Genomic DNA, 71,644 nt, shown 5'->3' with positions numbered 1-71,644 from the left:
CTGCCCCCAGGTGGGAATGGGGGAATCCCCCGATTTGGCGGGCTTCACCCCCAACACCCAACACTTGGAACAATATCCCTGGCATAGCATCCCCTATAGTAACTGTGGAGTTTTGCCCAAAATACTAGAGTGTCACCACATGGCATCTCCAGCATGATGACATCACTAACGCATGATATCATCATGCTGGGGGCATTGTGTGCAGCAATGTCACGCTACGCTCCTGGAGAACTCCCTCCCACGGAGAGTGAAGAGGACTTGGCAACCCTAATTTTGCCCATAGCAGCCATTTCCTCCCCTTGCCACGAGGGTGGGGGCACTTTTGGGTGTTCAAGTGACTGAATATCGTGATGATAACATGGATAACAGCTTCTCTAACTTTTTAACCTTTTTCTAACCCCTTTCATTAAAGAGATATGCCTTTCCCCTCATATTGCACCAATAAAAAGTGAGAGGGACTTTTTAAAAAACAAAAGCTGGGGATTTGGGGAAGCTGGTGCCCATGTTGTTGTATTGGTTATAATGATATTCAGTTGCTAAATTTTAAAAAATGAAAAGGCTTTAGTTGTCTGTGGGGGGAGATGGGGGCTGGGGCTGTTGCTGGGGGCCCAGGTCAGGGAAACTATGGGCAAACCTTCAAAGTAGAAGCCCCATTGCCACTGCACTGTATTGCCAGCCACAGTAGCATTGAGGGAACTACACGTGCCTGTACCCTTACGGAAAACTCTTTAGAGGTGATGTTTGCTCCGGGTGCCAGAATCGGAACATTAGAAACTGAGGGATTAGGAGGGTAAAAGAAAATATTTTAAATGTCTAAATGTGATGTTGCATTATTGGTGTGGTATAGCAGCTATAAGTATGACCCATGCAACAGGAAATATGTAGTTTAAATCTCTCCACTGGTAGAAATTCCCTAGAAAGCTTTAGGCAAGCAGGTATTCCCTTGGTCTTCACCCCCTTTCCCCATCATGGACCGTATTGATCTACACTATAGGTATTCTGTACAACTTGAACACTTGCAAGTGTTCTGTACATGTAAATCATTGTTACTGGGAGTACTTCATGCTACATAAATACCCTGGGAGGCTTTTTAGTACAGGTGCTGAGGGAGGGTGGGTTGCTTCTAGATCATCCCAGTGAGGTGAGACTTGCCTTCTAGGCTGATGCCCAGTGCAGTATGCTAGGCCTCACCAACATTGGTGTTGGTGTTGAGCTGTTCAGTATAAGAAGTACAGCATTGGTTACGATTTGATCACCAAAGATTGGAATTGTAGTCCTGGTTGCAGGTCCTGCTGATCTAGAACAGGCCTCTTCCACTTACATTTCCTCTTGGTAACTGATGTGATAATTCAGGTTACCCAGAGATGAATGATTTGGAAGCCCAACAGCTTCTCCATTAGGGGCCTAGTACTCACTGAAGGAGCAAACCTGTGTGTGGGCAACACCAGGTTGGACTATAGTGGGCTTCCACACTGAAATACTTCCTCACACCAATGGCCTCAAATATCCAAGGATTCTGTTCACATTCTCTTGGGGGGGGGGTGCGCGTGTGTGCGTGCCTGGGAGTTGTGGTTGACTTCTGGCGACCCCTAGTGGGGTCTGGACATTTCAGACAGGTGGCTTACTGTTGCCTGCCTCTGCATCATGGCCATGGTATTCCTTGGAGGTCTCCCATCCAAGTAGTTGCCAGCGTCGGCCCTGCTTAGCTTCCAAGATCTGATGAGATCAGGCTTGCCTGGGCTAACCAGGTCAGGGCTTGTTCATGTTGTCAATAAACTGAAAAGTATCTGAAACAGCTGAACAAGTCAGTACCTGGGCACCGTCTGACCCTGTTACTGTTAAGTCAGTGTGAATGTAAGAAATTTTATCTGCAAAGTGGTCACAGTTGGCCACTGAGCAATGCACCTCATCCTGCAGGCCATCCTAATAGGCCTCTTATAGACCACTCAGAACAGTTCCCTGGACTACTCTGTGCAGATGCAATGCTAACAGAAGAGTTTCTTTGCCATTATCACTACCACCATGAAGGAGGCTTTGACATGTGCTTTATCCTGGGTCTTGTCAGATTCATGCCAGATAATCCTCCACTGTTGCCCTGTCTGTCTCCCTGTCTTTTTATTGCCCACAGCCCTTTAGTGAACCAAGGGGCAATCTGGGCTCTAGCACTTTTGGGGTTGCCTAGGAGTGATCATGTCAATTGTCTGGATCATTTCCTCATTCCAGAGGTCAAGAAGGGTATCGACAGTGCCAAGGATACCAACAGGAATATTCCCTAGACCCATCAGAAAACCATTTGGATCCATCTGGCTCTGGAGTGGATCATTTTTATAGACAGCCCCCCCCCCGTTTTAGAGGTCGGTAGTTCAGCAGTTCAAGACCCGAGTTGCCGCATGACGGAGTGAGCTCCCGTCTCTAGTTCCAGCTCCTGCCAACCTAGCAGTTCGAAAGCAAAAAATTGCAAGTAGATAAATAAGTACCATTTCAGTGGGAAGGTAACAGCGTTCCGTGCGCCTTGGTGTTTAGTCATGCCGGCCACATGTCTTTGGACAGCGCTGGCTCTTCGGCTTTGAAACGGAGATGAGCACCGCAACCCTAGAGTCGGACTCGACTGGCTTTCGAGCAAGGGAAACCATTACCTTTACCTTTTTAACTCTAAATCTAAGCAGATGATGATTTGTCCAGATGTGTATTTTAGCTGCCAACAGGAGCTGAGGGAGGGGTGATGGAAGGCAGAGTGTTGGGGAAGGACCCCCTATTCTTTGTTCCCATATTATTTCACTGGTTGAAACTGCCATCCTTCCTGGGCTCCTTTAAAGCCTGGTGGTGGGAGGGGGGAGGGATATGCATGTGTAAAAAGGTACAGGTAAAGGTTCCCTTGCTCGAAAGCCAGTCGAATCCGACTCTAGGGTTGCAGTGCTCATCTCTGTTTCAAAGCCGAAGAGCCAGCGCTGTCCGAAGACGTTTCCGTGGTCATGTGGCCGGCATGATTAAACACCAAGGCGCACGGAACGCTGTTACCTTCCCACTTGCAATTTCTTGCTTTTGAACTGCTAGGTTGGCAGGAGTATGCATGTGTACCCATTCTCAATCACAATAGCAAAGTTTACCTTTCCGCAGTGCTGTGACTCTAATCCATATGAGAGAGACTGGCTCTCCCACAACTGCCTTTTGCAGCTAAACAATACTTTTGGGAATCTGTTCATGGATCCCCAGTGTCATAAGTGATTTTTCCCTCTGTGAGACGTAGGCCAAGGTTGAAGTGTCGCTACAGTATATGGGTAGTTCATTCCCCAGTTTTGGCTAGAGCTGACTATTCCCAAGTCTAAGTCTTGGTTTGCACATGCATTGTTTCTGTACTTTTGATGACTGGCTATGTGAATTAACTTCATGGAAGAAAAGCATCAGATCGTGAGGTTGTGCCATCAAAGTTCTGTTTGTGTTTAAATTGGCGCTTTCACACATATTAAATAATGCACTTTCAGCCCACTTTCAATACACTTTGCAACTGGATTTTGCTGTGTAAAATGGCAAAATCCACTTGCAAACAGTCACTGAGGGGGATTGAAACACATACTTAGCATGTATGAAAGCGTGATGGTCCTTTCAGACATTCAAGCCATTGCTTGGAATTATATGTATCAAGTGAAGAATATGAACCAAACCAGTCTCCCTGCCTGTGTAGCACTTAAATAAAAGGTCCAGTATGTGATTTTTGCTAAGAGATATTGCAGTACCGTAAATAAAAGGTCCAGAATGTGATTTTTGCTAAGAGATATTGCAGTTTTTTAAAAAACAGTGTCTAACTTCTTAATTTTCTAGAGTCAGGGAAAATCTCTTCATGTGTTATTTGGACGAGGGAATGAATTGCTTTTGTTAAACCACTTTTTTGGGTGTCCATGTAAGCCATCCTTTTTTTTTTAAAGCACCGTTTTTTACAGAACTTGTGCAATTCTTTCAAGCCTTTTAGCTGAAACTTCTCTTTCCTTGGAAATATATAACATTTACCTCCTGCCATTCTGACAGGAGACTCAAGGTGGCACACCGTGGAGGTTATCCGGTTTGTTCTCACAACAGCCCTGTCAGTATCATTCGGTGAGCTTTACAGCCAAACGGGGTTTGACTTTTGGTCTCCTCAGCATTCAAACCACTACATCACACTGATTATCTCTTGGGCTAAAACTTGCTTTAATATATTGAGATGAACCCTTGTAAGACTATCAGTAGGTAGTTTCGTTTAACAGTTATACGGTCTCCTTGGAGACGTCCCAGGATAAATTTGTTTCCCATCTCTTCTTTTAAAATATGCAAAGTGAGGGGGGGGAGGTCCCACATTGAGGCATGACAAATCATTTATGGCAACCAGCTTGCACAACACAGAGTTCCTCTTTTTCTCTCTTTTACAAAATGTCAAACTCTGTGGTCTCTTTCGCTCTCAGCTAGAGAAGCTTAACGGCAGACCAAAAGCTTGGACTGGTTTCAGGAACGATGGGGGGACGTCATTAGACTTCTTTATTAGGTAAGACATCACAGTAATGGCTATGATTGCTACTGCCTTTTGGGATATCTAAGGTTACACTGGGAACCTGATGGCCTGTGGTCGGGACCTGGCCAAGCAAGCGAAGCTACCTGGGTCTGCGTGTGCTGTGCCTGAGATCCTTTTTCAGAAGGTTCTAAAGAGTGTGCAGAGTCAACTCCTGTGACTGACGGGCCGTTGGGTTTGGTTGGACATAACGTTTAGGAGCAGTTTTGCCCTGCTGACGTTGGGCTTGGTTGGACATGATATAACGTTTAGGAGCAGTTTTGCCCTGCTGGGTGCATCTGATGAAGTGAGCTTTGACTTACAAAGGCTTGTGTTGGAATAAATGTCATTGGTCTTTAAGGACCCTCTAGATTCCTGTTTTATTTTTCCCAGGAGAGGCACTTTTCTCCTCTGTTGTACTTGAGGCACCACCTTCTCTACCTTTCCTAACTTCCAACTCCTAGATCCAGTTGAAGGCCCTGGCTCCCTTGGGGGACCCTGGATAGCAGAGTGTGTCATCGCAGTCCTGACAGTGCCCTTGTGCGCATCAGTTGGATGCAAAGCTGTGTGTGCTTCAGGCGTGGATTCTTCAGCCCAGCTAAGGCAAATTCTGCACACAGAATAGTTTATCAAAATTCAGCATCTGTCATACACAGGCTTACGTTTGGTAGTTTGTTTTGCTTTCAGTGTTTTTTATATAATCTAATTTTGCAAGGACTGGTGGAGAGAGAGGAATGTGAAAAGTATAACTTGCAAGGACGGAAGTGTAGAAATTTTATCCTCTGTATATGCATGGAACAGCCATTACCAGTTTAGGCTATTGCCAGCCAGGTTACTGTGGGCTCTAGCAATTTGACTTCATCCAGCGCAGCATGCATCCTACAATTGTATTGATTGTTTCATAGAAGTACACATCCTGGTACTGAACAAAGAATTCTGCGTTTTGAGAAGCAAAACTTTCGCTTGAAAAATGAGCAAGTTTCTAGCCCCTAAAGTTGCATAAGTGTGTGAACAAGTAATGATGAAATCTCAGAAACCTGGCAGGAGAGGGCTGAGCAGGATTTCCCGTAGTCAAGGGATTGCGTTTCAGCACCCGCCAAAGCTCAGTGTCCTTCCCCATGCCTAACAGAAGCCAAAACGCTATGCAAAGAAAGGGAATATATGCACCTTTGCTTAATCTACCTAGTATATGCAGGCTATAGAATTGTACAGAGTTTTGGTCTTAGGACATTCGGTGCCCTGACAGCATTCCCCAGGGGAAAATGCTTGCCATAGTCTGTGTGGCTGGCTGAATTTCTGGTCTTTGTATTAAGCCATACAGCATAAGAAAATCATAAACGTCTGTGTAACTTGTCATAGTTGTCTTCAGATTTCAAAGGCCCTGATTTTGTGCAAGAAGATAGAATTCAAGTGATCCTCTGTGGTCTGTCTTTAGAGATTACTGCTCTTTCATGGGGGATGAGAAGCCAGGTAGGTAGGTACGTGGATAAAAGGACTCTTGTTCCTCTCCGCCCGAGGTGTCAGAAAGAACCCTCGCTGCCCGTGTTCATCCTCATTGCTCCTCATCAGTCTTTGCATCCCTTGCCCCCCCAGCCCATCAGTCTATCCAAGTACCAAACATGTTCGGCGATGTCACCTGGTACAGGCCACTGAGGGCTGAGATGATGTGAGCAAAGGTATTGTATAACTGCCTTTTCACTATTTCCCTAATTTAGTTCCTTTTTATATCTAATTTTGAATTTGGCTTCCCCATGTGGATCAAAAGATCTGCAGGAAGGCACACAGGGATGGAAGAAAAACCCAAAAATGAAAAGGTGGGTGGTGTTTTGTTTTTTTAAAAAAAACTGCTGGAAAAAGAGGTCTGTGCTTGCATAGACATTGCAACTTAAAAAGAAAAAAACAAGATCTCACACTGCTGTGTCATGAGATTAGGTAGGTACGTGGATAAAAGGACTCTTGTTCCTCTCCGCCCGAGGTGTCAGAAAGAACCCTCGCTGCTCGTGTTCATCCTCATTGCTCCTCATCAGTCTTTGCATCCCTTGCCCCCCCAGCCCATCAGTCTATCCAAGTACCAAACATGTTCGGTGATGTCACCTGGTACAGGCCACTGAGGGCTGAGATGATGTGAGCAAAGGTACTGTATAACTGCCTTTTCACTATTTCCCTAATTTAGTTCCTTTTTATGTCTAATTTTGAAGTTGGCTTCCCCATGTGGATCAAAGGATCTGCAGGGGGGCACACAGGGATGGGAGAAAAACCAAAAAATGAAAAGGTGGGTGGTGGTTTGTTTTTTAAAAAAACCTGCTGGAAAAAGAGGTCTGTAAGCAGCTTGCATAGACATTGCAATTTAAAAAGAAAAAAAGCAAGATCTCACACTGCTGTGTCATGAGATCTTTGCTACCATTTTGGGGGTTGCCTAGCAACCCCAATAAACTGCCAAAATGGCTGCAATGGCGGGAAGTTGGAAAGGAGATGGCAACAGGAGGCCAAGTAAGAATGGAGTCAGTGGGGGCAGGGAGAAGGAGGTGGGGCCAGGGATGTCAAAGATAAATGAAGTAATGAGGATAGTGGGGGGGAGAATGGGGGAGAGATGAGTTTTTTCCTCCACTGTGATTGCCTCCTGGGTCCCTGCTAGTTTATTTATATTTTTGTCAATAGTTTTGGTTCTCCACTTTTCATTGTTGGTGCTGTAGATCCATTTGCACTGTGAACACAGCTTGTGAGGTGCTTATGTGCTGTTTATGGATACAGTGTGTGTGGCTTTTATGTGTAAGAATATATGAATGCCGATTTGACATACATGCAGCATTAAAAGTGTGCACATTTTACAGGCAAAATTCAGCGCAAGGAAACAAAGTGCTCAAAGTTGAAAAATTGCACCTTTAATTCACCCAAGGGAGTAGTAAAATCAAAATGGAGATTCAGGGGTAAAAAGGCATAATTGAATTTTTTTTGGGGGGGGGGGAAGTATCCCTTTTCCCATCAGTGTAGAGCTTTTTATATGAAGATCAATTCAGAGTGATACATGGCAGAGTGAAGTCCAAGAAGTCTTGCACTTATATTTATATTTCTGAACTTCAAGCCACTAAACTGTATACCAAGGCCGAACCAGGGCTGTGGACAGCTGTACTGGAAGCTAGACTGGGCCGTGTGTTCTCTGGGTTACCTGGAAGTTGAGGTATGAGCAGGCAGAGGAAACTGCTTTGCTGCCCAGAAAAAAGCACAAGATCAAGCTGTTAGTATTTATGCCAACATTAGCCAGTCACAGAGGCTGGTGTTGCTGCTGTGTTGTTCATCCATGCAGCCTGTCTGAAGAGAGTTCTGAGGTCTGAGAGGAACCAATTCCCAGTATGATTTAGGTGGGTAGCCATGTTGGTCTGAAGCAGCAGAACAAAGTTTGAGTCCAGCGGCACCTTTAAGACCAACAAAGTTTTATTCAAGGTATAAGCTTTCATGTGCATGCACACTTCCTGAGATGCAATGAAATGGAAATTACCAGTCATTGTTGTTGTTGTTCAGTCGCACAGTCGAGTCCGACTCTTCGCGACCCCATGGACCAGATCCCGCCAGGCCTTCCTGTCTTCCGCCGTCCTCTGAAGTTGGTTCAATTTCATGTTCGTTGCGTCGATGACACTGTCTAACCATCTCATCCTTTGCTGTCCCCGTCTTCTTTGACCTTCAATCTTTCCCAGCATCAGGGTCTTCGCCAGTGAGTGCTCCCTTCTCATTTGGTGGCCAAAGTATTTGAGCTTCAGTTTCATTATCTGGCCTTCCAGGGAACAGTCAGGGTTGATTTCTTTTAGGATTGACTGATTTGATCTTCTTGCAGTCCAAGGACTCTCAAGAGTCTTCTCCAGCACCATAGTTCAAAAGAATCTATTCTTCGGCGCTTGGCCTTCCAGTCATTGCATATCGGTAGAGGTTCCCAGTATGTTCATTTTGCTAGATTCTGGACTAAGCTCCAGTAGTTTTTGACTTGAGGGTCACAGTCTCTATAACAGTGCAAACCCCCTAGGTAAGAACTTCTATAGGAACTTATTTTTAATTTTTTTAAAAAATTGGGTATTTTAAAAATTCCTGGTTTTAACCTGAGAATTTTTTTAAGCTTGCTAACTGGATGTTTACATTTTGTGTCCTTGCCACCCTGGCATGGCATTGTTACTCACCTTGAATCTGTGGAAGTAACGTGTATGATATAAATAAAGAGTATCTGAGTTTCTGCTCGGTGTCCAGCACGGTTGGTGCTACGGCGACATCATAGAGCAGCTGTAGTGTCAAGCTCTAATGAAGTCGAAGAGGTGCCACGGCGAGGGCTTGTTTCGTGGCTTTTGCTGAAGGAGGTTAACAAGAATATTGCATACTAACCAAACACCTTCCGCATAGGAAAAGACGTCATGACCTCAGATCATGCTCTGAGATTTCAGCAGATCTTGGGCAGAGCAGATAATAGTTTGCACCCAAAAACTTTTATGTGCATTCCAGAACACGCTGTGCTTGAGCTTGTGTGGTTGGAAAGTGGTTACCAGTCCCCACCCTTTAACTTTAGTTACAGAGCTGTGATGTTCTTCTGCATGATCTGGCCGGCCATCTCCCGGGAGACCTCTGCTTGGCTGTGTTCCCCTTCTTTGAGGTGGCTCTTGCTTATGATGTCAGTGGGCTCTGCAGGGTTTTTTGGACTGGCTGACTATATTTAGATGCTAGCCCAGAGAGATGGGGTGGGGGGTCTTGCAAGGAGCCTGGATTTTCCACTGAATTTTTAATATGCATTTTTCAAAAAAGGTAAGTTTCTCTTGCAGTTTTACTTGCAGAGATGTGCAGGAAAAAGCATCCGAGGACTGTTCTGCCTAGTTGCCCAATAAGGATGAAACCTGTTTCTGATTTCTGTCCTGTGAGCCCAACGGCATTGCAATTACTGTGCTTTTAAAACTGTCATATGCGAGCTACTTTAACAAAAAATAAATTTTAATGTACGTATTTCATAGTTTTGAATTTAGTTTTTGACATACACTGCATTACTTTCCCCTTCCCCCCCACCAACCTGACCACAGTGCACACCAGTACATGGGCCCCAGGATTGATCTGTTTAGAGGTGACCAGAGAGATTTTGAAGAGGAAAAAAGTAATGCTCCCCCTGCAGTACCCTAGATGCAAACACCTTTCCCCACTTGATGCAGCAAATGTGAAACCATAACTAGGGTGGGGGGAGTAACTAGAGGAGAGATTGCGAGGGAGAAATGGTGGATGGAGGGGGTAACAGTTGAAGACAGACAGAGACACACACTCACCTGCTTCTTCCTTGCCAGATATGCCCCTCTCCATATCTCTTTACACTGAAGAAGTGGCACTGAGACTCTCTTCCCTTGTTCACAAGAATGCATCCTGACTGCACCCATATAAAATTAGGGTTGTCAGCTTCCAGGTGGGGCTTGGAGATCTCCTGAAATTACAACAGCTCTCCAGACACCAGAGAACAACTCCCTTGGAAGAAAATGGCTGTTTTGAAGGGTGGATTCTATTTATTTATAATTTATAATTAACTTATGTAAGCAGAATTCCTTAATTTTTGTTGTTTGTTTGTTTTGGAGACCTATACCTTTTAAATGGCGAAACCAACACTTTACTAGCCTTGTAGCAGCAGCCCTACTGGGTCAGAACAGTGCCCCATCTAATCCAGCGTACTGTTTCACACAATTGTGGGGGTTTTTGCTTGTATAAATTTGTTTTATTAAACATACACAACAGACATACAAACAGACACAAACTATACTAAACACTAACAGAAAGTGGGAGCATCCTTTCATACTTTGAGTAAATGATTTGTTGTTCATACATCTCAAATCATTAAACTTATTTCTATGCCATATGATACCGTCCACATTTTGCACAATATTTAATATAATCTTCTTATTAACCTCAATTTTGGTTATAACATATTTCAATAATTCCCATACTAAACACTAACAAAGTGGGAGCATCCTTTCATACTTTGAGTAAATGATTTGTTGTTCATACATCTATGCCATATGATACTGTCCACATTTTGGACAATATTTAATATCTTCTTATTAACCTCTATTTTGGTTATAACATATTTCAATAATTCAGTTCTTCAAACCAGTGATAAAGTCTTGACCATGTTTCTTCAAATTTGTCCTCTCTATGTCCTTTCAAAATTAAAGTTCATTTGTCCATTTCAGCAACTTCCAATAGTTTGTTTATTAGTTCTTCTTTTGTTGGTATCTCCTCTCTTCTCCAATAACTTGCATACATTATTCTAGCGGCCATAACTATGTGTAAAATAAGAGTCCTGTTTTTTACAGTTCTGGTACAAACGGTACATTATTTTCTAGTATTTTTTGCAATATTTCATGTATCCAGATCCATTTTTGTTTTCTTTTATCACAAGTTCGCCACATAGAAAAAAGTACCAACATTTCTTTGGCATTTCCAACATACATTTGACATATTGGAATAAAATTTAGATAACTTATCTAGTGTCATATACCATCTATAAAACATTTTATAAATATTTTATTTATAAGATGCTGCTTTAGTAATTTTTATATTTGTTTTCCATATCATGGACCATTGATCTAGATCAATATTATGTCCCAGGTTTTGTGCCCATTTAACCATACAATTCTTGACTGCTTCATCCTGTTTTATCTTCTAACATTAATATATCCCCGAGCTTCTGGTTTTCGGCGTGGCAAAGGCAGACAGCCCCGGGAGAGCTCCTGTGGAGCCGGCTGGAGTGCTGGGTTTGGAGGGCATTTAAACTCCTTTGGAGCCCGGTAGATCTCCCGGTAGAGGGGTCCAAGCAAGGTTGATCTGGGACTCTCCATGAGCGGCAGCAAGCAGATTTTCCCACCAATTCAAGCCTATATCTTGTTTTTTAAGGTTCTCTGTTGTTTTTAGTAAATTTTTACTGTGTAACAGGTCTTCATATCTATGAAGTAAACTGCTGATGATGCTCCTCCCCCCGGTTGCCCTCCAACAACTGGCTCTTGTAGATATTCTCCCGCTGGAGCACAGAGATTCCAGTTAGTAATCATGGCTAAAAGCAGTGTAATAGTACTTAGTAACTGTGTGGCTAATATTGTCTAGGACCTTATCTAATTCCATTTTAAAGCTGTCACTATATTATGTGGTAGTAAGTTCCACAAGTATATGCATTGTGTAAAGAAGGATTTTTGGACTCTGCTATGAATCTTCTGCCTATCAACTTCATTGGGTGCTTCTTCTAGTATGATAAAAGAGGGAGAAAAGGTCCTTTATCTACTTCCCCACACTGTGAATACCTTTATAAACCCCTTTTGTGTCCCCTGTCATTTAGTTGTCTTTTATCTAAACTGAAAACGCCCCCCAAGATTATTTACCATGCTGTTAGCTTGAGAATCCTGTTTTAGGGAATCCTTTTTGAGCTCATTACAATCCTCTTTTCACCATCCTCAATAATTTGGTGTCATCTGCAAACCTGGCCACTTTGCTACGCAACCTTCCCTCCCCCACAAGACCAGATAATTTATGAACAAATTAAATAGCAGTGTTCCTAATTTATTATTCAAATTTATTTATTATTCACTGCTTATTTATATCCATTGAGACAATTATCAATTTACTGTTACCATCTGCTTCCTGTTGTTAAATAAGTTAGTGGTCCTATGAGAGAGGGTCTCCTCTTATTCCATGATTGAAGGTGAGGGATATTGTCAAAAGCTTAATTGGGAAGGCTGAGTATGTAACACCTTATTGGTTGAACCTTATTAGCTGGCTTGTTAGCCCTCTCAAACAAATCCCTAAGGCTGTGAGGCAGGAAACCCCTTTACAGATACCATGTACAGTTTGGTGTAGTGATTAAGTGCGCGGACTCTAATCTGGGAGAGCCATGTTTGATTCCCCACTCCTCCACTTGCAGCTGCTGGATGACCTTAGGCAAGCCGTAGTTCTGTCAGAGCTGTTCTTGAAAAAGCAGTTCTTGAAAGAGCTCTCTCAGCCCCACCTACCTCACAGGGTGTCTGTTTGTAAGTCACTCTGAGACTCCGCGTGAAGGGCGGAGTATAAATCCAATCTTCTCCTCCTCCTCTTTATTGACAGTTATTCCTTTATGCTTAATATCTTTAGTCTCCACCGATTTTTACCCTGAGAAGGCATTGGGCTCATGGGCCTCCAAGTTCTTGGACCACCCTTTTATAAACTGGCATTTGCTACTTTCCAGTCCTCTGCTAAGAAGCTGCGGTGGCTCAAGTGGTTAAGACGCTGAACTGCAGGCCGTGGAAGGTCGGTAGTTCAGCAGTGCGAGACCCGAGTGTGCTGCATGACGGAGTGAGCTCCCATCTCTAGTTCCAGCTCCTGCCAACCTAGCAGTTCAAAAGCAAGAAATTGCAAGTAGATAAATAGGTACCACTTCAGTGGGAAGGTAACAGCGTTCTGTGCGCCTTGGTGTTTAGTCATGCTGGCCACATGACCATGGAAATGTCTTTGGACAGCTCTGGCTCTTCGGCTTTGAAATGGAGATGAGCACTGCAACCCTAGAGTCGGATTCAACTGGCTTTTGAGCAAGGGAACCTTTACCTTTTTAGTCCTCTGCTAAGGAGACTAATTTTAGCTACAAATCTGCCTGTTTGAGGTCAGAGTTTCATGTTTGAGTTCTTCAAGAGCTGTCAGGAAGACGCTACCAAAGCTTTCTACTGGTTCTACTCTTTCTATCTTGGAGATGTATTTTAGAGTAACTTCTTTGCTGGCTTAGCCGCATTACTGTAGAAAGTGGCTCCAGAGATGCAAGTGGAGGTTCTCCTTCTCAGTATTTTGGAGTCTCCAAACAAGGTACTTTTTTCACCTGGAGACGGTGGGGTGTGGAAAACTGAGAGTGCTCTAATGCTGCCTCAGATTTGAGCACCGTGTGTAAAAGTGAGAATGGCAGCAGCTCTAGAGCCATGCTAGGTCTTTTTTGCCAGTCTTGTGTCCAACTGACACTTGACCTCCTCACCTTCCGGAGCTGGCCTGGGCTTTTGCATTCTTGCTGTGAAACCACAAACAGGGTGGTGCTCCCAGCCCAGGAGTATTGGCAGCAATTTCAGCTGTGCACTTGAGTCTATCAGAATGTGGCCACATCCTTCCTTTCACACACACACATTTATTAAGATTCTATCCTTTAAAAAAGCAACAACTTTATCTATAGTTTTCAAATCTCGTCTTGAAGAAATGGAGAATATCTGAAGGGCTCTTTTTGTAGCAGGAACTCCTTTGCATATTAGGCGACACACGCCAATCCTCCAAGAGCGTACAGAGCTCTGCTTACAGGGGCTACTGTGAGCTCTTGGAGGATTGGCTACATTAGGGGTGTGTCGCCTAATATGCAAAGGAGTTCCTGCTACAAAAAGAGCCCACAGTAACACATAGTATTCTTGGGGTACAGTAACTGTACCCATGGCTCTCTTGCACATACACACACACCCCGGTCTTTAAGTAGTATCTAGTTGCAGTGTACAGTAAGAGATGTGGTTATAGTGAAACTTTTAGCAATGATTGGCTAGGCTGTCTGTCTGTTAAAGAGAGGCTGGGAAGCTGGGGTGTGTGTGGAATGAAGCTTCACATCACTTGGAGGCCTGAAACTGGTCCCCCTGTATGTCAGATTAGCATTGGGGGAGGGGAACGTTGTGGTCAGTTTTAAAAATCAGTTATGGATCTCCCAGCATAGCATGTAATTTGGACCTGAGGTATTGTCTTCCTCAAGGTTCCTACCTGTCGTTAACCAAGTTGCTCACATTCAAAATTGGGGCAGAGGGGCTTAGACAAAGACCAGGCAGGGACCTGAGAAAACAGCAGTCAATCAAAGTAAAAGGGTCTAAGCAGAATGACATGAAGAGGAGAGCATTTGTATAGCTCTTTCAGGTGTTTACATTCTTTGTTATCATTGTGATGATTATAACAGCCCTGTTAGGTAGGTCAGTATTATTGGGGCACTGAAGCTGAATAAAGCAGATTACATGAAGCCGTCTAATGTGATTGTGGCTGACGTGAGATTCAAGCCAGAGACTTCCTGATTTATAGTGCCTCACTTGTACTGCACCTTAGTGGAATGTGGGTAAGTTTGGGGCAAGAGCCAGAAGGTAGAGAAAGGACAAAGGGGAAGGCTGAAGTTTGCACATTTATGTGAAAGAACCAGTTGAGAAAGCTGCCTCAAACTGGTGAAGTAAGGGAGCTTGGAGTCCATGTTGTATGGAGAAAGGCTGGTTAAAAGTGCCAAAATACATCAGTATCTGACAGAGATCAGCCTTGTGCGCCACCAGCCATGTGTGGTCAAAGGGGGGAACTGCGGGGTCACCAACTAAGGAAGGCTGCTTGCACCAGTTGTGGGAGTCAGTGGGGTGGTGGTGGTGGGTGGATCGGATGATAATAACTCCCAGACCCTGTAAAAGCTTCTGGGTCAGGCTGGTTCATGGCTCTGAGTTTCTGTCTAGACATTACAAAGTTGTGTTTGTTGGGGAAACAGCTCAAGAACTCTGTATTACATACGTGATGGGCATTTTGTGCCTCTCAAACGCATGCCGGTTCCTGTCTGTTTGCAGCCACAGCATGCAGGATTTGCAGCATGCAGAGCCTTAGCCCTTCCTCCTGTTTTCACCTCGGCAGACTGCCCCCGGAAGCTGCTATTTGCATTTTTGTGAAACTTTCTTGTAGCTATGTAACTAATGTGATTTTTATAATGAAGCCAACAGCATCTCAGTTGCAGATGTGAAAAGAGTGTGGAGGGGGGAGGCTAAAACTGCTTCTTCCTGGGTGCTATGGCTTTAAACAGAGAGGAGCTGGCTAGTGTGCATATGTGAGGTACAAAACTTGCATTATGCATGTGATACAAATTCCTGATGCTGTTCCCTAACAAACTTTGTAATGTTTAGGTTAGGGATCAACAGCCTTCTAGAGCCTGTGGGCACCTTTGGAATTCTCACACTGGGTGGTGAACCCAACAACAAAAATGGCTGCCAAAAGAGGCGGAGCCAACCACAAAACCTCCAGGACTGAGGTCATACTTAACTTTTAATAGTAACAGTTCAGTATTTTAGGCAGAAGCTCTGTTAAACCAGATGCCTTTGAAAATGAACATATAGTTTAAAAATGTCTTGCATATACATTTTCAGTTGCGCAGTGAAGGCCCCGGTCACACGGAAGGTTTTGGCCTGGGAGAGGGACGGATCGGGGGCGCAGCAAATGGGCGCGATCTCACTGCAACATCTGGGAAGCAGCGCGCACCTGTACCCGATCCATCCCTAAAGCCGGAAAACCCGCTGCAAAAAAGAACCTCCCTTTGGCCCGGGAGAGGGACGGATCGGGGGCGCAGCAAACGGGTGTGAGCACACCACAACATCTGGGAATCAGCTTGCACCCATCCCCAATCCGTCCCTTCAGGCCAATAACGGGCTGTAAAAAAGAACCACCCCCAGAGGAGGACTTACCTGGGATGCCGCATCAAGCGCGGCTGTGGGATCGCTGGTGCACTCTTCGTTTGCAGCAATCCCGGCTCCCGGCCAAATTGCAGATGCTCACACATGTGCAGTTCGGCTGCCTCGCTTCCCTGTCAGTGGCTTCCCCCGGGCATCTGATCGTGCTGGGGATGAAGTGTGCGGCGGCTCAGGGGATCTATGTGATCCCGCTGCCGCATGTCTCTTTTGGTGCGACTTTAAAAAGCCGCACTTTGCCCGTGTTTCCCCCCCCCCGGTGTGGCAGGGGCCGAAGATCCTTGTGCTATGGTGGCAACTACTTTAGGAGCAACTTCTTAAAAATCTGCACAGCCAGCCAGATCTCCAGTGGCCAAACCAGAAGCCCTGCTGAGCAAGGACCCTGCCCACTTCCTAAAGACACTCGGCAGGTGCCAGGAAAGATGTCCGCAGGATCCATGGTGCCCACGGGCACCATGTTGGGGAACCGTGATGTAAATGGAGCCTAAGCAAGGAGGATCCAGGGGCTTACAACTGCAGGCTTTAGGTCTGCAGATACTATCTTAGATCTGTCACTGTACCCAATCCTTTCCTTCAGGCTTCTGAGGTGCATGCCCTTTGCAGGGGATGGATATGACTTAAAGGTCTTGGCAGTGCAGCATTGCTATTCTCATTGTTAAGCACGAGGCACCACTGTGCTTTTGTAGCCTGTGTAACTAACATCTGCAAAAATAAATACCTATAGGCTCTAGTACCTGAGAAGCTTATGTTAGAATAAAACTTGTTCCCCAAGACTCCTATTTATTTTGGCTGCAGCACTCACACGGCTGTCCCACCGGTAATAGCTACATAGTGCAGTTACCTATTGAACTCTCTTGCAGCGCTTTTTCCCAGAGTTACTTGGCTTTTTGCCCTGATTTTTTTTTTCCAGGAGCAAGTGTGTGGGTGTTGTCAGTGGATAAGAGAAGTAGTCCTGGATTTTTACAGGCTAGAGTCTGCAGTTGGTAGAATGCTGAGTTGGCAAAATGGACTGCCTCCCCTTCAGGCTGCAGATAGAGGTTACTATTTTGGACAACCCTTCATTAAAAAAACAAACTAACTTTAGGGAAACTGAAAGCTAGCACATCAGGGAGAAACTTTCTACTCTCTTCTTTGTGTTTGCTTTGCTGAATTTCTGATTGCAGGGAGTTTTTAACACAAGGGAAGATTTCCAATGTGTTATTCTCTGTGGTGGGCTGGCCCTTGCTGGAGGTGTTCAAACCGAGGCTAGGGCAGGAGGTGTGGAGCTGGGGGTTGGACCAGATGGTATACACAGCCCCTTCTGTATCTGCTGTCTTGGGGCATTTACCTGAATGTGTTAACATAAGAAGATCCTACAGGATCAGACCAGTGGTCCATGTAGTCCTGCATACTTTTTCACACAACAGCCAACCGGTTGTCATGGAGGGCCAACGAAGCAGAGCATTGAGGCTGGAGCCCTCCCCTGCTGCTGTTGCTGCCTCCCAACACTGGTAAAGGTAAAGGTTCCCTTGCTCGAAAGCCAGTCGAGTCCGACTCTAGGGTTGTGGTGCTCATCTCCGTTTCCAAGCCGAGGAGCCAGCGCTGTCTGAAGATGTTTCCGTGGTCATGTGGCCGGCATGACTAAACACCAAGGTGCACGGAACGCTGTTACCTTCCCACCGAAGTGGTACCTATTTATCTACTTGCAATTTCTTGCTTTCAAACTGCTAGGTTGGCAGGAGCTGGAACTAGAGATGGGAGCTCACTCCATCATGCGGCACCCGGGTCTCGAACTGCTGAACTACTGACCTTCCACAGCCTGCAGTTCAGCGTCTTAACCACTTGAGCCACCGCAGCTCCAACACTGGTATTCAGAGTTTTGCTGCCTCTGGAATTGAAGGCTCTCTTCAGTCACTGTAGCTAATAGTCACTGATGGACCTCTCCTCCATCTATCTGTCTAACCCCCTTTAAAAGCTGTCTGCTTATTGGTTGTCACTTCCTGCCCTGGCACTGAATGCTACCATTTAATTGCTCATTGAGTATGCTTATTGGTTGTCACTACCTGCCCTGGCAATGAATGCTACCATTTAATTGCTCATTGAGTAAAGAAGTATTTCCTTTTGTCTGTCCTGAACCAATTTCCCAAAAATTTCATTGGATGCCCCTGAGTTCTAGTATTATAGGACAGTTTCTAAGGCTTTAGTGTTCCAGGGCAGCTTTTTTTAAAAAAGTAGTTTCTGAAAGCTTATCAGGGGTTCCCCAAGACTAGTAATAAGATCCATGCTTCTTTAGAAGACAGTTTGAGCACTACTTGTGATAAACCCCTGAAATCCACAGTCATAGTGGAGCATTGAGTTGTCCTAGGTAACATTCTGCATCCTAGTGAAGTCCAAGATTCCTGTTTGATACCTCATATGAACTGAGTGGTCTCTAATGAGCACCTGAAAACATGTCCCAGAATCCTTTGCAAACTCACAATGCCCCTGTGGCCCACGTGCCAAATTCTTTGGTAGATGAATTTCCATGGAAAGGGTTCCCTGAAAGCAGGAAGTATTAAAAACCACTGCACTAGGGCAAAAATTCCAGCTCTTGCATTGTGAGACATCTCAGGGAATCCAGGGACATTTTAGTTTGCTGTGAACTTTTCTGATGGTTTCATAACAGCTGTTCAAAGTTTCCCTCTAGCAGGGGCTTTTTGATTACTTTTCTCTGGAAGCATCTGTTTGGTGTGATGTTGGTCTGGCGTAAAGAGGGGACAGTGATTAAGACTGAAAGGGAATGCCAGTGGTATGGGACTCTTGTACTGGTGGTGGGGAAATGACCTGTGCTTATGTTTTTTAATGTGTAATAGTTATCTGAAAAGTTAATCTGACTTGCTGTGCTTTAATTGACAGGGTGTGTGTTAAAATGTCTTGCTTGTAAATAACCACTTGCCTGGTCATCTGTGGTGAATAAGATTCCAGGAGATCAGACACAGATGCTTTTGTATTTCAGAAGTTCATGTTTCCCCTTTCCCCCACTTTACATTATCAGCAATGTGCCACAAATGCTGAATGCCAGACCCTAATTCCAGGGTTTGCTAAAAAAATTATAACTTTTCTTGCAATGTTAAAGTTTTGTTTGTCAGACTTTTTATAGAACCTGCTTATAGGGGCAATCCAAGTCATTTTGTTCTGAGAGGTTGCAAATTCAAATGCCATCTGCTTACCTCTAATGAACGTTGGGCACAATTGATTGGGAAGTTCTCCTGCATAAGTCTCATTGCTCTTATGCAATTCTTACTCATTTCCATGAGGTTTGTACAGGAGAACTTACCGAGAGATTGAACCTGTGGATCAGATTTGTCTGTCTCCCATTCCTTTTATTGCATTCAAAGTCATTATGGTAGGACTGTCTATATCCAAAGGGGCTGGCTCTTGGGATAACAAAACAATAAACTCTATCATAATCTGTACACAATTTATTATGTCCTGCAGGCTTAACATAACTTGCTTCGGAAGACTTCTATATCCTGCAGGCTTAACATAACTTGCTTCGGAACTCACTTCTAGCAATCCATTAAAGCATTAATTAAACAACATCTAAAATTACAACACAAACCACAAAAAGATCAGCAATACAATCAGAACATTTTTAGTCTGTGTTAAGATTTTTAAAAATTCAGATTTGGGCAAAGGCAAAGAAAAATTAAAACAGTAAAACTGGGGGAAATAATATATTGGGGGAAGGCTTGACATATGAAGTTCAACAAGTTTGATGTCAGGTGTGCTGATGCAGGAATAGAATTTGACCACCGAGGTGCTGCAGCACAGAAGAACCTGTCTCTGGCCGACTTATTCCTGAAAGTGGAGGCACACTAATCTTAGCCAGTGAGTGGACAGGCTCAGATGGCAGCAGGGGGTTCTTCAAAGGCATTTCCATTCAGTGGCCTGTTTGTGTAGGCCTCCAGATGACCTTACATGCATGGAATGTGTGCTTGTTTGATGCAGAGAAGTTTCAGTGAGAGCATACTAGGAAACTGTAATTAGTGATGGCTTCCTAAGGCATCTCTTCCTCCCCTCCAGTGTAAGAGTACCTGCAGTAGAAAAACTCAGGTGTGTACCTGTCACATGTTACCATCACCATTCATGCTTTCTTAAAGACATACTCAGATCTATTGCAAGGGCTGTGAATTATTGGACATGTGGGCTGCTTTTCAGGCAAGCCCACATAACTTGTAGTTGGCAAAGCTGAGCACCTAACCAGCCATATATCGTGGCCCCATCAGTCCTTGCTAAAATTCGTCTTTGCAGTTCCAGACAAGGAGGCAGGGGGAAAAAACCCTGCCTGTGGCTTGTGGGATGCATTTGGGACAAACTGGGCCACAAGTTGCATAGTTCCATTCTGGTGTAAATTGTTGTGGACTTGCACAAAGCCTGAATCTCATCTGTATGCATCTCTGATTCTCAGGGGGATGCTAGAAGGAGCCCAGAATGCCTTATGTGGATCGTCAGAACCGAATCTGTGGGTTCCTGGACATTGAAGATAGTGATGTCTGTGGGAAGTTCCTGCGAAGATATTTCATCCTGGATACCCAGGCCAACCTCCTCCTTTGGTACATGGACAATCCCCAGGTGAGGCTTTAATCTCAATAACATTCTTTGCACTGTCAGGGGAAACCCCCCCCCCCCATTTGATTCCCATTGGTCTGTGTTTGTGTTTTTTTGCCCTTCCAAGGTAGACTTGAACTGCAATGTGATGCTGTGATGCATATGTGGTTGCTGCTGAAAGTAGCAGCCCCGTGTATTTTCCTCCTCTTTTCCTTCTCCCTCAGGAATATCTCATAATACAGAACACGTTTCTTGACATGATTGCATTTTGGATCTCTTCCCCTGCTCATCCACATTTCCTGTCCCCCCTCGAGCAGCACAGAAACTGGTAATGCAGTGACATTCTGCGCACTTTGTTTTGGATATTGCCAGGGGAAAGGAGAAGTGACACGGAGCTGTTTTCTCTGGTGGCACCGTGGCAGCTGTGCACGTTCCCTAGGGGCTAGTTCCTGCATCATTCCTGCACGAATGCAGTTCTTGGGGGTTGCAATTTAACAGAGGCCTTTGCATGTTTTTAAAGACCAGTGGTAAGTTAAGTAACTCGTCTGCTACTTGGTGCTGCGCACGTCCCCTAGGGGCTAGTTCCTGCATCATTCCTGCACGAATGCAGTTCTTGGGGGTTGCAATTTAACACAGGCCTTTGCATGTTTTGAAAGACCAGTGGTAAGTTAAGTAACTCGTCTGCTACTTGGTCTCATGAATCCAAGCCCTCTATTCAGGGGGGTCTATTCACACTAATCCTGCCAACCTAGCAGTTCGAAAGCAAGAAATTGCAAGTAGATAAATAGGTACCACTTTGGTGGGAAGGTAACAGCGTTCCGTGCACCGGAGGGTGGGAGCTGGGCCTCACACCTCTACATTTTCTGGGTTTCCTTATGTTTGTTTTTAGTAGACAGATCATATATACTCCAGGGATTAAAAAGGTTCACTGTGCTTATCTGCAAAGGAGCTGATGTCATTCACAAAATGCAGAACCAGCATCTGGCAGCCTCTGTGCAGCTTTGTAAGGGGTAGGGGGGCACTGTGTGCCCTGGACTCTACTTCAGCCATTCTAATACAGTGATACCTTATCCAATGGGGGGTGAACGATGTGTGCAGAATCTCCCTTAGAGCAGGCGAGATACTCCAGGGATTAAAAAGGTTCACTGTGCTTATCTGCAAAGGAGCTGATGCCATTTACAAGATGCAGAACCAGCCTCTGGCAGCCTCTGTGCGGCTTTGTAAGGGGTAGGGGGACACTGTGTGCCCTGGTCTCTACTTCAGCCATTCTAATACCTTATCCAATGGGGGGGGTGAACGATATGTGCAGAATCTCCCTTAGAGCAGGCGAGTTAGACTCTTTTCTGGTTATTTCCAGTCTGGCATTTTGTCTGTTGCACTAAATGACTGATGTGTGGCTTTTCTCCCCACCCCACCCCCGTGCTCTGATGTGAACATGAGCCAATCCAGAATTGGCATGGAGAGCTCTCTGACCTAGGGTCTCTCTTATCCAGTGCTAGAAAAGAGGACTTCAACTGGAGCAGGGTGTTGAACAACAGTCTGAAGACACTACTCCGTTGTCTAGGTATAGGTAGAAATCCAGACTTTCTATACTAAGTGAAGCCAATCCAGAGGCTTCATACTGCCTCCCAACAGCAGGGGCTAATATAGGACATCCCTGTTGCCTTTATGTGTATGTGCATGCGCATATGTGCAGCTGCACCTAAAGAGGGGCTCTGAAGCTTTGTCAGGCATTGTTCTAAATGGTTTGTTAGCTACATCCAGGCTGGGCTCTTGTTTCAAGCGCCAGGATCCTTGGTACAAGCAAGGGTTCCAAGTTACCAGCCGTCATTTTCTGTCTCATGAACCCAAAGAGGAAACCTGACCAGCGGCTCACTCTGACTCATACCCGCCTTCCTCAATCTAAACCTTTTTGCAAGAAAGCCGCAGCAGATCCTATTGTTTGGGAAACCCCCTGGCCAGCTGGACAGTGTAAGCTGAGCTCTGAACTGAGCCAGACCAGTTTAGAAGATGGCATGTGCACAAGGTCACACCCCATCGCTCTGGACTGAGGCACTCTGAAATAACCGCCACTGCTTGATTTTAGTGATTAGCATTAGTCCTTCACACAGAAAATTTTAAAAAAATGACAGCTGCTCTTTAAATGGCCCTGATTTTTGTTCAGAGTGTGATGGGGTTGGTTTAGTGTAGTGGTTAAGTGCATGGACTCTAATCTGGGAGAGCCGGGTTTGATTCCCCACTCCTCCACTCGCAGCTGCTGGATGACCTTGGGCAAGCCATAGTTCTGTCAGAGCTGTTCTCTCAAGGACAGTTCTGGAAAGAACTCTCTCAGCCCCACCTACCTCACAGGGTGCCTGTTGTGGGGAAGGGAAAGGAGTTTGTAAGCCGCTCTGAGACTCCAAGTGAAGGGTGGGGTATAAATCCAGTATTCTCCTCCTCCTCCTCATAGTGTGGAAAGCTCCATCAGCCACCTCTGGGATGACTTCTTTGCAGCTCCAGTTAATGTTTAGCTCTTCTGCCTGCATGGCTAGTACAGATTCTGTGATTTCTCCCTGTGCTAGCAACACCCAGCTCATTAGGAGAGATGTCAGTAGCTTAATATTCAACCACATGGTAAGCTCATTACAGGAATGGTATGGCAGCAACCACAGGGGCAGTAGTGGCACCAGCGTTACTCTGGATAATGTATAAACAGGGCCCAAAGGGATGTTGAATAAGCTTAAACCAGCTGGGTGCCTGCAAGGAACTGTGGGAGGGAGGAATGATACAGAAATCCCACCTGACCCTGCCTCCCCCCAAATATTTCAATCCAAGTTTCTGTAAACTTTGATGGGTTTGAGCAAGCTAATCCCCACCACCACAGTTTTTTTCTTAAAGTGACTTTCAGTGGCTCTCAACATTGTGTTCCTCCTGGAGCATATTCAGTCCTCACTGGGCCTTATTGGTTTGTGGTTTTGCCCCCCCCCCCCCCCCCCCCCAACTGAAGACAAAATCTTTCTGTATGCCAGGCAAGTTCCCCAAGTATGCAGCTGCCTTAACCTTATCTGTGAGCAGGGGGGTTTTTTGTGACCGTTCTCACCGGTGTACTGACTGAGTACTGGCACCTTTAGGGGGCTCTCCCAAGTCCTGCAGGGGGAATTGGTGGAAATTGGAATAACCTAATATATGAGTAGTGGCACTTCTTCTTTTTTAAAAGAACTTTCTATGAGTAGCCCAGTTTTGCTGATTGCCTGATCATACTGAGGCCTGGGGTTGCCACCCTCCAGGTGGTAGCTGGAGACCTCTTGGGATTATTACTGATCTCCAGGCACCAGAGATCAGTTTACCTGGAGAAAGTAACCACTTTGGAAGGAGGACTCTATAGCAGTATAACCCATTGAAGTCCCTCCCCTCCCCAAACCCTACCTTCCTCAGGCTCCACCTCCAAAATTTCCAGGTGTTTCCCGATCCAGAGCTGGCAACCCTACTGAGGCTCAACTACTTTATTAGAGCCAGCATGGTGTAGCGTTTAGCATGTCAGGCTAGGATCTGGAGACGCAGGTTTGGATCCCCATTCTCTCATGACGGCTTGCTTGGTGACCTGGGGGCCAGTCACACTCTTGCCTTAACCTACCTTGCACGGTTGTTGTGGGGATAAAGTGAAGGAGAGGAGAGTGATGTAAACGGCTTTGGGTGCCCATTGGGGAGAAAGATGGGGTATAAGTGAAGGAAGTAAACTAAAAATATAGTGAGATTCTGATTTCTCCAAAATAAGGCAACAAAAGGTGTTTTGAACAAAGTTGCCATCTGATTAGGAGCAGGGCTATTTTTGGGCAGGAACGCACAGGAACGGAGATCCGGCTGGCTCCCAAGTTGGCCACGCCCAGCAGGAACTCATTAGCATAATACGCCACACCCAACAGCAGGAACTCATCAGGATTGGCTACATTAGGGGTGTGTGGCCTAACATGTAAAGGAGTTCCTGCTACAAAAGAGCCCTGGGTTTTGACAACAAACAAGGTCAACAGAATAACAAGCAAAAGGTGGGTGTGGCTGGATAACCACACTTCTGGTAACATGGGGGTGTGGCCTAATGTGCTAATGAGCTGTGCTGTCAGGGGTGTGGCCTAATATGCTAATGGTTTCTGCGGTTGGCTGTGGCCTATTATGCTAATGAGTTCCTGCTGGGCTTTTTCTACAAAAAGAGCCCTGATGGAGGATCCACAGTGGTGACAGTCACCCTGTCTCAGCCTAAGCTCCCTTGCAGGGTTATTGTGAGAATCCTGCTTAGGGCTACCATGAGGTCCATGGAGGAAAGATGAAATCCAAGCATGACAGAGTGGGCCAAAATCCAAAGATCATCTGTCTCAGTTTTAGCATGCTTCCTACTAGGCACCAGTGTTGCTAAATTAACAAAGTGAGACCTTAGCCCATTTGTTGCTGGCTTCTTGGTTAATTAACTTTTACCCCTTTTCAGAACTTGGCTATAGGAGCAGGAGCTGTGGGATCTTTGCATCTGACTTACATTTCAAAGGTAAGAACAAGATGGAGATAGGACTGCAAAATAGGACACTGGGCCTGATGCTTTTTTAAAGTCCTGATCAGTGTTCCCTCAAAGCTGAGTTAGTGTGAGCTACCTCACAGTTTTTTTAGCCTCTGGCTCACACATTTTTGGCTTAGCTTAGGAAGGAGGGCTCCAGAGCAAACTGATATTATGCAGGAGCCAAATTTTCCTGCTCACAACTTTAATGCCAGCCGCTCGCAAACTAGATTTTTGCTCAAAAGACTCCACAGCTTAGCGGGAGCATTGGTCCTGCTCTTCTTCTCCTCTGAATATAGTTGTGTTCTGGCAACTGAATAGCTCTTTGCAGCTACAGGAAGAACCTAACCTGGATGGGGGTGTCATTGTAAAACTTTTGGGCAGGCATTGTTTCCTGTCCCATACAGGGCTCTGCATACCCTAGAGGTCTGCAGCAGGAGTGAATGATGTCCAAAGTGTGTGTGTGTTTAAATATCATTCCACCACTACTGCTGTGGCAAACCTGGGTTGCAAGCAGTGTTCCCTGTAAGCTGAGTTAGTGTGAGCTTCTGGCTTCCGGATCACACATTTTGTCTTAGCTCAGGAAGGGATGGCTCCAGAGCAAATGAATTTATGCAGCAGCCAAATTGCTCGCTCACAGCTTTAACGCCAGTAGCTCACAAAGTAGAATTTTTGCTCACAAGACTCCACAGCTTAGAGGGGACGTTGGCTGAAAGTTGCTCAGCATGACAGGCAGGGGAGTCAGTACTCCTTGCTGAGACAGAGACTGGGTTTGAATTTGAGCCTGGGTCTCCTAGATCAGGCCACTTTATCCATTAAAGCACAGGAGCAGGGAGATTTCGGTGGTAACCGCCAACTTGTGGAACTCTGCTCCAGGAAGTTCTCCTTGCCCCCACGCTTGTCGCATTAAAAGTGTCTGAACCTGAATCTAAATAAATGTTGGTGAAAACATCCCTTCAAAAAACTTTTGTTCCAGAAGGCCTCTAGTTCTATTCTGTAACTTGATTTTTAGACTGCTGTGTTTTGGGGGCATGATGGTGGATTTTTATGCTTTGGCTTAATTGCTCTATATTTTCTATGCTTTGTACTGTTGTGAACTTTGCTGTCTTTATGATCTATTAATTTTGCTGCTGCTTGTTTGCTTGGTTTAATGTGGTTTTGATTGTTTCTATAGTATCAGCTGCCTTGAGTGTTAAGGTTGATTAACAGAAAGATAGGATATACATTTTCTAAAATGAACTTGCGTACCCTGGCTTTCCTTCTCCATACCCTTCTTCAAGTCTGTCTGCCGTTATGCAGCTGATATCTCGTCTCTTCCTCTTATTTCCCCTCCATCATCTTCTGTGCTTATCTGGTCATGAGGCTCCGGCCTGCTGCGTTGCTCCGCCTCCGCGCCAGTTGGTCCGGCCTCCTTCGCTCGCTCGCTCCTTGCCTCGCCAGCCACCATTTTTCTCCGTCGCCACTGCTTCGCTTTGCCGCTCGCCACTCACCGCTGCAACACAGGGACGGGTGCCTCCCCGCTCTAGTGTCATTGGGGGTGTCATTGTAAAACTTTTGGGCAGGCATTGTTTCCTGTCCCATACAGGGCTCTGCATACCCTAGTGTTCTGCAGCAGGAGTGAATGATGTCCAAAGTGTGTGTGTGTTTAAATATCATTCCACCACTACTGCTGTGGCAAACCTGGGTTGCAAGCAGTGTTCCCTGTAAGCTGAGTTAGTGTGAGCTTCTGGCTTCCGGATCACACATTTTGTCTTAGCTCAGGAAGGGATGGCTCCAGAGCAAATGAATTTATGCAGCAGCCAAATTGCTCGCTCACAGCTTTAACGCCAGTAGCTCACAAAGTAGAATTTTTGCTCACAAGACTCCACAGCTTAGAGGGGACGTTGGTTGAAAGTTGCTCAGCATGACAGGCAGGGGAGTCAGTACGCCTTGCTGAGACAGAGACTGGGTTTGAATTTGAGCCTGGGTCTCCTAGATCAGGCCACTTTATCCATTAAAGCACAGGAGCAGGGAGATTTCGGTGGTAACCGCCAACTTGTGGAACTCTGCTCCAGGAAGTTCTCCTTGCCCCCACGCTTGTCGCATTAAAAGTGTCTGAACCTGAATCTAAATAAATGTTGGTGAAAACATCCCTTCAAAAAACTTTTGTTCCAGAAGGCCTCTAGTTCTATTCTGTAACTTGATTTTTAGACTGCTGTGTTTTGAGGGCATGATGGTGGATTTTTATGCTTTGGCTTAATTGCTCTATATTTTCTATGCTTTGTACTGTTGTGAACTTTGCTGTCTTTATGATCTATTAATTTTGCTGCTGCTTGTTTGCTTGGTTTAATGTGGTTTTGATTGTTTCTATAGTATCAGCTGCCTTGAGTGTTAAGGTTGATTAACAGAAAGATAGGATATACATTTTCTAAAATGAACTTGCGTACCCTGGCTTTCCTTCTCCATACCCTTCTTCAAGTCTGTCTGCCGTTATGCAGCTGATATCTCGTCTCTTCCTCTTATTTCCCCTCCATCATCTTCTGTGCTTGTCTGGTCCCTCCACAAGTTTTAAAAAATATTTCTTCATATGAACATATTGAACAAATGAAGCTGTCTTATACTGAATTGGACCCTTGGTCTATCAAGGTCAGTATTGTCTACTCAGACTGGCAGTGGCTCTCCAGGGTCTCAGGCAGAGGTCTTTCAAATCACCTCCTACCTGGTTTCTAACTAGAGATGCTAGGGGTTGAACCTAAGACCTTCTGCATGCCAAGCAGCTGCTCTACCTCTGAGTCACGGTCCCTCCCCAAAGGAAAGGACATACATACCTGCCTTATACTGAATGAGACCATCAGTCAATCGAAGTCAGTATTTTCTACTCAGACTAATGGCAGCACTCCAAGTCTCAGGCGGAGGTCTTTCAGATTGCCTACTGCCAGATCCTTTAACTGAAGATGTTGGGGATTGAATTTGGGACTTTCTGCATTCCAAGCAGATACTCTATCACTGAGCCACAGCCCCTCCTAACTGTATTCTAAACCTATATTTTGGAAGGAAGAAGTGATAAGCTACGTTACTCATGCTAAATTTAATTTTTCTTGCAGAAGAACTTGAATTCTCTTTCTCTTTCTAATCCCCCCTCTTACTGTTGGTAACATGCTGCGCTCTCTGCAACATTATGGGCCACTAAAGATAATACCATTCTTGAGGTGTTTAATTGGAAATGTAATGCCATACCAGCTCCACTATTTGGTGTAGTGTAGATATATAATATGAGTGAAGAGGATCAGGAAAGGACTCGGATAGCCTTAATTCAGGCCATTTTGTCATAAGGCCCAGCTCCCTCATCCCATTCCTGATTCGCCGCCTCAAACAAGTCCCACAACCTCCTTTTCCTTGTAGGCTCCAGAACCCTAATTGCAGTTGCTGCGTAACATTGCGATACTGTGCATGTGTTAGGGTTGCCAGCTGCCTGGAGGGGAAAAAAAACCCTCCTCCCTGTTCCTTAATAGAGGCATGTTTATCAGATAATATTGACCTCTGTGCCATGAAATCCTTCGGGTACCCATTAAGCCTCTCTTAAACGGAAGGGACATTTTGCTTCAAGTCTGTTGGTGGGCCTAGCATGCGTACACTTGCACAGTGTCACAAATAGAGTCAGTGCCAGCAGCCCATTAGAACGGGAGAGGAAGGAGGCAGGCTCAATATTGCTGCTGGGCAGGACTCTCTCTACCAGTCACCAGGCCTGTCCTTTTGTCAAGTTAATTGCCCTGTGGATCAAGCTGGCTTTTATCTTCTCATCATTTTATAATCTGCATCTTAAATGGGGCAGATGTTGGGCTGTCTGGCAGCCGAGTGGGTGTAATGGCAAAGTGGTATTCTCCACTGTGTACATAGATTGATCAGAGGTTCTTAGTGACTGGTACTCTTAGGAGAGGTGTGGTTGAGTTCTTGTGTGGGTTCCCCCCCCCGTGCTGCTTCTCCCTTTTAGGGTCACCAATATCTCTTTTTAATTTTTAAATTAATTTATTTTATTTCTACCCTGCCCTCCCCGCGAAGCAGGCTCTTCTAGCAAGGCACCTATGCCTTTAATTGCTGCATGAGAGTCAGAAGGTTAGCAAGGGCACTTCATCGCATCGCTTGACCTCTGTATGCTAGGAAGGGTGTCACCTGTTGAATGCCTGTCCAGGATGCCTTGGAATCTGGGAGACTCCAAAATGGGCAGCTTATCCTCTTGCCTCCGAGCACAAAAAATAGTACTCAGGTTACAATGCCGCCATCTTACTGCCATCCCCTCTTCCATTTCAGGTCAGTGTGGCTACCCCAAAACAAAAACCGAAAACTCCTTTCTGTTTTGGTAAGTACAAAGGGCAGAGTGGGAAGGATAATTTACAGCTGAGAACACAGTATGGGTACCTGCTGTGCCCCCACTTCATCCATCCAGCAGCTTTTCCCCACTAAAATATTCATCTTGAGACCCCATCATGAATCCCTAGCTAATTTTGGGAACTAGTGTTGTTTAGTGGCTTGGGGCTGTGACCTGGGTAACTGGATCTCATCAGAGCTGGGAAGCTAAGCAGGGTCAGCCCTGATTACTGTTTGGATGGGAGACCGCCGAGGAATGCCAGGGTAGCTATGCAGAGGAAGGCAATATGGGGTTGCCAGAAGTCGGCTGCAGCTTGAATGCAAAAAAAAAAAAAGTAGCTTGGGAACAGGAGGTGGTTCAGATTCTCCCCGTGCCGGCTGTTTTCCCCTGTATGAACTCCATAATGCATATTTTCTGCCCCGCCAGGGAGGGAGCAGGTAGATGGTTCTTACGTCACTTTTTTGCCATGAGGAATGGGGGTGGGGCTCATCTATGCATTTATTGACTAAAACATTGTAAGATGGTCCCTGCTGGATCCATCTAATCCAAGATCCTCTGTCCAGTGATAAACAGCAGAGCTCTCCCTGGAAGCCCACAAGCCTGCTGTCAAGGGAGCCAGGCCTTCCCTATGGCTTGCCTGGCAACAACTGGCATTGAGAGGTACACGGCTTTTAGACATGAAGTTACAATTTTGCCTAATTGTAATAATGGCTAATAAAAAAGGTAAAGGTAAAGGTTTCCCTTCCTCGAAAGCTAGTCGAATCTGACTCTAGGGGGCGGTGCGCGTTTCTGTTTCCAAGCCGAAGAGCCAGCGCTGTCCGAAGACGTTTCCATGGTCATGTGGCCGGCATGACTAAACGCCAAGGCGCACGGAATGCTGTTACCTTCCCACCGAAGTGGTACCTATTTATCTGCTTGCCATTGCTTGCTTTCGAACTTTTAGGTTGGCAGGAGCTGGGGCCAGAGATAGGCTCCCTCTCCATCATGCAGCTCTAGGGTCTCAAACTGTGGAGCTACAGACTTTCCAGTCCGCAGCTCAGCGTCTTAACCTCTAAGCCACCGCAGCCCCCTTGTGGCTAATAGCCAATTATAAATGTGTGTTTAAAGTGCCATCAAGTCGCAGCTGATTTATGGTGACCCCAGCAAGGGGCTTTCATGGCAAATGAGAAGCAGAGGTGGTTTGCCATTGCCTTCCTCTGCAGTCTCCCTTCTGCGTACCGACTGCTTAGCTTCTGAGATCTGCTACCTTCCCTCCCAACTAGAAACATATCCTCTGTGAATGTATCTAATTCTTTCTAACGGGACCTAAGTTAGTGACAGTGAGTTCCATAGTTAATTTACATATTGTGTGATATTTATTTGCAATGTTATCCTGCCCATAGGGTTGGAGCAGGTGCTGGATACCTTTTTGTTTGTTTTAAAAGTCCCTGTGCATAATATGGAAGGGTGGTCTGTTAATTATGCAGTGCTAATTTTCATGATTACAGATGGGATCTTGAGGTAATTACCTTCATGCTCCTGGCATATATCCGGTAGTTGCAATGGTGGTGTTACCATGACTGCTTTTCTAAGTGTGGGCAATTAATTGTCTTGCAATTTAGTGTGTGTAATGGGAGGTGAATCACAGACCAAGTAGCTCAGTGCTGTGTGTTACTTGGGACTCCTCTCCAAACCCAGATACTTTCAGTCAAGCCATGAGGTCCTTTTCCAGTACTTTTTACAGACCCAGACTCTGTTGGAGACCACCACTGGATTTTACAGCAGATGTGAGACCGCCATTGAAAACAGCAGCCCTGCATCTCCCCCATAATATCGAGCAATATTAAGTGCATGCTATGAGCTGTCCCAAACCCATTAACTGCAGCCCATAAAGTGATATTGGAAAGCTTGCCGTGCAGTGATGTCACATCCCATGTTAGCTATTATGAGAGAAGAGGAGAAGTCACGGAGCTGCTGTTTTTGATGGAAGCTCTGTTTCTGTTATAATGTCTGGCTGAAGTTTCATTGTTCGATAACAGGCTGATTTTGAAGGCAAAGTGTCCCTTATCAGTAATGTTGTTCATATACCCAGGTTTAACTGTGCACAGTTAGTTGCATGCAGAGTCTATAAATGCTGAATGAGAGCTGATAACACAAAACAGGAAGTTCCTGGTTCATATCTTGCTCTTCTTTGCCTTTGTATTCAAGCTGCATCTTGACCTTCAGCACCTAAGTGTTTATTATGCTTTCCCCCAGATCTGCACAACTTGCATGTGCTTATGAGTTCCCTGCTGGGAACTCTGTTCCCAGATGCACAATGCCCAATTCAGATTGGGGCTGTGGTGCATCAGGGGCTGTGGTGCATTTCCCAAACCTGAAGTGTTTCTGGAGGGTGCTGCTTGCTCCATTGCAGGGCTTCATGTGTATTGATGAGATGTACAAAGGTTTCCTCAGTGGGGCAAATAGCATTTCTCCTTGGTCAATTTGGGGTGGGAAAGCAGCATGGGGATATAAGCACCCTCTCCCCATACACCATGATCCCCAGTCCAAAGCAGGCTGGTAATTGAGTCCCCAATGGGGATCTTACAAGCACACGTCTGACTGACAGTCCTTTTGCTGGACCTGACCCAAGGACTGTGTATCATGTAAACAGGCCTCCAGTGCTCCTTCCCCTCTTTATAATACAGGGCTATTCTTCTTTTACAAGAGGCTATTTAAAGACTGCAGCAAGAGAGCATATATGCAGTGATTAGAACATTTGAAAGCAACTATATATGCATTCTAAACATATACGTTTATTCAGAGGTACAGCCTTTCTTCATAAAAATATGCCTCCATGCAGTTCAGAGGGGGTTTAGCCGAGCATTGCAGTGCGAATAGGCATCCAGATCTGCATTGTATCTAGGCTGACCGGTCACATGGAAACTTGCTTCTGTGCATACATCTCCCTAGCTAATTTAGGGCGATTGTATTACAAAAAGTTACCAGTTTGTTAACTGGCTACTTTGTTATTAAGGCCATGTGGTAGAATGAAGGTTGTAGTGTCTTGAGGCACTGGAATGGAGGAACGGACATTACTATTTCAGATGTGCACATGCCAGAAGAAATTCTCTGCATTAAAACAAAAAAACAGTTCCCTGCACGTAGGAACCGGCTCATTAGGAATGCAGCTTCAGTGGCAAATTGTTGGGGTTTTTGAGAAAAATAAAACTTGGTTTTCAGCAGAGATAAAATAGCTTAGCAATGCCAGAGTAAAATAATTCAGACTCAGAGTCCATGTGTGTTTAAAATAGAAAGTTTTTACTACATTCTAGCATAGGGAAGGGTAACTGGGATGAAAATAACAACAGAGCTAAATTCCCTACATCTTTACACTACAACGACAAAACTAGAAGAGAGAGATAATGGCTTCTGTACTTCTTCTTCAGAAACGGCACACAAAGACGGGAAGAGAAGCCATAAAATGCTAAAACGCTTTGACACTTTGCTTCCAATGAAAATCCTAGATCAGGGAGAAGTTTCCCGGGCTTGTAGTTCTAAAACATCATAGGCTACATGAAACGTGTGATTTCCTGTTACAACACAAACAAACCTTTAACCCCATATATACTGAGTGTTTTTAACATGTAATACCCAACACAAATATCTTCGAGACGGTCTTTACCAACCTATGAAGGGTCTAAAAGAGAGAGAAAGGGCTGGCCAGATGAGCTTCCCTGGGCAAGAAATTCTAGAAGTGGGGTGCCAGTAGCAGTACAGCAGCCCTAGACGCCTATGATGGCAGAGGCATTTGCAGTGAGGACGGCTCAGGTGATCTCTGAACATGGCATGTGGGGAATATGCTGGTGGAGCTCTTCCAGAAAGTTGGAAGGAGACTGACCGTCTTCGTTGCCTTCAGCTCTGCTGAACTCTGATGGTGATCTTTGTGTCCACAGTTATCAATGCTTTGTCGCAGCGCTATTTCTTACAAGCCAGTGACCAGAAGGATCTGCAGGACTGGGTGGATGCACTAAATCGGGCCAGCAAGATAACGGTACGTTGCCCTGTGTGGGCACCTTCCGTTCTCCAAGTTTCATTTGATTTTTTTTTCTAGTTTCCTTTCAAACAGGAAAGGTGTAGGTGCTTCAGGTTTCTCTGATAGTGATGGGTCTACAACCACCTTAGGTGAAACCATGGCCATTAACGTGGTGTAAAACCCAACAGAAATAAGTATTGTCTTTAATCATAGATGTTTGTATTTTTCATGGAGAAACAGGTGTTTGCTGAAGCATTGTAAAATGTCACTCCCTTAGAACAGATGTGTTACCTCTAGGCTACATCCGCAGGCTAGACTGATCTTGTCAGATCTTGGAAGCTAAGCAGGGTCGGCCCTGGTTAGTCTTTGGATGGGAGACCACCCCGGAAGTCCAGAGTTCTTACACAGAGGCAGGCATTGGCAAGCCTCATCTGTTCCTCTTTTGCCTTGAAAGCCCTGTGGGGTTGCCATCAGCTGGCTGTAACCTGAAAGCACTTTTCACCAACACACCCCTAGGTAGTGCATCAGTTCCAGGAAAATATTACTTTCTGAATGTGCGAAGGACTTTAATGAGTTGCTGAAGAAGTGTGATTTTTATAGAAATATTATTATACGAGTAATATCTTATACCTTTATGCAAGTATTGCAATGATTGATGTTATGCTGATTGTGCTTCTTGTAAAATAGGCCCGCACAACTTCTGACCCACCATGCCAAGCACAGCCCACATGCCGAGGAATGTCTGGTGGAACAAGCCCTCTGTGACCTTGAAGTCTCACGTAGGCAGCCAAAACCAAATCAAGGCTAATCATTACCGATCTGCATATTTTTCTTATCATATTATCCTAGCAGCATACTTAGTAATTACAATGACGTCATTAGCATCCGTCTTTCAAAGTGTTACGAGTCTATTATTTCAGCAATCCTTGCAATAACCCTGTAAAAGTAATCCTGCATTATCTCCTTACTCCAGATGGGAAGGGCTTGAGCCTGAGAGATGGTGGCTTGCCTGTGGCCACCTAGCAAGTGCTTGGCTGAGGCAGGAAGTGGTGTGGCTCAGGGTTTTGGGGGGGGTTTGGCTGCCTCTTGGAAGGAGCTGCTGTGTAGAACAGAAGCATGCCCTGTCTCTCTCTGCATGCTGAGAAGAGCAGCAGGACAGTCAAGCGAGGTCACTCAGTAGTACAGCAGATTCCTCCAAGTCTGTGGCCCTTGGCTTGTTCCTCATGGTGTTACCCTTCCTGATGCTAGACATGTTTCACATCCCTGGCTCTTTTGGCCTACTGCCCATGCTTCCTGTCCTTGACACTGGTGAGGTCGTAACACTGGCTCTTTCTTCCTGTCATACAGCCCTGATATCACATGACTTCCTGTCACGTTCTTCCCTCTTAGTGAGTCCTGGCTCTGGAAGGGTTGAAAACTGCTCTGTGTCATGTAAACTGCTGCTTTCCCACAGATTGTGCATGAATGTGTGAAATACAAATAAGCTTGCCCCTCTAAAATCATAGGCGTGGGGGGGTTCCTGTTCACAGTCCACATATACTCTGACTTCGGGGTGACCGCCTAGGTCTAGCTCTGGGCATGTATTAAGCTCCCGCAAAGAGCTACAGACATTTCATTCTCTTATTGGGAAAAATACTTGCGAGATCTGAAGCATCTCAGGCCAAACCTTGGTATAGCGGCCAGCTTAGATGGATGGGTTTCCTTCCACCTCAGTGGCTGTCAGGCTGTTGCCACATCAAATGGAACCTGTGGGGAAGGGAACCCTGCTGTGTGTTCCGGCTGCTCTGTGGTGTTCAGAAAGGGTTGTGCCACTACAAACACAGACCTTTGAGAGATCAAAGCACACCTTCCTCCTGCCTCAGCTGCCTCAGCAGCTGTGTCTCAGGGCTTGGCTTTCACTGGTTCCATTACCAAGATGCAGCTGTAATTCTCCAGTTTTTTCCCCCCACCTGCGCTCTGAGGAAACCCTGAGTTTTCTTGGAATCTGTTTTCTAGTGGGAAGGCCAGCAATGGCTTCTTGAAAGAAGAAGAGTACAGCAGAAATGTTTCACAGAATTGTTTGCAATCTTCAGAAGGTCTCTGGCAGATACGTAGAAGGTTTCTCTACAGACAAATCAATACACAAAGATGTCTTTGAGGGTAGGGAGTTGTAAAGATTACTACTTAAAGCCCATAGTTACCAAAGCAACATGTTACTGTCTGTCAAGTTCCTGTGAAACACAGACATACTTCAGTTTGTGTTTGTAAATTAATGGATTATTTTGCTTGGTGTCTCTCTCCCCTCCCCCATACAAATCCTGGGCCAAGAAAATTTATAAAAGATGCAAAAGATCTCTCAAATTTTGTATCTCATTCTTCCTTCAAGGAGCCCACATGTATGCTCCTCCATTTTATCCTGGCAGTCCCTCCGTGGTGTAGGTTAGGCTAATAGATGAAGACTGGCCCAAGGTCACGCACTGAGCTTCACTGGACCCAGGTCTCCTCAGTCTGAAGGCCCAGCCACACATTATGTTGTCTTCGTGTCCTCCATGGGTCCCAGATGTGCTTGAGAAAATGACCATATCTGAGGTTGGCTTAATGAGAAGTACATTCACCTGGATTCAGGGGCTGACTTGACACAAGCATAAAGGCGTCCTGTCCTTTTTCTCCCTCCCAGCTCACCCCAAACAAGAACAGTGTAGTTTCTGAAACCGGAAGTAGTGTCCTACTGCACTCTTGTTTCCTGATTCCCTGGCCCTGCAGACGATGGCTTTCTTGACATTTTGGCCATGGGCTCTTGTCTTGAGAGAACTTTAATCTGAAAGGTGACCCTTTAGAATTGATGTGGAGCCGATTCACACATTATTATTTTAGTTATTTTATTGAAAACATTTTTATGACGTCTTTCCACCCTATCAGGGTCTCCAAGGCAGCACACGTAAAAACACTAAAACAATGAAAAAACAACATTTAAAATTATAAAATAATTCAATAAAAACATATAAACAAGCAATACCAGAACCAGGGAGGAGGCCAGGAACGGTCATTGGGGGGATGCCAAATGAAACAAACAAGTCTTCACCTCCTGGCGGAAGACACTGGCCGATTCTGCATTGGCTTTTTCCTTCGTTGTTTTACCAAACCCACCTTGGAACAGAAATTCCCCTCCACACTGCATGCCGCTTTCACTTTCTTTCATCATCGGGTTTTATGGTACCTTCTGTATAATTTATTGCCGTTCAGGGGTGTCTTTGCAGTCAGTACGGCATTGCCTCGGGGTATCCGAATGTGGTTTTGAGCTGCACCTTTTCCTCCCAGTTGAGAAAATGTGGAGCGAATGCCAGATGCAGAATCACCCACTGATAAAAGGAGACAGACACATTTCCCTGGGGAGGGAGTTCCAAAGTTTTGGTGCCATGACTGAGAAAGCCCTTTCTTGGGTTGCCACCTGTCTAGCCTCACGTGGTGGGGACAACCAAAACAGGGCCTCCAAAGGCATAATGTTTCTTTCAAGGTTTCACCTAAGATGTTTTATGGATAACTGTGGAATATGAATGGGGTGCGACAAACTTGGTATTTGCAAACCCTTGTATTGTGCATGTATGTTCAGTAAGGAGCTAGGAATTGGCCATAGCAAGCCCATCATGTAAGAAAATACCCTAAAATGCTGACAATTAAGGATCCGTAACATTTGGAAGACCTGCCTGTCCTCTCAAACAGTTATTCCAACTAGCAAAAGCCTTTAATCTACCATGTTCTTACTAATAGCAGAGAAAAAACCATTGGGACATCTTTTTACACAATCGCTTGATGAAGCTTATTCATGGGGTGATGTTGTTCAAGCGATAATTACAGCCATCATGTATCGTTCTGATTGCTTGAAACTGTTAAAGCTGATCACCCATCCTGGATAATGGCTTACGTAAACATTTATAAAGGGACACATGTCCAGTTATCAGTTGGTGCAGAAACCAATAAAAGCCATTGAATTGCTATTTAGTATCACTGTGCTTAAGCACCTTTAAGAGTTGACTTCTCACTCATTTTCAAACAAGATAGATTGTCATGCTCCCCTTCTTACAGAGGCTGCAGAGTAAGTCTTTATCACTCAGCCCTCATTTCCAGTTGTTGCCTTGGAAATCTCAAGCTCCTCAGTGACTAGTGAGTTAATTTTTAGCAAGCTTTGTGGGCTTGCAAGTCATCTTTCTCCCAGGCTACAACTGTGAGCATAGACAGACAGCAATTCTTCATGCATTTGCTGGGCTCAGCATTTTGCTGCCTTCATCATTCCCGATGTGGTTTGAGACCAGAACTGTGAATGCTGCGTCATAGCAGCCAGCAAGGATTTAGGCCAGTTGGGTGTTAGCCTATTAAAAGCTTACTAATGCCTTAGCAAGTTTTACCAGCCCAGCCCACAGCTTACCTTTACCTTTGGGATAGAAGCAAGTAGATCCAACCTGAATTCGCTACAAGATTGTAAAGATGAGTTTTTACTGTTCAGCGGGAGAAATGCAAGAGGGATCCGTAGTCTGAACCAATGTTCCTCTGGTTCAACCTGAATGTTGTACTGGGAAGGCCTTACCCATTATGCTCCACCCAGAGAGATACATCTGTGGATACCAAGAGCTGCCAGACATCTCTGTGGGATTAGCACCCAAAGGGCCACACAGGTGGCGGTGATGATGTTATGGCAACTTGTGGGAGGATGCCTGAGCATCTTTGAGCCCTTATGCTGGGCAAGCACTTAGAAGGCAACACCCGGTATAGTAAATGTCATTAGAGAGTACCAGCATCGCTGCAGGGGGTGGGCAAATGACTTCATATTGCAGCCTCTCCAGAGAAACTTGTCACTGCAGTATGTTGTGCTGGAAAATCAAGAGTTCTAGTCTCCAAGGAGGAAATACGTTAAGTGCCGCCAAGTCCCTTCCACCTATGGTAACCCTGTGAATCAGTGTCCTATTGTTAACAGCCTTGCTCACGTCTTGCAAACTGAGGGCTGTGGCTTCCTTGATTGAGTCAATCCATCTCATCTTGGATCTTCCTGTTTTCCTGTTGCCTTCAACTTTTCCTGGCATTACTGTCTTTTCCAGTGATTCTTGTCTTACCGTAATGTGACCAATTATGATCGCCTCCGTTTAGTCACTTTAGGTTTTAGGGAGATTTGATCAGAAAACCCACTGATTTGTCTTTTTGGCTGTCTGAAGTATACATAAAAATCTCCTCCAACACTGTGTTTCAAATGAATCAACTGTCTTCCTGTCAGCTTTCTTCACTGTCCAACTTTCACACCTGTACATAGTAATGGGGAATACTATGGTATAAATTATCTTGATCTTGGTCACCCAGTGACTTATCTTTACAATTAAGAGTGCAGTACTTTGTTGTTGTTGTTCAGTCGCACAGTCGAGTCCGACTCTTCGCGACTCCATGGACCACATCACCCCAGGCCTTCTGGTCTTCTGCCGTCCTCTGAAGTTTGCTCAACTTCATGTTCATTGCATCTATGACACTGTCTAACCATCTCATCCTTTGCCGTCCCCGTCTTCTTTGACCTTCAGTCTTTCCCAGCATCAGGGTCTTCTCCAGTGAGTGCTCCCTTCTCATTTGGTGGCCAAAGTATTTGAGCTTCAGTTTCATTATCTGGCCTTCCAGGGAACAGTCAGGGTTGATTTCTTTTAGGATTGACTGATTTGATCTCCTTGCAGTCCAAGGGACTCTCAAGAGTCTTCTCCAGCACCATAGTTCAAAAGAATACTTAATACTAGCCAAATATTGCAAGAACGAGAAGAATACCTACTTTATAGGAGCAGCTGTTGACATTTTGAGGGTGATATTGCCGAGGTCCTGGAGGAGAGTCCTTACCACCCAGCCCCCCCAAATTTGATGGGTGTCTGGTGGCTCTAGCTTCACTGGTGGGGCTGAATCCACCCTAAAGCACTCTAGAGATTGGTGCCTCCTACCCTCTGCTGGGGTAGCGTCGTGCTAGCTTAGCTTCCAGTCCTTAGCCATCCTCTTCCCTTTCGTAATTTGTTGACAAGGATCATGGCATTAATACAAAAAGAGTTAAAATTAGGTAGGAACTCCCCCCCCCCATCAGAACACACATATTTAATTTACTATTAAGTTAGGTTTATTAACAAAGCGTACAGAAAAGAGTTGCATTCGTTGGAATAAAATCTCTGGCATGTTGGCGCTACTTCCTGATTTACCAGATGGGTAGAGACAAACTTTCTGTGGCTGTGAAAGGTCTGTTGCAAAAGTAGTAGCTGCAGTCAGAGTCGAGTGTTTGCCCTGCTTGCAGCAGATTTAGCATGGACTCCAGGACACCTAGCTTTTTCTACCTCTGTGATGGAACAGACCTGCTCTGACTTATTTTATTTATTTATTTATTATTTTTGATTTATATCCCTCCTTGCCTGTATGGCCCTTTGGGTGCTAATCCCATAGAGATGTCTGGCAGCTCTTGGTATCTACAGATGTACCTCTCTGGGTGGAGCATAAGGGGTAAAGCCTTCCCTGTACAACATTCAAGTTGAACCAGATGAGTTCAGACCAGTGTTCCCTCTAAGCTGAGTTAGTGTGAGCCAGCTCACAGTTTTTTAGCCTCTGGCTCACACATTTTTGTATTAGCTCAGGAAGGAGGGCTCCAGAGCAAACTAATTTACCCAGTAGCCAAATTTCTGGCTCACAGCTTTAATGCCAGTGGCTCACAGAGTAGAATTTTTGCTCACAGGACTCCACAGCTTAGAGGGAACATTGGTTCAGACTACGGATCCCTCTTGCATTTCTCCCGCTGAACAGTAAAAACTCATCTTTACAATCTTGTAGCAAATTCAGGTTGGATCAACTTGCCTTCTTCATGCCCCCTCGTATTCCTGGAGGATGCTATTCCACTTCCTGCCACTAGGGTGCATTGCCACCACCTGCTCAGTTTAGGGGTCCTGAATGAGAGGAACAGGACTCTCAAATCCCCCTTCCCAGTTCTGAGGCCAGGCCTCAAGGTCTCCTGCTACTCAGCACCTGGCTACTACAGGGACCAAATGGGTCTTTGGGGGTCCCCTGGAGTGTTGGCCACTTGCACACTGTGCTTCCTCTTCTGTAGTGTGTCCAAAAACATTTGGAGGACTATGTAGTACAGAGAATTCAGGGGTCACAACCAATATTAAAAAGGATTTATTAAAAAACTTAGTTATACAAGGTTCTAAGGATGTCCCATTACCTCAGGCTCCCTGTAGCCAGCAGACCAGGCAACGTGGCCAAGATGGCTCCTGGCCTGCAGAACAGAGCTCAGCAGTCTGTCCTTTTCCAAGGACCAGCACCAAGAGACCCTTCCCCCGGGAGCAAGCACTTTTATTAAACCTCTGATTCTACCCATCTTACATCACTCTCTCCACCCCTTTTGACCTAGTCCTCCCAGGTCACACAGGTGGACCCTGGGACACCCAGGTGCATCCTGGGAGTCCTCCTGGAAGGCATTCTGGGCAATCTCCAGGAGATTCCTAACACCAAATACCTTAGTTATTTGCATAAGTATGGCTGGTAATTGACCTAGCTTCCTGCCCTTCCAGTGAGGGGGGGTGGAATCAGGAATACTTTAAAAACTCAGATTGAAAACTCAGGGGAGGGGGGTTCCTGCATAGGGTTACCAAATGTGCCCGGGGGGCGGGTAACCGTGAGTTGAAAAAATTTGGCAACCCTATTCCTGCACAATCTCCAAACTGAATTTCTTATTTATATAATTTATACCCCACTTTTCTCCCATAATGGTGACCCAAAGCCACTTACAACATTGTTCTCCCTTCATCTATTTTATCCTCTCAACAATCCTGTGAAATAGGTTAGGCTGAGTATGCATGGCTGGCTTCAATAGGGTTGCCAGGTCTGGGTTGGAAAATACCAGGAGACTTTGGGGGTGGATCCGGGAGAGGGCGGGGTTTGGGGAGGGGAGGGGCCTCAGCAGGGTATAATGCCACAGAGTCCACCCTTCAAAGCAGCCATTTTCTCCAGGGAAGCTGATCTCTGTCAGCTGGAGATCAGTTGTAAAAGCAGGATATCTCCAGCCCCCACCTGGAGGCTGGCACCCTAGGTTTGAAGCTTCCCTGGCAGAGTTGGGATTTGCATCTGGCTATCCCAGATCCCAACCTAGTGTGTGTTCTAACTACTACAACAGGCTGGGTGTGTTTCACAAGGAGTGATGCCTCTTTGAAACTACTTCCAGCTGTGGGGGGAAAATCAGGTCTGCTTCCAGCCTAGCAGATCACAATATCAAGGAAACATGGATATTTACTGTATTTCTAAGCCGCTCTTTCAGCCTAGAAGTTCTTAAATGGCTTACACATTAAAATACTAACATTTTAAATTGGTATGTGAGGCTTTAAAGGTTAAAACTGTAACCTAGAGAGATAAAAATACCAAGGGACATTTGGATGTTCCATTTGTTTCTCTTGGGTTTTCTGCACGTGTGGCTTATTTTTTGTTTTTTTAACTATTGATCTGCTAGCAGGGGAATAGCGTTGAGTGCTGGGGATCAGCAATTCTTCCAGTTGCTGCACCACTTTATTTTCTTACAGACATTACTTTTTTAAAAAAAATAAGGATTTTTTTCTTCTTCAGTTGTTGTTGCTGCATGTATATTGTCCCTGTGGGAAAAATGCCCTCCACTCAAAGATGCACCCCAGTATTTGGACACTTGAGGCTGCAAACTGGTTTTTTAAAAAATTGGTGTTGACAAATGGTGGGCAAATGGAGAAAAATCAGTTGCTCACCCATCTGATCAGTCGCCTTAATGTTTAGTCATGTAAATGTCTTAGCAGGCCGAGAACAATGAAGGGGGCCAGTGGAACCACTCTGCAACAGGTCACACCAGAATTGAAAGGGTTAACAATTGCTTCCAAATCCCATTTAAAAAAATCAAATGTCCATAAAAAATAAACATAGCAAGGGGATATCAAGGCACAGGGATGTCTTCTAGTGATGTCTCACTATTAGGGAGCAGTTTAAAAAAACAAAAACACGGCTGCCCACCTGGATCTTTCTTCAATATAATTAATTTGATACCTGTTACCATATTCAGAACTTGCACCATGCAATTGCAGGATGCACATGTCTTGTAAAGGAGTTTTGGAAGCTTAACAATGTACATTTCCATATAATATTTTTGTTTTTGTTTTGCCCCTGGGGAGACATTCAGAGATGGTTTGCCATTTCCTGCCTCTGCATAGCAACCCTAGACTTCCTTAGTGGTCTCCTATCCAAATACTAACCAGTGATGACTTTGCTTAGCTTCTGAGATCATATGAGATCTGGCTAGCTGGGATATCCAGGTCAGGACTCCATATTATCAAGAACATCCATTTTTACCTTTTAGATGCCAAAAGGTTTGAGGTTTGTGGTGTAGTGAGGGACCTACATGTCCAGCTAGTCAACTTTGTCATTATACACTAGCAATATTATTAGATTTTGTACTAAACAAAAAGGTTTGGCAAATAAATACACTGTGTAACTTTCAGCATTCTCCTAGGAACCGGAATGATGTCTTACAGGTTCCATTTAAAAATTCCAGCTGTCATTCATATCCCAGAAACTTTACAGGATGACAACAAGGTAGTTTGACTCAGTACTTAACTTTGGAACATGCTAATGAATGACTGAAGGTCTGAGAAAGTGTGTACAGTACTGGAGGATGCCTTGTCTGGCAGCTAGCGGATTCTCAGAAGGAAGTGGGTTGGTTATGGGCATTAATGTCTCCCTTTTATTTCATAGGTACCAAAGACTGGGAATTTGTCTCCAACCACAGATGTTGCAAAGCCCCCCTACAAGACTGAGATCATCGGAGGGGTGGTTGTGCAGACACCCATCTCTGTCAATCAGGTGAGAAAAGAATAAGTATTCAACTAGATCTCTTGCTGTAGAGGAGGGCATGGGGGGACGGCCATAGCTTAGTGGCAAAACATCTGTGGAAGAGCCTGGATTCAGTTGCCAACATCTGCAGTTGAAAAGATCTGTGGTGGCAGTGCTGGAAAAAATCTCTTAGACAGTTGCTGTCTGTCAGAGTAGATAATATTGGGACCAATGGATCAATATTCCTGCTTAGTATAAAGCAGCTTCGTGTTCTCTGTGACTGTGCATTTCTAGTGCAAGTCTGCATAGGAAACGGTGCTTTTGCATGAAGGATTCATAGTAGCCCCTCTGAAACCTCAGACAGATTGCCAGCAGGTTTGTTGGTCCCCAGAAACAAAAGCTGTATTGTTATCATGTGTTTTTAGATGCGTCAGTGTGAACAGATGTGTCAATGTGAATGCAGTCCATTTTTCTAATTGGAGCCTGATTTCACACACAATAAATTGAACATAAGGAAGGAAACCGTCCTTTCACCACTTCTCACTCTCACATGCTAAAGACACTGTTGGTTTAGGTTAGGGTTGGGTTATTACATAAGTGGGTCCTAAACTTTGTCTGTTTAAGAGGCCTCATATGATAAAAAATTATTATTCTCATGTAAAGGGCACTGGAAATATTAAATAGGTGGTGCAGTTAGTTTGAGCTTGGGTGGGCAGCAGCTTTTGGTTTATTCTAGAAGTGATGCAACTTTTTTCTTTAGAGGCTCCTCATATAATGAGTTCCTAAACTGTCATTTACCTAATTTATCCCTAAATCCACTTGCCTCTGTGAGCCGCCCTGAGCCCACTGGGGAGGGCGGGGTATAATTTAAGAGGCCTCATATGATAAAAAATTATTATTCTCAAATAAAGGGCACTGGAAATATTAAATAGGTGGTGCAGTTAGTTTGAGCTTGGGTGGGCAGCAGCTTTTGGTTTATTCTAGAAGTGATGCAACTTTTTTCTTTAGAGGCTCCTCATATAATGAGTTCCTAAACTGTCATTTACCTAATTTATCCCTAAATCCAGCTCTAATTCTCTTCTGTATGCAGTTTAATGAAATACCCCCAGTCTGGGTAGTGACCCATTCAAATGGCTGTAAGGAATCTTTGACAAAATCCTAGCAGTACCTTTACAAGCCTGTGTATAATACTGAGAATCTGAATGGATAACCAAAAAAAAAAGTTGAGGAGAACAATAAAAAGATGTGGGCTGGAGAATTAGCAAGCAGTCAAAGTAATATCAAGCACCCCAGCACTAGCAGCAAGCTCTCACTACAAGTGAAATATTTCAAACACTTGCACACCGAAAAACATTCTCTGCTCAAACAGGGAGACAGGAGGCCAAAAAGCTAGTGTGAGAAGGTAAAGCAGGGGTAAAGTTACCTACATATCCTGGTCCAGTTTCTAGTGTCCAGGCTTCAAGGAAGCAAATAATTCAAAGAGGAAAAGTAATAGTGTTATCTTGTAGCTCACAAGATGGGGGTATTTCTGGGTGAGCAATAGATTGATTTAAGGACAGGTTCTGGCTGCAATGATAGGGCAAGAGGCTTAAATTAAAATGTCTTTCCCGGATTAGAAATGCCTTTCTATCACTAAACAGAACACACAACTTTAAAGGCCAAGAACAGAGGAGGAATGTAGTCACTGCATTAACAAAGCATCATTATCCCAAGGGTCTTAAGTTATTGGGACAGTCAGACCCATTTGTAGGGAATGCAGATGTGGGCAAAGCTCTGACTTTGGCAGAATGCTAATTCTGCAAGATCCTTTTTGTGGCTAAAGGCGTGCTGATTCATCATTGTGAGGCTTGGCTTCTCTCTGGCATGGCTATTTTTTTTATCTAGAAAGTGTGATGAGACTTGTTCTGCTTACTCTGCTAGGCCTTCTTTGTTGTGGTAATGAGAGAAAACTTTGCACAGACCATGAAACAAGATGGAAAAGAAAAATTGGTCTCAAATCAATATGTGGGGGTGGGAAGGGGAGAGAAAGGCCAAACAAAACAAGGGTTTTGTTGGCGGCAATCAAAGTTCTGCAATGCAAATTAGTTCTTTGAAACAGTTAATTGGGCTCAGTGTTTAAATAAGGGGGTGGGTGGCAGAAAAGATGTTTCAGGCTTTGATCTTAAGGCTGGGTCTTTTTGTTTGCAAACTATGCAGAATGCCCTGCAGACTAGAATAGATAAGGTGGTGCTGGATAGATCTGGTATAAAGTTTCACCTGGAATCTTCAGGACAGAAGGGAAAATGGCATCCTGATTGAAAATACAAAAACAATATTTGATCAAATGCCTTTCTAGCACTAAACAGAACACACAACTTAAAAGGCCAAGAACAGAGGAGGAATGTAGTCACTGCATTAACAGCATCATTATATTAATAAAACAAGAGATTAATTTAGAAGGCCATGCTAAGGAATGAGTCCATGGAAGTCAAATTGAGTATTACTTAGAGTTTCTGGACCTTTAGACAGGAGCTGGCCCTTCTTTCCTGAAACAAGATAGAACAGGGCAAAGATGATGGCTTGAGTGAGGTGGTCCTGGAGAAGTTATCTGCCTTCATTAAAAGGGTTGTGTGGATCTGATCCTCCTAAACAAAGATGCATCATTTTCCGATGTTTTGCGCAGACAATGCCTCACTGTGGCTGACTGCAGAGGTGAGCAACCTTTTATTATTAAACAACCAAACTACCGTATTTCAAAATTCAGAGTAGGAGATCAGCAAAGAGCAAGTTAAAAAAACTAATTTGCATAACTGAAACTAATATGGTTTAACATTACTGATAACTGACATGTTGATTATTATTCAGTAAGTCTCAGAATAATAAATATACACAGGAGGGCCCAATGCGATTGTTTTAATACACTGGCATAAATCTGCACATGGTTAGCACTTGGATTGCTGGCAACTACTTACCTCCTATCATTCCCCTTTCTTTGAAGCATCTTTTAAAAGCCCATAAAAATCTTTGCCTGCCATTCCTTTCATATACCAGTTATCTCAGTATCCTACCTATTCCTCTAATATACCTTAAAGATTTTTAAAGCACCAGATTTGTCTCTGGGGCCATAGGTTGTAGGCCCTTGGCTTATTGTCTTTACCGTGGTTCTAAATGTTCAGTGAAATCATGGCTTAGTTTGCAGAGCTAAGCCCAGCTGCTGGAGGGGTGTGTATAGGAAGACAGCAGTGAGACTGGCTTGCAAGCAAAGGTTTCTTTGCACCTAGTGATAATTTATTGTTAGAAGCAAAGATGTTGGGGCACTGTGCCCTTGCGAAGCTTTAAAAAAATGGGGTAAGCAAGCATGTAGCAATCCCTGCAGTCAACCAGCCAATGTGAACCCAGCAACCTCATTTGAGATGTGCCAGAATGCTCTTGCAGATTGTGCCTAAAACAGGGACTGCCCAATATCACGGGGCACTAGCACTGCCATTTGTTTTTTTTTGTTGTTTTTTTGGATCCCCCTAAGGGGAATTTTTAATTGATTTTTTACAAACTACAAACTACAACCGAAAATATGGGAAGGGGAACTACATCTAAGGAGAAAGAAAAAAGACCCACTAATAACTAAAAAACCCAAGAGTAGGAGATCATCAGCTTGACTCAATGTTACTTTTAAAAAGCTATTAAAACAATGAACATAGTCGGTTATGCTAGGTTAATTATCTTTTAACTATTCATTTAACTGCTTAAAGAAACCCCCCGAGCATCCCAAAATCATTTCAGAGTTTTCAGGCACAAATCAGAGTCCTTCAGCCACTATTTAGTCTTCTCTTTTCTAATCCCCAATTTATATGAACCTTTGGGGGCAGCCTCCCCCTTTTCAGAGGGTGAGTCCTCGTCCAAAGACCCCGAGCTTAACTTGCCATCAGATTTGCTTTCTTCTTCCTTCTCGTCCTCAGCTGGTTCCCCGAGCTGTGTTTGCAGAAAATCCCATGCCTTAAGAACAGAGTCAATCTTTTATTTTTTGTCGTGAAGTTTGAAAATGACACCTTCTGGGATTAACCATCTGTAACTGTAAAAGTAGGATTAGTTCTTTATAATTCTTTCTCTTCTGTTTTATGTCAAATGGAATATATTTTAAAATCCTGATGTTGTTGTCCCCAATTTTCAAGGGGGTTACCGTAGTTGCTTTCAGAATAGAGTCTCTCACATGTCTCTTCGAGAATCTGACTACTATTTCCCCAGGCAGATTATTTTTCTTGATGTATGAGGAATAGGACCTATAGACCACATCCATCTCGCTGTAGAGGTATTCCGCTGTCAAATCTGTCATTGGGGCTATTGCTTCACTCAGTCGAGCACTGCCTGTTTAATTGCTAATTGATTAATCGCCTTCCTTTGCATCTCTCTGCTAACGGGTTCTGAAGGGGAATGTGCCCATGAGATAAGGTAGCAGTGGTGCTGAAGACAGGTGTTCTGTGGGCTTCTTCCCACAGTGCTGCCATAACATTTAAAAGCCTGCCCATTGTGTGGGTGGGGCCAGTCACACATATCTTTAATGTGCAATGCTTGCTGAGCTGGGATTGGGAGAGATGTTTCCACGGTAAGAACTGCACAACTGACCCTGCCCCAAGGTGGGAAGCCTTTACATGCTACAAGAATGTTGTGGGAAGAGACTGTGGAAAAACAGTATCCACGCTGCTGCTGGGGTGCCTGAATGGCAGCGATTTTCTGAGCCTTTTGCTTACTTAGTACAGAAATCAGCATCCATAGACTCCTTTTTTGAGATACCCAGGCAAAGTTGCATGTTTTACATTCATATGACAGTGCCATGTGTAAGCTCAGAAGGAGATTGAGCAAGACTTCCAGCTCCCAGAGGGTGGGCACTTCAGTGCATAGCTATTTAGCTAGCAAAAACTGAATAGATTCTGCAGAATGAGCAAATGTCCTTATTGACTCTTTTCAAAGCACAATCACTACATGCTGCATGGAACCCCCAAATGCATACTGCAGGAACTCCCAAAGCAGCCAACAACAAAAGCCATCAATTAACATATAAAAAACCCAATAATAAAAACAGTAAAGGCAGCCGCAAAATGTGGTAGAAACATGGGCGAATGCTGTTGTCTTCACCTGGTGTCTGAAAGCTTTCAAAGCAGAGGGACCAAATATCCCTGCAGAGTGTTTTACAGTGAGAAGGCCCTGTCCCTTGGTTGCCATTAATCTAAACTCTGACAATGTGGGCACCTGGTTCTGGCACACTGAAGCAGATAGAATAGATACAATGCATTCCACATCAGGATAAGGGAGGATTGTAGAGGAGAAAGCAGTCCCCTATGTAGTAATGCTAGTACAAAAAAGGCAGGTCCCTGGCCCAAAGATCTTGGTATAAATATTCAGGAGATAATAAATGTGAGGAAAGGGAGAGGCAGTGTAATGGAGTCAATATGTGCATAATTCATTAATAATAATTAGAATGTATATAGTGCTTTTTGAGCTGCGGTGGCTCAAGTGGTTAAGACGCTGACCTGCAGGCTGTGGAAGGTCAGTAGTTCAGCGGTTCAAGACCCGGGGGCCGCAAGACAGGGTGAGCTCCTGTCTCTAGTTCCAGCTCCTGCCAACCTAGCAGTTCGAAAGCAAGAAATTGCAAGTAGATAAATAGGGACCACTTCGGTGGGAAGGTACCAGCGTTCCGTGCGCCTTGGTGTTTAGTCATGCCGGCCACATGACCATGGAAACGTCTTTGGACAGCGCTGGCTCTTCGGCTTTGAAACGGAGATGAGCACTGCAACCCTAGAGTCGGATTCGACTGGCTTTCGAGCAAGGGAACCTTTACCTTTACCTATATAGTGCTTTTGGAGTGTTGGAAGTGCACAGTCTCAGTCCTTACAACAGCCCTGTAAAGTGCATCCGTATAATTATTGCCAAGTGGTATGTGTGCCATCTGTGGAAGCTAAGAGAGGGTGGCTTCCCCAGGGCTGACTCAAGATTTGTGCTGGGGATTTCCTCCTTAGCCATGCCTCTAGAGGTTATTGTGTGCATTCCTTCTGTTTTTTGAGTGCAGAATGTATGGAACCCTGGTTATAATTTAGCATAGGCTAATGTAAAAACTAAAATAAATGACACCACGATAATAACCCTGCTCTGCCCAGCCCTTGGGCATGACAAAATCCAGGGCACAGCTGGTGTGGCCTTGCTGCCAACACAGCTAGTCTGTCGTGTCTCATTAACTCAACGGGGGAAAGTGTGCTGCTGTCCTCTTTTCGTGGTGCACTTTACAAAAAAGCAGGGCTGTTTATCCTGTGATGCAAGTTTACGAATGTTTGGAAGGAGACCTGAGAAGTGAGAGCATGGCTTCACTGAGGCCTGTGCAACTTGTGAGGTCAGAGCGTGGCAGTACCCTCCCCCCCCCCAGTGTCTCTAAGCAATAGGTTTTTGTCACTTGCCTGAGACAGGAGGTTGTCGTGCAACTGGCAGGCTGCTGCACATCATTGGTGGGCTCCATTTGGCTTGGTGGAACCCAAATTGTGTAGGCCTAGAAACCTTTACTGGTATGTTACTTGATGGGACTGTGTCATCAAGTGATGATGTGCATGTGTGAAGTAGTCATCGCAGATCAGAGATTTCATATCATCTAAAACAAAAAAATGTGTGTTTAGAGAAAGCCAGTGTGGTGCTTAGAGTATAGGGTTAGCACTGAGGATGCCTAGGTTCAGGTCACTGCTCTGCCACAGAGTTCACTAGGTGACCTTGTGCCAGTCGGACTGTCTAACCTAACCTACCTCACAAGGTTGGTTGTGAGGGTGAAATGTGTTTACTGCATTTCCCTTCATTTTTTTTCCAAGCAATACTCAGACATGCGCCCCCTTGCCCAACTGGTGCGGAGTTTGGGCTGAGGTGTCACCAGTGTGCTGATGACACCCATCTTTATTTGTTGATGGCCGGATGGATGGAAATTGCCCCTCCGAACCTGGCTGAGGGGCTGGAGGCCATAGTGGGATGGCTGAAACTGAGCTGGCGGAGACTGAATGCTGCTAAGATGGAGGTTCTATGGTTGGGTTGGGGGATTCAGGTTTGGGGTGTCCCTAATACCAGTGCCAACAGTCAGGAGACTTGGTGTGGTTCCAGATGCCTCCTTATCAATGGAGGCCCAGATCATAAATGTTGCCAGACTGGCATTTTTCCAGTTATAGAATTATTACTTATATGTGAATAAGTATGAATCAGCCATGGTGCCATCCAAAGCGACTTTTCCCCCAAACAGTGTTTGTGCCAACCCAGCAGACGTTCTTTTGCCCATCATAGAAGGGATCCATAGCTCAATGGTATGTCATGTGTTTGTATGCTAAGTGCCAGCCTCTTCAGTTAAAGGATCCAGGCAGCTTGAGCTGTACCACTTTGTTTATTTATGGGTAGATCAAAGAAAATCAAATCAGTCAGTCCTAAAAGAAATCAACCCTGACTGTTCCTTGGAAGGCCAGATAATGAAACTGAAGCTCAAATACTTTGGCCACCAAATGAGAAGGGAGCACTCACTGGAGAAGACCCTGATGCTGGGAAAGATTGAAGGTCAAAGAAGACGGGGATGGCAAAGGATGAGATGGTTAGACAGTGTCATAGATGCAACGAACATGAAATTGAGCAAACTTCAGAGGACGGCGGAAGACAGGAAGGCCTGGCGTGATCTGGTCCATGGGGTCGCGAAGAGTCGGACTCGACTGTGCGACTGAACAACAAAAAGACTTTCCCTAATAGTAGATCTATAGCATTTTACAAGTGTGTGCAAAAATGCATATATAATAAGTGCAGAATACTCAAATGCTCCCCCTGGGTCAAACTTCCTGTCCTTGGACAGCTATTATGTCAGGCAGGAAGTCCCTCTTTCATTTTAATATGCAGAAACACTCAAACATGTGAGCATCCCTCCCCCCTTCTCCTTTTAATATGCAGAAACAAACATGTGAGCATCCCTCCCCCCTTCTGATGTGGTTCGTCCCAGGAAGACTGTACCAGATGCTTTTGCTGAACAAAGAAATTATCTCTTAGTACTATATCCCAGCATCTTAATTACTGAATTTATTATGCTCAGGCTCTAATCCACCCTGAGCCCTCGGGATGGGGCAGGCTAGGGAACAAAGCAAGTTGTGCCAACAGTATGCTAGGAGCAGAGTGCATTGACTGCAGAGGAAGTCTTCCCTCGGTTTTATGACCTCTGTTACCAAATGCACATTTTATGAGAGTCTGTCTTAATTAGTGGCTTGGGCCCTCCATGTTTAATTAAATGATTTGGCTCTATATTAACATTCGTTATCACCGAATTGCTCGACCTCTTGACAGCACGCTCCACTTTGCAGAAAATGATTGGCAGGGAAAAACAAGCCCTACGAGGAAAGGTTGAAGGAACTGGGTTATGCTTAGCCTAGAGCAGAGAAGCCTGAGAAGGGGACAAGATTATGCTCTTCAAATACCTGAAGATTTGTTATATGGTAGAGAGGAAAGACTTGTTCTCTTCTGTTGCTCCAGAGGGCAAGACCCAGGGCCAAAGGTTTTGGCCCCGGAAACATACTGCCAATTTAAGAGAGTGAGTTCCCACGTGGGAACTCCTTTTAACTGTGTGCAGGGTCCCAATGATAAGATCCATGAAAAGTAAGAACAGTTTTTAAAAAGCTGATGCTGCCTCAGTGATACAAAGGAGCAGTTAGAACAATGAAACAACAACCGAAGAAGAAGACGACGTTGGATTTATACCCCACCCTTCACTTGGAGTCTCAGAGTGGCTTACAAACTCCTTTCCCTTCCCCTCCCCACAATAGACACCCTGTGAGGTAGGTGGGGGCTGAGAGAGCTCTTTTCAGAATTGTCCTTGAGAGAACAGCTCTGACAGAACTGTGGCTTGCCCAAGGTCATCCTGCAGCTGCAAGTGGAGGAGTGGGGAATCAAACCCGGTTCTCCCAGATTAGAGTCCACGCACTTAACCACTACACTGGTGTATCGCTGCCAGTTGCCATTGAAAGCCAAGGCAAATAGAAATAGCCTTTGCCTGTCTAAAAAATAACGATAGCTAGCACCAGGTCAGTGTCTGTCAGGAAGTGTACTCTATAAGTGGGGCTCCAGCACAAAAAATGTCGTATGTTAGGTAGTCTCTCATCAGATTTTTGGAGACAGGGTTTCTCAGAGAAGAGTTTCTTGTAAAGGCTAAGCTCATTTTAGTCCAGTGATTTTAACTGGTGGATTTTCTGTTTTTGTAATCTGCCCCAAGTATCCTTTGAACAGAAAGGGAGCATTTCTTCACACAGCATATAGTTAATTTGTGGAACTCGCTGCCACAGGATGTAGTCATGGCTGCCAACTTGGAAGGCTTTAAAAGTGGAGTGGACAAATTCATGGAAGACTGGGCTACCAGTGGCCACTCAACATGATGGATATCTGTTCCCTCCAGTGCCAGAGATAGTACAACTCCTTAAATCAGTTGCTGGGGAGCACTGGCAGGATGACGCTGTTTCAGTATTCCTGCTTGTGGGCTTCCTAGCGGTGGCTGGTTGGCCACCGTGTAAACAGAATGCTGGACTAGGTCGCCCTTTGGTCTGATCCAGCATGGCTCTTCGTCCCAGAAGGTTCAATCTTGTTTTATTGTAAAATGTCCAGGACGTTCAGATGCTGGCAAGTGCCAGTTCTGTTCATGCCCATTTTTTTAAAGCTTGAGTCAGATCACTCCATAAATCTCCGAATAAGTTCCTCAAAACAAGCCACATGAACACTTACCTCATGACCTGCTCCCAGATGGTGCTTTTTTCCTCTTTTCCCCCTCTTCAGCCAAGTGTCATTTTTCATTCTTATTTTGTAAACTTTCTTCCCTGTTAGCTCTAGTTTGGCTTCTGCTAATCTCTCCGTGGGACTTGTCAGGGTCTCACCTTAATGGGTGCTTAGGAGGGACAAATGTAATCTTCCAGGTTGCTGTTTTGTGCTGGCCCTGGCTCTTCCCCTCAGCTGCAAAACCACAGCTTATTCTCAGGCTAGCAGGGACAGTGAGATGCTTTGTGGCAGACCCTCCATGCTGAGGGAGCCTGAGGCACCAACTGAATGGGCCACCCGAAATGGGGGACACAATGGCACAGTGTGTCTGCCCCTTTGTCGCCAGGGAACTGTACTTATTAAAAAAACACGAAGTGGGTACTCGTCCATGTAATTTATGCAGTGAGCAAAACCCTGCTTTCTCTTCCAGAGCTTTTCTACTCATTCTGTTGAGCGGGGGGAAACGTCTGGCCATTGCACCTTTTCGATTTCTTCAACCAAAAGGCAGCTGTGAAAGCCTCAGGATTACCTCTGGCTCACTTGTCTATATTTTTGTCCACTGTATATTCTCATTCTATTACACTCCCCCCCCCCCATCTTTGAGCCTTTCCTTTTATACCATCTATACACTTGTCCTTGAGACAGCTGTAGTACTTGTCCTCTGTGGATCCGTATTCTGGCTCTTTGACTTCCAGCAAGAAGTGGAACAAAGTCTGTGAGCCTTCCACGCCCTCCTTCTGTAGTTAAATGAAAATTCTGTACCCAGGAAAACCACATCTGTGAACATGTAATTCTGCCACCTGTGTATATCGATGCCAATTTGGAAATAGATTGTTTTGTTTTATACTGTATGGGTTTTTTTTTTGGCATAACTGATTTTTGTAACCCAAGGAGCTGTGCAGTGTGCTGATAAATACCCTTTTCCCAGTTGTTGTTCAGCCATCTACTCTGACTTCTGACTTGGCAGGCTTTGCCAAGACATGTTCTAATATCTTTGTAGCCATAAGGCCTAGATGCTTTCTGCTTTTACAAAGGAAAGGTAAATTTTGCTCCCACTGCTGTTTGGTTTGCTTTCTCCGCACTGCCATGAAATGCAGCATACACATTGCCCCTCCTGTAATTAGTTGCAATAGCACAGTTGAAGACTTTTGCTGCCAAAGCTCCATGAAGGTTTGAAGTGAGGAAAGCCAAGCAGAGCTGTTCAGCAGGGACCAGGTAATTTCTGTGTTCCACATAACACATAAATAAATGTATAGTGGTAGACGTACAATTGCCAATTGACTAAGAAAAAAGATTCTTGGTGTTCCCTTGTGCCTCTAATAACACTTCAGTCTGCAGAAGGCAGCAAATGAAGCTTTTCATGATATGGAGATAAGGTTTATTGCAAGCTAATGACTGCAGATCAAGCTGCTGTTAGAGCCACAAGAGCAGGGGCTGATGGAAAAGTTGGCAACATTGTGTAGAAGTCATATGTGAGATTCAGTGGCGTGATAAAATTAAAACTCAGATTTCACCATAGGGATACATAGCACTTACGCATGTATGGTATGCATTTCAAGAGTTCGAAGCACTTTACTTACTGTATGTTCTCTCACTATTAGTTACGAGCCCTGAAAGATAGGCTGGTAACAGACCAGTTTTTACAGATTGGAAATGATACGCATGAGTGGTTAGTGGCTTCCCTAAGGCTACCTAATGTGCTTGTGGCTGAAGCAAAACTCCACAAAGTTGTTCGCCAGTATTCTGTATCAGCTCTTTGACTTTCCAGTTTCCTAATGTGGATTTCATTCATGAAAGTGCTGAGCCTTAAGGAATATTTGAATTTTGTACTCCGGAGTTGGGAGTGGGGAAATTCTGAACCCAGTGCCAACATTTGACTTGTGTTTATCCCATCCTTAGGGTGGCATATGTGGTTTCCCTCTCCATTTTATCCTCACAACAGCAGGTTAGATTGAGAGTGTTGTCCACTGATCTTGTTGCTGAGAGCTTAACCAGATGTTACATTTTCCACATGTACATGGAAGCCATGGGGGAGGGATGGTGTAGCCCGATCTCAGAAGCTAATCACTGTACTTGGAGGGGAGACCACCAAGGAAGAATTTGCAGAAGAAAGCAGTGGCAAGCAACTTCTGCTTCTCACTTGCGTTGAAAGCCCCTTGCTGAGTTGCCATAAGTCAGCTGCAACTTGATGGCACTTTATACACACACATGGAAGTTACATGTACATTTTCCACACACACATGGGTATCCATGCTGGCTCTCTGATAATTTCATTCATCATAAAGATGTAAGAATTTTGGCATAGCTGTAATTGGCAATTACTGACCAATGCTCACACTCACAGTTTTCTTTGTCCCAGCTCTCTTACTATTCCTTGTAGGATCTGTCTAATTCTTTCTGTTTCTCTCTTTCCCCCACCAACCAGAATGGAGGGGACAGCTCTGAAGGTGCTGAGGTAGCAGTCCACCCTCTTTTGAGACGCTCCCAGAGTTGTATCCCCACTTCAGGTACCAAAACACCACCTGGTCCTCCACTCCTCAAGAGTGGCTACTGTGTAAAGCAGGGGAATGTGGTAAGTATCATCCATGACCTTCCTCTGTGATACTGTTATTGCCCTCGGTAGAGGTAATGGAGGAGTTAGGGGCTGAATAGTCTACTTTTGTGCTTCTGGGGCATGAGGTTGCTAAGAGAAGACTAGGAAACAGGTGGTAAAGGAGGCAAGAGGTTTGACATTCTGGCACCTGCTATCGAGATGAGATGTTCAGACTGGGAATGGCTGCCACAGTTTATCTGGATCAGGTGAGGCCTTTTTCTGAAACCCGATCTGTATGATAACTTTGAAGCATATAAGAACTTCCTGGTGGGATCAGATCAAGTAATAATACTTGGCAAGTTACGTAAAACACTTCCAGTGTTCAAAATGCTTCACATATATTTGTGGGTTGATACAATCAATATGAAGAGGCATCTAATGAGCAAAGGAATAGGACCAGGATTACCAAAATCTGAATGAGCATGGCATGTTAGATGTGATACATGCAGTGTTTGCATATAATGAAGAAAAATGATATTACATCAGTAGAAAATGATGAAACAAGAGTAATACATGCAGCAAACTGATATGTCCTATATACATTGGGATAATCCAAAGTCCCTTTCCCCTTATAAAGTGCCTTCCTGAACAACTCTATTTAGCAGAGTTTATGGAATGACAGCTCTCATGACCTCCTCAGGCACGCCATTCCATAAGGTGGGGGGAAAGCATGTAGGGCAATTATTGATCTTGCCCATTTGCAGGGTGGCACCTGATGATGAGTGAAGCTGTCATGGCAGAACATAGGTGTACAGGTGTTCCTGCAGTTATGAAGTTTCAAGTCTGTGCAGGGTTTTGTATGTGAACATCAGTATCTTGAATTCTATGTGATCATTAGTGCCTTGAACTAAGCCCAGTACCCAATGGAGTGACTGCAAAATGAGTGTAATGGGCAGGCCCCATCTATCTCCTGATAACCAAGCTGCAGCATTCTGTACCAGCTGGAATCCCTGGGTTGAGTTCAAGGGCAGCTATGTACAGAGTGCATTAAAATAGTCTAATCTTGATGTTGCTGTGGCATGGATCTAGGTGGCTGGATTGGCTGAATCAAAGTAGGGGACCATCTTCCAGACGTGACTAAATGGGAAGGAAGCACTTTTTGTAGCCACATTAACTTCCAGCAGTAATGCTGGATCCTGCGAAATGGGAAGGAAGCACTTTTTAACTTCCAGCAGTAATGCTGGATCCTGTATCACCCCCTAGGATTTTAACTGAGTCAGCAAGGGTCAATTGAGAACTTGCGTAAGGTCAGCTGGCGAGTTCATGACAGAGTTAAGACTCAAACAAGGATTCCTAGATTGCAAGTCAGTCTCTTAAGCAAATGTCTGTTTAATCCAGCATTCTGTTTCTAGCAGCAGTCAGCTAGGTGTCTCCAGATGTTTATAAGTGGAGCATGCAATGGTATTTGGTATTCAGATATGCTGCCTCTCTACATGGGTGTTCCATTCCTCTTACATGGTTGATATGCTGATATAAGGACCTTCTAGCTGAATGAATAGGATGAGCTTCTGAGTTGCAAAGAAATCTGAAATGGTCCAGTCCAGATCACAGCCTTTGCCGTGTTTCAGGAGTGCAACAGGGAGCCTCAGAAGATGTGGAAAACATTCACATTAAAAGGAGGCTTCCTTTCTGTCTTTCAGAGGAAGAGCTGGAAACGTCGGTACTTTACACTGGATAAAATTTCCATCAGTTACTTCAAATGTGAGCAGGTAAGCATCCTGCATACTATGCAGAGAAGTCATTTGCACTTGGTTTGTTTTGCATAAAAGGATCTCAGGACCAAATTTACATTTTCCTTTAGGTAAAGCAGTCATAATAATAAAGGTTAGCATTTAGGTAACATGTTTGAAGTGTTCAGATAACTGTATATATTAATTTCAGCTACACATGCAATCACGCTGCAAAGTGGATTGCTGTGGCTTTTTCAATTTTTGTTTTAATTGGCAGTTGAATAACATTATAACTTTATTAAAAAAATCTTTGTAGGAGGCTCCCTGAATTCCAGGTTTTCATTAAAAAAAAAAAAAGATGGCAGTCTCTTTGTTGTTGTTGGCCATCAAGTCACAGCCGACTTACGGCGACCCCGTGGGGTTTTCAAGGCAAGAGACTTCAGATGTGGTTTGCATTGCCTGCATCCATGTCACAGCTCTGGTATTCCTTGGTGGTCTCCCATCCAGGGCTATTTTTGGGCAGGAACGCACAGGAACAGAGTTCCGGCTGGCTCCTGAGTTGGCCACGCCCAGCAGGAACGCATTAGCATAATAGGCCACACCCAACAGCAGAAACTCATTAGGATTGGCTACATTAGGGGTGTGTGGCCTAACATGCAAAGGAGTTCCTGCTACAAAAAAAGGCCCTGGGTTTTGACAACAAACAAGGTAAACAGAATAAGAAGGGAAAGGTGGGTGTGGCTGGATGACCACACTTCTGGTAACATGGGGGTGCGGTCTAATGTGCTAATGAGCGGTGTTGTCAGGGTGTGGCCTAATATGCAAATGAGTTTTGCTGTTGGGTGTGGCCTATTATGCTAATGAGTTCCTGCTGGGCTTTTTCTACAAAAAGAGCCCTGCTCCCATCCATATACTAGCGAGGGCTGACCCTGCTTAGCTTCCAAGATCTGATGAGATCGGGTTAGTCCCTTTCTCTTTCTTTAGCCCCTTTCTAATTCCAGAGATAACAAGGGGAAAGGCTTATCTCTGCAGCGAGATAGAGACTTTTTTTAAAAAAAGTAGAGAACCTGCAGAGAACCTGATATAATAACAACCTGTGTAACCATATTTAGTCACTTATTTTAAAAAGCCCTCCCCCCACTTAGGCATCAGGTAAAAACTTACTTTTCCTGCAGGATTCTGAATGATTATTTTACTTCTTTTTGGTTGGCTTTGTTCTTTTTTATCAGTTGCTACTGGCTTTTAAAGAATTGTTTTAGCTTTGGCTTTTGAAGAGAAGTTTTTCTGGTGCTTCTCTATTTGGTGTATTGCTTTTATGGTTGATGAGTAAGTTACTGTTGGCCTATTTGTTTTATCAAAGTTTTTAGGATTTTTACCATGAGCTTGTTAGAGTTCTTTATTATAGATTTGGAAGCTGCTCTGTGAGCCTTTTTGTGCTGAACAGCATGGGGTACAATTGTTTTAAATAAATAACCAGTGTTACAAAATTGAAATAATGGCATGTGTTGATGCACACGGGAATTCTGTAGTTATCCTGCTCCAGCAGGGAACTTTTGAACGTCGTCCAAGCATTATGAACCCTGATTCTTACTCCGACATGCAGCAGCACGCCAGCTTAACATAACTGGGTATATGCGTTCACTTGGCTTGCACTGACCCACTTTCCAAATGTGCACATTAACTCCACTGAATAGCAGTATGTCAATATAACAACCTTCTAGCTGGATTAATAGGCTTGTGAGCTTATGAGTTCCAAAGATCTCTTTTTCAAGTAGGAGCTTAAGAAAAGTTTTGTGCAATATGGAAGTTTTGCTATTCTGTCAACTCAGTTGGCCTTCTAAAGTGTATCTCCTCAAAAAAAAAGGTGTGCAGGGGAGGGAGGGCTAGACATCGAAATAAATAAATAAATAATATCACCTCAGTATAAACTGTCTCTGGGAGCAGCATAATATCTGTTCTCACCCCCAACATCTGTTTTGTTTGTCTCCTCAGGATAAGGAACCATTGCGTTCAATCCTCCTGAAGGATGTGCAGAAGACTCACGAATGCCTAGTCAAATCTGGGTATGACTTTCCTCTGCTCTCTTGGAGATTTTAGCCTTGGAACTGTTGCTAAGGATCATTCTATATGTGACGTGGGACTTTCGTTATTTGAAACCCCTGACATGTCTTTCAGTTTTTAAATACAGCCATGGAGAACCCTTGATATGAACCAAGGCTGTAGCTTTGAGGAAGGGTTTTTAAAAAATTAATTTAAAAGTTCTGGCTAAAGCTCAGTAAACGGTGTCACTCTTGTAGCATCATTGCTGTAAAGAAGAAAATGTGTCTGATGAAAGTCATGCGAATGCCTCTCTCTATTTCTAGTGACCTTCTCATGCGGGACAATCTTTTTGAAATCATAACAAGCTACAGAACCTTCTACATCCAGGTAAAATGTTTGCCATATAACTAGAAAAGGGTGCTCAAAATTTTTTAAAAAACTATGTTGTGGGGAACTTTGGGTTTCTGTAAATTTAAAGACCTATGTTGTGGGGAACTTTGGGTTTCTGTGGAAGATTTGTAGCAGCTTCTCAAAGAGAAGATCCAGCATGGAAGACTAGGTTCCCTTGAAGATGGCGAACAAACTGTCTTCAAGGGAAGCTAGGCTTCTATAATGGACCGTCTCTGAAGAGCATCTACCAATAGTGATTACCAGTCCTGTGCTGCAACAGGCAGCCTCAGGGAAGTGCTGGGCATGCTCTCGCTCACACGCTTAGTGCAGCAATGAGGCTTGGCAGGCCTGGCCAGTCCGCTGTGTGAACTGGGGCCTGGGCTCCATGTTGCCCTCATCACTTGAGAAGCAGTCATATGTAAGCCAGTATCTGACTTAAAATCCCAAAGGTTTCCCAGCAGAGAGGACTGGAGGGGATAGGAGTCCCCTGGCCACCTTTCTCCAAACCATGTAAGCATATCTTATCTTTGAGCTGGTAACTGTCCCCTGGGGGGGAAAGGAGGAAGAAGAAGGGGGCAAGGAGCTACTGAAGGGGAGATAAGACCGGCTTAGATAAAACAGTGACTGGAGAAAGGCAGCCCAGGGGCTCCGCAGTCTCCCAGAGGAGTTTAGAATTCTAAACAGCCGGAGAACGGCTTACGCCAGGCTGCTTTCCGTGTCACAAGTGTCACATGTAGCTAGTTTTGTGCAACGCTCCCTGAGGGGGAAAGTTTGAAAGCTTAGTGATGGCAGAAGGTTCTTGGGTGGTTAATAATATCCTCTCTCTAAAAATGGATTCCTATGGGGAGGGCAGTTTTTGTTTGTGTCTTCGAGTTTATTTTTCTAAGCAGTAAATTTAGCTCTTGACAGTTAGCGCAGTCCTGGCCCTAATAAACAGGATGCTTTGCTGGCAATCTTTCAAGCAAAAAGGGTGAGTGAGGTGAGACCTTCCATACACCGCTCCTCTGGGTCTCTGGGGCCCGGTTAGCTATGGGAGCTGCTTCTGCGGCCGTCTCACTTCCCCATTTCATCATATTTATATCAAAGGCTTATTTACACAGATGCAAAGGAGAACCAAAGACGGGGGTTGTTCATGCGCAATATGCCTGTGTGGTACTGACTCTCGTCAGTGGGGGCTTGTTTATGTCAAGATGCTGCATGTAACAGTATGCTGTAGTGATTAGTGTCAGACCAGGATCTGGGGGACTCAGGTTTGAATCCTCACTCTGCTGTGGAATTTTGACCTTGGGCCAGTCACACTCTTTTTCAGACTAACCTACCTCACAGGGTTGTTCTGTAGATAAAACGGAGGGAAGAATTATGTTGCCATTTTGGATCTCCTCCACTGGAGAGAAAAGCAGGGTATAAATATAATAATAATAATAATAATAAATAATAATAATAATAATAATAATATGCAGCTAGAGTGAAGGATCTTGAAGGCACTAAGCACAATGATCCTATGAAGATGAATGGGATCCACAGAGAGCATTGTATAGGCTGTCTGTATAGGTTTGCCAGCTGTCTTCTTAGCACCTAGCATGCAAGCTGGCTTGGCGCTGCCTTCCCAAGATAGTTGCCTGACATCTGTTCCCCAGAACTTGTCACTGGCTATCCCACCATTGCCGTTCCTGCAGTGGTACCCAGTGCATGCATGCTAGGTGCTAACAAGACAGCTGGCATGTACATTTTGGAAAGGATCACTGTTAGTCTGCCTCCAAAGCATATGAGTTCCTTAGCACTGTGCCCCCAATTAATAGGAAGAGGAAGAGATTGGATTTATACCCCACCCTTCACTACCCAAAGGTGTCTCAGAGCGCCTTACAAACTCCTTTCCCTTCCCCTCCCCACAGCAGACACCCTGTGAGGTAGGTGGGGCTGAGAGAGCTCTGATAGAAACTGCTCTTTTTTCAAGAACAGCTCTGACAGAACTATGGCTTGCCCAGGGTCATCCAGCAGGTGCAAATGGAGGCGTGGGGAATCAAACCTGCTTCTCCCAGATTAGAGTCTGTGCACTTAACCACTACACCAAACTGGCTCAATAGTGCCCAGAGTGTACACATTTCTTACCTGTGAAGCTATGAGGGCTAAGCAGTGCTACATGTATTGTGAATAGCCACGAGGGAATTGCACTAGGGATGTCAGGTCTCCTGCCATAGTGAGAGGTCTCCCAGCATTCAGACTCATTGCCCTCATTATACCTCAGGTGACAGTGGTGCACCGGCATGCTTGTCACTTCCAGTAAAAACCAGAAGCGACGTGGGAATCCTCTAGCATTATCCAAAGTCTCTGTTGTAAAACCACATGCTCCAGTTCCTTCCAGGGGTTGCCAGCTGTGGCCTGGATTCATGTATGGAACTGCCCTTGAAAAGTTGTTCTGTGGCCCAATAATATAGCTTTAAGCAGTGCCTGGAGATCTTAAAGATTGCAGTAGCAGTCATGTACCCAGCAGCCTCTGAGCCAGAGAAGTAATGTGACAGAATGGTTTAAAGTGTACGGTTAGGACCAAAGATACTTTGGTTCCAATCTCTGTTCTGTCATAAAGTTCACTGGGTCAGTCGTCCTCTTTCTAACCACTCTGAACTCCTTGAAGGAAGGGCAAGATTTAAAAAAAAAAAGTGATTATGGGCGTAGAAGTTGCACCATGGCCTAGGAATATTTTGAATGGGTTTTGAAATTGCTGACAGCCTTCTCCCTAGGGCTGCCCAGTTCAAAATGGGAAGGGACGGCATCATCAGATGATGAGAACAAGTGATGTTCGAGTGACTTCTCAAAGCAGGTTTCCTTTCCTTGCACCTGTCGAGGAGTTACGGTTGGCTGTGTTTGTTTTTCAGTCACAGAACAGTGCAGCGAGCTCTCGGGGGTGGGGAACGGGCCATCTTGTGGGGAGGGGCCACACACCAGTGGAAGAAAGGTGCAGAAGGGGATGTGGCTCAGGGGTACAGCATCTCCTTGGCATGCAGAAGGCCTCAAGTTCAATCCCCGGCATCGCCAGTTAAGGGACCTGGCAGTAGGGTATGTGAGAGACCTCTGCCTGAGACCTTGGAGCGCCACTGCCAGTCTGAGGAGACAATGCTGACTTTGATGGACCAACACTTATCCGATTCAGTATAAGGCAGTTTCATGTGTTCATGAGGTCCCAAGTCCAGTCCTTTCAATGTCCGGTTAAAAGGATTTTGGCTAGGAGGGCTGTGAAAGACCTTTGTGTGCCTTAACCGCCCCCCTCCCAAGCCACTGCCAGTCAGAGGAGGTTGTACTGTGTTAAACAGACCAGTAGTCTGACTCGGTGTAAGCGGTCTCTCTTCTCACATGCTCATTTTATCCTTCAACAGCTTTAATGTTCAGCACATTTCCTTTACCCGCATATACCCAAGCTAAGAGACACGTGGGAGCAGTCATCTTGGAATAACCACCACTAGAATTCACCTTCTGTTTCTTTACACCATATAGGGGTGAATAGTGGTTTGGGAAGAGTTATCAACCTCCCTTTCATTCAGATGAAGCAGTCACACGTTGTGCTGGATTTGGAAAAAACCCCCCGGATCAGGAGGGGCAGTTGTCCAGCAGCATGCAGCTGGGCCAGGTTCTGTAGGATCTGGGGATAGCTTCCAGGAAAGGTGGATAATTGCTCTGACAAAGGCCCAGAGCAGCTGAGGCAGGCCCACCATGACTGCCAGAGAGTACTCCTTAGGCAGAATTGCAGGAAATTTTTAGGGGCTCAGAAAGGAAGAGCCTCTCAGCATTAGGTGCCATGATACTTACTGCCTGATCCTCTGCAACAGGGGTCTCCAGCCTTTCTGAGCCTGTGTGGGAACCTGTGGAATTCTGACACAGGGAAGCGGACACAGCCACTAAATAGCTGCCATAGGAGGTGAGGGCAACCACGGAATGCCGGGGAGCAAGGTTATGCACTACTATTATGATAGTGACTCTTCAGCATTCCAGGCTGAGGCTCTGTTTAACAGGATGCCTTTTAAAATGAATGTGCGTGCGTAAAGTGCCGTCAGGTCGCAGCCGGCTTATGGCGACCCCAGCCAGAGGCTTTCAAGGCAAGCGAGGACCAGCGGTGGTTTGCCATTGCCTCCCTCTGCAGAGTCTTCCTTGGAGGCCTCCCTTCCGAGTGATGACCCTGCTCAGCTTCCAAGATCTGATGAGATCAGGCTATACTGTGCCGCCTTCCCTCCCAAAATGAATGTACTGTTTGAAAAGTTTTTCTTGCGTACATGCAGCTGGCCTTAAGTCATACGGTGAAGATCCCCGTGCTTTGGTGGCAGCGGCTGCCAAAAATACTTATTAACAATGCTGGACAGCCAGTGAGATCGCCAGTGGCCTATAGGATGCCCTCCTGGGTAAAAGCTAACCTGGCTCTGCTCTCTTTCTAAAAACACGTGGTGGGCACAAGGGAAGGTGTCATGCGAAGGGAAAGGGATGATTGTCTTTTTCAAATGCATTATTGGGGGGCCGAGACACTGTCTTTTGCCTTGTTCCTCAGAATTAGAAGCAGCCCAATAAGTGACATGAACTTGCCCATTTGACCATTTGGGATTTGTTCCTGTCATTAGACCTGTGTGAGCAAGAGCTGTTGACTTCAGTGGGGGACGGCAGCTTTCTTTAGGTCTCAGCATCAGAAAGCTGTTTTTCACCCAGGATTTTATCTCGTCTCTGCCCCCTAGTGGATTGGAAACTTCTTATTTTATCTCGTCTCTGCCCCCTAGTGGAAATTTGCTCTTCATGTCGATCCTGGCAGTTCTTACAGCTCAGTGGGTCATCTGAGGGTGGAAGAAGAAGATTGTTCTTACAGCTCAGTGGGTCATCTGAGGGTGGAAGAAGAAACAAGACAATTCCGCCATCTTTTAAATTGGACAGAAGGGTCCTGTCTGCTTACACGGCATTACCTTCTCCTCTCTCTCATCAGCCTAACGTGCTGCAGAAGGTTGCTGTGAGGGTAAAATACAGAAGATAGAAGTATGTTTGGTTCCTCAAGAAGGAATGGGATAAAAATGTTTCCTAAAAAAATGACCTGTTTTCACAAAACTTTATGTTTTCTGTTCAGGCACAGAGCAAACAGATCTTATGTGTTCAAGTGGGCCAGACTAGATATCAGTCACATTTTTATCTTGCTCCTCCCTCCGCAGTAATTCAAGGCAGAACACGAGACTCTCCCTTTCTGTTTCACCCTGTACACTGCAAGAGAGTGACTGGCACAGGTTCACCCAGTTAAGCTTCATGACTCTCTCACCACTGCACCACTCTGGTTCCAGTTTTAGGGGCCAGATGAGCCATACTGTCCTGCAGCCCTGAAGTTCGATTTGAGCATTTGCTTTTCTCAACTCTTGAGTTCTGTATGTGCGCAGCCCAGAGAGGCATCTCATAGTTTTTTGCTGCTGTCTCTTTTGCAGGCCTATAGTCCTGAGGACATGCACAGCTGGATTAAAATGATCACGGGGGCGGTGCAGGCGCTGAAGAGCTGCCCAAGGGTAGGTCATATCCTTTGCGCGTCACATTCAGCATCAATTAACTGGGCTTGTTGTTTTAAGCAGACATCATTTATTTGAATGTCTCGGGCAAACACTTGAAAAATAGCTCATTTCCAGGAGAAGCTTTCCAGGCTTTGGCTTTCTTGAGAACAAGACCAAGCAGCACTGGGTGGGGGGAGATGTTACAGGCAGAACGAGAGGGGCTTCTGGCTGTTACCACCTTCCTACACAGAGGACAGGTCTATCAGTGGTTACTAGCCCTGGTGACTAAAGGGAATCTCCACATTCATAGGCAGTAACCCTCTTGATTGCAGTTGCAGGAAGCAACATCAGGGGAAGACTTTGGCCTCTGTGCCTTGTTGTTGGAACTCCAGAGGAACTGTATGAAACAGGGTGCTGGCCTGATCCAGCTGCAACAAGGAGTGTGGCAAAACTCAGCTGCATGGTATTGCTTCCTTGGGTTACCATACTGCAAGAGATTAAATGAATGGGCCTAGAACTCTGACAGTGCAATCCTAAGAAGAGTTATCCTCCTAGATCCATCGCCTTCAGTGGATTTAGAAGAGTGTAACTCCATTTTGGATTGCATTGCAAACAACCCTATCTCATAATCAAAGGGATGAATTACACAAATGAAGCATTCCATGTGTTTTGATTGAGTGTTGTCTTAAATTGGCTTCTTTGTAACACTTCCCCTTCCACACAACTTTTTAAAAAACTAAGTAAAGCAAGTTAAAATAAATTCATTTAATAGCTTTTTAAAAACTAAAGCAAGTTAAAATAAATTCATTTAATCTGGACACTTCCGTTTAATCTCCTCCTAACAGAAGTGTAGTGTCCAGATCATGTGATTTTGGATTGCACTGCAAACAACCTTATCTCATAATCAAAGGGATGAATTGCACAAATGAAGCATTCCATGTGTTTTGATTGAGTGTTGTCTTAAATTGGCTTCTTTGTAACACTTCCCCTTCCACACAACTTTTTAAAAAACTAAGTAAAGCAAGTTAAAATAAATTCATTTAATCTGGACACTTCCGTTTAATCTCCCCCTAACAGAAGTGTAGTGTCCAGATCATGTGAAGTGATGGCATCGCTTTACTCTGCTCTGGTTAGACTTCACCTAGAGTATTGTGTTCAGTTTTGGGCACCGCAATTTAAGAAGGATATAGACAAGCTGGAATGTGTCCAGAGGAGGGCAATAAAGATGGTGAGGGGTCTGGAGACCAGGTCCTACTTGGAAAGATTGAAGGAGCTGGGTATGTTTAGCCTGGAGAGGAGATGACTGAGAGGTGATATGATAACCATCTTCAAGTACTTGAAGGGATATAGAGGATGGTATGGAGTTGTTTTCTGTTGCCCCAGAAGGTCAGACCAGAACCAATGGGCTGACATTAAATCAGTAGAGTTTTCGGCTAAACATTAGGAAGAACTTCCTAACAGTGGTTCCTCAGTGGAGCATGCTTCCTCGAGAGGTGGTGGGCTCTCCTTCTTTGGAGGTTTTTAAGCAGAGGCTAGATGGCCATCTGACAGCAGTGCTGATTCTGTGAACTTAAGACAGATCATGAGAGTGAGGAAGGGTTGCATCAGTGCTTAGTTCCTGTGGCCCTTTCTTACACACCCAGGGAAATACTGATCGCCACATTGGGGTCAGGAAGCAATTTTCTCCAGGCCAATTTGACCAGGGATCCTGGAGGTTTTTTGCTGAAGGTTTTTTTGCCCTCTTCTGGGCATGGAGTAGAGGTCACTGGGGTGTGTGTGGGGGGGAAAGGTAGTTGTGAATTTCCTGCATTGTGCAGGGGGTTGGGCTAGATGGCCCTGGAGGTCCCTTTTTGCTCTTTGATTTTATGAAATGCGTGGTACTCATGCCTGTCTTAAGCTATGGCCACAAATGCAGCCACGGAATCATCATACCCCACACAAATGAATATAGTGGTTCAGTGTTCTGCAAAAGAGAAATCCTGTCCCCCCCCCCCCCCCCCCCCCTCTCCAGACTGAACCAGCTTCTGAGACACACTGCCTTTATCTTTTAAAGTAATTTTTTTTACCATGGCAGATAAGAGTTAGAAACTTATCCAATGGGGGAAAGGAATGAAAGGAGAGGTGACAATAAAGTGGGGAGAAATGAGACAAAACATGGAAAAATGGATTGAAGTGGCTCCCAAAGTCCAAATGAAACCCCTCCCTTGAGCATTTTTTTTACTGGCCAGTGTTGAAGTCTAGCAGGAAAGGGGCAGCTCCTCTGTGATCTCCCTTTGCTGGAAGGGCTGCTTTACAGTAAAGGCTGGTGCTGGAAGTAGCATTATGTATTCATTTAGAAAATTTCTGTGCTGCCTCTCCAGAGGATTGGTTCATGACATTTCGCAACACGATTTAAAAAATCATCAAAATGTACATGGAAAACACAGCCAGATTGTTCAAAACAGCATTAAAGCAGTTAGCAGCCTAAAGTGATCCTCATTAAAACAGTCTTCTGGCTAAAAGCAGACTATAACATTTTGTTTGAAAGATCAAACCCCTTAGTTTGAAAGCCTGCATAAAAAGAAACGTTCTGGCCTGGCGCCTGAAAGAGACTAGGACCAGGTTGTCAGGCAAGCCTCAGGTGGGAGGCCATTCCACAGGTAAGGCGCCACCCCTGAAAAAAGACTCTGTCTCTGGTTGCCACCTGCCTCACCTCTGAAGGTGGAGGCACAGACAGCAGGGATTGTGAGAAGGATTTCAGCTGGTAGGCTGTTTGCGATGACATTTTCTTAAGAACATAAGAAAAGCCATGTTGGATCAGGCCAATGGCCCATCCAGCCCAACACTCTGTGTCACCCAGTGGCCAAAATCCAGGAGCCATCAGGAGGTCCACCAGCAGGGCCAGAACTTCAGAAGCCCTCCCACCCTTGCCCCCCAGGCACCAAGAATACAGTGCATCACTGCCCCAGACATAAGAACATAAGAGAAGCCAAGCATTCTTGTAATGCATTATTATTTTCAGGTTGTTTTATTTTTTTAAATAAAAGAACTGCCATGTCTTTCTCTCCATGCAGGAAATGCCCTTGGTGAGATCCGTGTCCATGAGCAAACGCGGAGGCCACGCCCTGCCCAGCTCAGCCATCCCATCCATTGCTAGATTGAAGCAGTTGGGAGAGGAGAAGAAGGCCGCCTGCAAAGGGCCCTCAACATCGTGCTGGCTGCCTTGGACGCCTGTGCCTCAGCCGGAAGGCAAGCAGCAGCCTGCAGCCAAGGAGCAGGCTGCTGAATTGAAGGACTCGGAGTTTGCACCTGGGTTTACCAAGCGAGAGGCCGGAGCTGTGCAGGGAGGTCGTTTACGGCACAGGTCGGAACCTCAGAACTTTAAAGAGCACCCCTTCCTGTATGACCTGGACGATGAGAACATCCGGACCTCGGATGTGTGACTTTCGAGACACAATGGAACTTGCAGGCAGCCCAGGGAAGCTGCTTTAGGGTTCAGATGGAAGCCCTAAGCCCCACACCGAGTGTGCTGGGTGAACGTTGGCTAGCTTGTGTATGCTGAGGCAACTGAGACTAGGAGCAACCACTGCAGTCCTATGAACTTCACCTTGGGAAGGACAATCAGAAGGAGCCACAAGCGCTGGCTAACTCAAGGCCTAAGACCTTGGTGAATGAGCTGTGCCCAAGGGGTTAAGCTCCTCCCCATTGTTGACTTCCCCTCCCACATTTACAAACTCAGGCAAAAGGTATGATCTGGCCACGCCCCCTTTGCCTTGGAGAGAAGTCCATCAAGACTTTTTCCTCCATCAAATGGAGATCTTCCACTGGATGCCTTCTCACATAGTGAAAGGAAGGCCATGTCGTCAGCTTAGCTAGGAACCTTGAGAAGGGGTTGCCTTCTGTATATGTGTCTGTGTGTGGGTTTGTGTGGGTGTATGGCTTTGCTGGAGTCAAGTAGGCGTTAATGTATATGGTTGTGCCCACTCTCAGGTAGCAACACACTGATGGTCTGGTTTGCGTGGTTGATCCTTGCAGAGGCTGAGACCAAGCAGTGAGTGTCCTCTCACTGGCACACAGTAAGCACACGGAGGTGGTTATTCAACGACAGGGTTGGTCAAAATACATCTCCAAGGTTCAGGCACGGCTTAGGCAGCACTCACAGCTTCAAATCCAGAACCAAGAGGAAGGTTTCTATGATACAGGCCACAAGGTCAGCGATGAAGAAATCTATCCAGAATACAGGCAACAAGGTCAGTAGCTAACAGACTAGTTGCTTCCACACATCTGCTTCCTTCTCTGTTGCTTTTAAACCCCACATGTCAGATCATGCACCTGCCAGCTTCCTCAGTCCTGCTCCTGCAAGCACTCATCCTTGTTGTTGAAGCTGGGTTATTCCTGTGCTGTTAGACGGGCACTGGGCCTTCTGGCTTGAAGGTCCTTCCCTGTCTTCTTCCGACAACATTCCCAAGGCTCTGGTGATGGGGGGGGGGGGGGTGAACTGACTGGCAATTGCCTCTCTGTTGCCGGCCCAGGGTTGGGACACTGAGAATCTATATCTGGCCCCTTAGAGACTGCCTCCTCCTGCAGTACCTCTGCCACTGGCTGTGGGCTTGGGTCAGGTATGCTGACCCCCTCTTCCTCAGAGGTGTCCTCTGCGTCCCTTTGCTCTGCTGAGCTTGGCTGGCCCACAGCAGTGAGGCTGGTGGTACAAAAATTCCTTATGGCTGTCAGTATGGCACCCATCTGCTATAGGGCAAGCAAAGAGACTTTGTGTCGTTGCATAAAAGATTGGTGGAAAGTGGGAGTTGCCAGAAAACTGCTCTGGAGATAGGAAAACATTGGTAACAAAGATGACAGGGAGAAAGGGGCCTCACTGAATGGGTTGGAAGCAACTTCTGTTGCAAACTGAGGATCTGTGTGCAAGCAGATCTGAATCAGGAACATTATTTTCAGCTCTGCGGGGACTCTTTTCCTACAAACTGTGGAAATGGCTGTGGCAGGGATATGCTCAGGTTGTGCACGCTTCTTTGAAATACCTGCAATGTAATAAGGATGCAAAAAGTTGCTTTCCACACATTGGGATTGTGAGACGTTTGCATCAAGCCATGTGTACTAGAAGAGTGCAAAATAGTGGCACAACATAGTGACTTTCTTTTGGATACGCATAGCATTAACACAAAACGCCTTCTGATTATGCACATATGAGAGGTAAAGCTGAATTTAGCAATGTCAAGGTCTTTTTGTAACCCAGGCTGGTATGTATTTGGCACTAAAAAGAGTAGGCAATCCAAATTCCATGCTAGGAAGAGCTGCAGCATACATAAGTTATTTTAATTATATGATTTGCGTATTACTGCATAATTTATTCTGCTTCTCCTCTTCATCTAACTTGTTCTGGAGCTGCTAGTTCTTGGGGAGAGGCAAGGAGCTATGCATAATACCCCCTAACCACTAGACCACCTTACAGCCCAATCCTATGTATATTTACATGAAAGTAAGTGTCTTTGCATTGGGTGGGGCTTCCTCCCTTGACATTGTGTACAGGCTTATTCAGCTGCCTCTATGCTCCTGAGATATCAGCAGTATTGCCAAAACTCTTTTAACCCCATATTAGCATTCATAAGAACTAGAAACCTGTTTTTAAGTGAAAGCTGAGCTTTACATTAAACTGAATCCCATAATGCTCTGCTTTTTCTGTGTGCCCACAGAGCCACAGCATCACATAACCATGCATAGGAAGGTTCTTCTTGGAAGGAAAAGGGGCAGAGCATCTTACGAGTTCTTTGCTTTCTTTTCTAACCCAAGCATGGAGGGCAGGGTTGATTCTCCAACACTTAGCTGGGGCACAGTCTTCTGGTACAAGAGAAAGTGTCACAAGAAATTAATTCATTGATGAAATGCTCCTGTGGCCACAAAATACCCATAGAGGAATAGACTGCGAAGTGTGCCTTGGCCCTCAGAAGTTCTTGCTTGGAACTCAGTTCTTAGGTCCACAAGGCCTGATTTGCAGCGTGCAGGGAAAAGAGGTTTATGCCTACCCTTCCATGGCATTAGCCCAATCTGAAATGGCGCTGGGGGCAGCTGTTTGCTCTGATGGGAGCTCCATGTGCACTGTTGTTACTCAAAGGCTTTCCCAACATGGCAAATAGCATACTACACACACACACCCTCCGCCGCCACCAGTGCCATTTCAGTTTGGGAAAACAATGTAGGAATGAGGCATTTTTCCTTGCATGCTTGGAAACTGAGTTCCCAGTAAGGAACTCACAAGTCCAACTGGCTGTCCTTGTGGTAGATCCAGACATGATCTGGGGATGCGTAACATGCAGTTACAACCTGAGAGTCAAGACATTGGTCCATCATTCCCAAAACTACCAGAATTCTTTCCACCTGGAGAAAGAAACCTTGTGCTCTGTCACTGAACTCACTGCCTCCTCCCAAAAGAACCTAAGAAGAGCCCTGCCAGATCAGATCATGGGTTC

The 71,644-nt window shown here is 45.1% G+C and overlaps 1 protein-coding gene across 1 annotated transcript; it reads left to right on the top strand.

Annotated features, from left to right (window-relative positions):
- The first annotated feature begins 20,430 nt into the window (after positions 1-20,430).
- On the top strand, positions 20,431-68,605 carry PLEKHA2 (pleckstrin homology domain containing A2). Its single transcript, XM_015414210.1, has 11 exons — positions 20,431-20,571; positions 25,004-25,060; positions 29,354-29,402; positions 33,326-33,423; positions 43,147-43,254; positions 55,418-55,564; positions 57,226-57,294; positions 59,248-59,318; positions 59,619-59,682; positions 65,124-65,201; positions 68,237-68,605. Exons 1-11 carry the CDS (start codon positions 20,431-20,433, stop codon positions 68,603-68,605), a joined length of 1,251 nt encoding a protein of 416 aa, XP_015269696.1.
- The last annotated feature ends 3,039 nt before the right edge of the window (positions 68,606-71,644 follow it).

Source organism: Gekko japonicus, unplaced genomic scaffold (genome assembly GCF_001447785.1).
Source record: "Gekko japonicus isolate JY-2015 unplaced genomic scaffold, Gekko_japonicus_V1.1 scaffold9, whole genome shotgun sequence".
Lineage (NCBI taxonomy): Eukaryota > Metazoa > Chordata > Lepidosauria > Squamata > Gekkonidae > Gekko > Gekko japonicus.
Note: the sequence above shows the minus strand (reverse complement) of the source record. Positions and strands in the feature narration are given on the sequence as shown.

Coding starts and splice junctions, on each gene's coding strand:
- PLEKHA2 (XM_015414210.1), top strand. CDS start 20,431: ATGCCTTATGTGGATCGTCAGAACCGAATCTGTGGGTTCCTGGACATT. Junction 55,565..57,225: donor GTGTAAAGCAGGGGAATGTG/GTAAGTATCATC, acceptor TCTGTCTTTCAG/AGGAAGAGCTGGAAACGTCG. Junction 65,202..68,236: donor CGCTGAAGAGCTGCCCAAGG/GTAGGTCATATC, acceptor CTCTCCATGCAG/GAAATGCCCTTGGTGAGATC.